This window comes from Leptodactylus fuscus, chromosome 10 (assembly GCF_031893055.1).
Source record: "Leptodactylus fuscus isolate aLepFus1 chromosome 10, aLepFus1.hap2, whole genome shotgun sequence".
Taxonomy (NCBI): domain Eukaryota; kingdom Metazoa; phylum Chordata; class Amphibia; order Anura; family Leptodactylidae; genus Leptodactylus; species Leptodactylus fuscus.
This window is the reverse complement of record NC_134274.1, coordinates 17,466,090-17,538,178: the sequence shown is the minus strand read 5'-3', so window position 1 is coordinate 17,538,178 and position 72,089 is coordinate 17,466,090. Positions and strand designations below refer to the sequence as shown.

The following is a 72,089-nucleotide window of genomic DNA, read 5'->3' as shown; positions in this document are numbered from 1 at the left end:
TACTGTGAGGTATGGCTGCACTATATGGAAGTCCTCTACACATACACCCCGCTGTATTGTACATAAGACTGTATTACTGTGAGGTATGGCTGCACTATATGGAAGTCCTCTACACACACACCCCGCTGTATTGTACATAAGACTGTATTACTGTGAGGTATGGCTGCACTATATGGAAGTCCTCTACACCCCCCCCCCCCCCCCCGCTGTATTGTACATAAGACTGTATTACTGTGAGGTATGGCTGCACTATATGGAAGTCCTCTACACCCCCCCCCGCTGTATTGTACATAAGACTGTATTACTGTGAGGTATGGCGGCACTATATGGAAGTCCTCTACACACACACCCCGCTGTATTGTACATAAGACTGTATTACTGTGAGGTATGGCGGCACTATATGGAAGTCCTCTACCCCCCCCCCCCCCCCCCCGCTGAATTGTACATAAGACTGTATCACTGTGAGGTATGGCGGCACTATATGGAAGTCCTCTACCCCCCCCCCCCCCCCCCGCTGTATTGTACATAAGACTGTATCACTGTGAGGTATGGCTGCACTATATGGAAGTCCTCTACACCCCCCCTCTGTATTGTACATAAGACTGTATCACTGTGAGGTATGGCTGCACTATATGGAAGTCCTCTACACACACCCCCTGCTGTATTGTACATAAGACTGTATTACTGTAAGGTATGGCTGCACTATATGGAAGTCCTCTACACACACACACCCCGCTGTATTGTATATAAGACTGTATTACTGTGAGGTATGGCTGCACTATATGGAAGTCCTCTACACACACACACGCCGCTGTATTGTATATAAGACTGTATTACTGTGAGGTATGGCTGCACTATATGGAAGTCCTCTACACATACACCCCGCTGTATTGTACATAAGACTGTATTACTGTGAGGTATGGCTGCACTATATGGAAGTCCTCTACACACACACCCCGCTGTATTGTACATAAGACTGTATCACTGTGAGGTATGGCTGCACTATATGGAAGTCCTCTACACACACACCCCGCTGTATTGTACATAAGACTGTATTACTGTGAGGTATGGCGGCACTATATGGAAGTCCTCTACAACCCCCCGCTGTATTGTACATAAGACTGTATTACTGTGAGGTATGGCGGCACTATATGGAAGTCCTCTACACACACACCCCGCTGTATTGTACATAAGACTGTATCACTGTGAGGTATGGCGGCACTATATGGAAGTCCTCTCCACCCCCCCCCCCGCTGTATTGTACATAAGACTGTATCACTGTGAGGTATGGCTGCACTATATGGAAGTCCTCTACACCCCACCCCCACCCCGCTGTATTGTACATAAGACTGTATTACTGTGAGGTATGGCTGCACTATATGGAAGTCCTCTACACCCCCCCCCCCCCCCCCCGCTGTATTGTACATAAGACTGTATTACTGTGAGGTATGGCTGCACTATATGGAAGTCCTCTACACACACTCCGCTGTATTGTACATAAGACTGTATTACTGTGAGGTATGGCGGCACTATATGGAAGTCCTCTACATACACACCCCGCTGTATTGTACATAAGACTGTATTACTGTGAGGTATGGCTGCACTATATGGAAGTCCTCTACATCCCCCCCCCCCCCCCCCGCTGTATTGTACATAAGACTGTATCACTGTGAGGTATGGCGGCACTATATGGAAGTCCTCTTCACCCCCCCCCCCCCCCCCCGCTGTATTGTACATAAGACTGTATCACTGTGAGGTATGGCGGCACTATATGGAAGTCCTCTACACACACTCCGCTGTATTGTACATAAGACTGTATTACTGTGAGGTATGGCGGCACTATATGGAAGTCCTCTACACCCCCCCCCCGCTGTATTGTACATAAGACTGTATCACTGTGAGGTATGGCTGCACTATATGGAAGTCCTCTACACACACACCCCGCTGTATTGTACATAAGACTGTATCACTGTGAGGTATGGCGGCACTATATGGAAGTCCTCTACACACACACCCCGCTGTATTGTACATAAGACTGTATTACTGTGAGGTATGGCGGCACTATATGGAAGTCCTCTACACACACTCCGCTGTATTGTACATAAGACTGTATTACTGTGAGGTATGGCGGCACTATATGGAAGTCCTCTCCACACACACCCCGCTGTATTGTACATAAGACTATTACTGTGAGGTACGGCTGCACTATATGGAAGTCCTCTACATACACACCCCGCTGTATTGTACATAAGACTGTATTACTGTGAGGTATGGCTGCACTATATGGAAGTCCTCTCCACACACACCCCGCTGTATTGTACATAAGACTATTACTGTGAAGTACGGCTGCACTATATGGAAGTCCTCTACACCCCCCCCACCCCCCCTCCTCGCTGTATCGTACATAAGACTGTATTACTGTGAGGTATGGCTGCACTATATGGAAGTCCTCTCCACACACACCCCGCTGTATTGTACATAAGACTGTATTACTGTGAGGTATGGCTGCACTATATGGAAGTCCTCTACACACACACACCGCTGTATTGTATATAAGACTGCATTACTGTGAGGTATGGCTGCACTATATGGAAGTCCTCTACACACACACACCCCGCTGTATTGTATAATAAGACTGTATTACTGTGAGGTACGGCTGCACTATATGGAAGTCCTCTACACAACACACACCGCTGTATTGTACATAAGACTGTATTACTATAAGGTATGGCTGCACTATATGGAAGTCCTCTACACACACACTCCGCTGTATTGTACATAAGACTGTATTACTGTGAGGTATGGCTGCACTATATGGAAGTCCTCTACACACACACTCCGCTGTATTGTACATAAGACTGTATTACTGTGAGGTATGGCTGCACTATATGGAAGTCCTCTACACACACACACCGCTGTATTGTACATAAGACTGTATTACTGTGAGGTATGGCTGCACTATATGGAAGTCCTCTACACACACACCCCGCTGTATTGTACATAAGACTGTATTACTGTGAGGTATGGCTGCACTATATGGAAGTCCTCTACACCCCCCCCCCCCCGCTGTATTGTACATAAGACTGTATCACTGTGAGGTATGGCGGCACTATATGGAAGTCCTCTTCACCCCCCCCCCCCCCCCCGCTGTATTGTACATAAGACTGTATCACTGTGAGGTATGGCGGCACTATATGGAAGTCCTCTACACACACTCCGCTGTATTGTACATAAGACTGTATTACTGTGAGGTATGGCGGCACTATATGGAAGTCCTCTACATACACACCCCGCTGTATTGTACATAAGACTGTATTACTGTGAGGTATGGCTGCACTATATGGAAGTCCTCTACACCCCCCCCCCCCCCGCTGTATTGTACATAAGACTGTATCACTGTGAGGTATGGCGGCACTATATGGAAGTCCTCTTCACCCCCCCCCCCCGCTGTATTGTACATAAGACTGTATCACTGTGAGGTATGGCGGCACTATATGGAAGTCCTCTACACACACTCCGCTGTATTGTACATAAGACTGTATTACTGTGAGGTATGGCGGCACTATATGGAAGTCCTCTACACCCCCCCCCCCGCTGTATTGTACATAAGACTGTATCACTGTGAGGTATGGCTGCACTATATGGAAGTCCTCTACACATACACCCCGCTGTAATGTACATAAGACTGTATTACTGTGAGGTATGGCTGCACTATATGGAAGTCCTCTACACACACACACCCCGCTGTATTGTATATAAGACTGTATTACTGTGAGGTATGGCTGCACTATATGGAAGTCCTCTACACATACACCCCGCTGTATTGTACATAAGACTGTATTACTGTGAGGTATGGCTGCACTATATGGAAGTCCTCTACACACACACCCCGCTGTATTGTACATAAGACTGTATTACTGTGAGGTATGGCTGCACTATATGGAAGTCCTCTACACCCCCCCCCCCCCCCCCCGCTGTATTGTACATAAGACTGTATTACTGTGAGGTATGGCGGCACTATATGGAAGTCCTCTACAACCCCCCGCTGTATTGTACATAAGACTGTATTACTGTGAGGTATGGCGGCACTATATGGAAGTCCTCTACAACCCCCCGCTGTATTGTACATAAGACTGTATTACTGTGAGGTATGGCGGCACTATATGGAAGTCCTCTACACACACACCCCGCTGTATTGTACATAAGACTGTATCACTGTGAGGTATGGCGGCACTATATGGAAGTCCTCTACACCCCCCCCCCCCCCCGCTGTATTGTACATAAGACTGTATCACTGTGAGGTATGGCGGCACTATATGGAAGTCCTCTACACACACTCCGCTGTATTGTACATAAGACTGTATTACTGTGAGGTATGGCGGCACTATATGGAAGTCCTCTACATACACACCCCGCTGTATTGTACATAAGACTGTATTACTGTGAGGTATGGCGGCACTATATGGAAGTCCTCTTCACCCCCCCCCCCCCCCCCCCCCCCCCGCTGTATTGTACATAAGACTGTATCACTGTGAGGTATGGCGGCACTATATGGAAGTCCTCTACACACACTCCGCTGTATTGTACATAAGACTGTATTACTGTGAGGTATGGCGGCACTATATGGAAGTCCTCTACACCCCCCCCCCCGCTGTATTGTACATAAGACTGTATCACTGTGAGGTATGGCTGCACTATATGGAAGTCCTCTACACACACACCCCGCTGTATTGTACATAAGACTGTATCACTGTGAGGTATGGCGGCACTATATGGAAGTCCTCTACACACACACCCCGCTGTATTGTACATAAGACTGTATTACTGTAAGGTATGGCTGCACTATATGGAAGTCCTCTACACACACTCCGCTGTATTGTACATAAGACTGTATTACTGTGAGGTATGGCGGCACTATATGGAAGTCCTCTCCACACACACCCCGCTGTATTGTACATAAGACTATTACTGTGAGGTACGGCTGCACTATATGGAAGTCCTCTACATACACACCCCGCTGTATTGTACATAAGACTGTATTACTGTGAGGTATGGCTGCACTATATGGAAGTCCTCTCCACACACACCCCGCTGTATTGTACATAAGACTATTACTGTGAAGTACGGCTGCACTATATGGAAGTCCTCTACACCCCCCCCCCCTCGCTGTATCGTACATAAGACTGTATTACTGTGAGGTATGGCTGCACTATATGGAAGTCCTCTCCACACACACCCCGCTGTATTGTACATAAGACTGTATTACTGTGAGGTATGGCTGCACTATATGGAAGTCCTCTACACACACACTCCGCTGTATTGTACATAAGACTGTATTACTGTGAGGTACGGCTGCACTATATGGAAGTCCTCTACACACACACCCCGCTGTATTGTACATAAGACTGTATTACTGTGAGGTATGGCTGCACTATATGGAAGTCCTCTACACACACACACCGCTGTATTGTACATAAGACTGTATTACTGTGAGCTATGGCTGCACTATATGGAAGTCCTCTACACACACACACCGCTGTATTGTACATAAGACTGTATTACTGTGAGGTATGGCGGCACTATATGGAAGTCCTCTACACCCCCCCCCCCCCCCCCCCGCTGTATTGTACATAAGACTGTATCACTGTGAGGTATGGCGGCACTATATGGAAGTCCTCTTCACCCCCCCCCCCCCCGCTGTATTGTACATAAGACTGTATTACTGTGAGGTATGGCTGCACTATATGGAAGTCCTCTACACCCCCCCCCCCCCCCCGCTGTATTGTACATAAGACTGTATCACTGTGAGGTATGGCGGCACTATATGGAAGTCCTCTTCACCCCCCCCCCCCCCCCCCCCGCTGTATTGTACATAAGACTGTATCACTGTGAGGTATGGCGGCACTATATGGAAGTCCTCTACACACACTCCGCTGTATTGTACATAAGACTGTATTACTGTGAGGTATGGCGGCACTATATGGAAGTCCTCTACACACACACCCCGCTGTATTGTACATAAGACTGTATTACTGTGAGGTATGGCTGCACTATATGGAAGTCCTCTACACCCCCCCCCCCCCCCCCCGCTGTATTGTACATAAGACTGTATCACTGTGAGGTATGGCGGCACTATATGGAAGTCCTCTTCACCCCCCCCCCCCCCCCCGCTTGTACATAAGACTGTATCACTGTGAGGTATGGCGGCACTATATGGAAGTCCTCTACACACACTCCGCTGTATTGTACATAAGACTGTATTACTGTGAGGTATGGCGGCACTATATGGAAGTCCTCTACACCCCCCCCGCTGTATTGTACATAAGACTGTATCACTGTGAGGTATGGCTGCACTATATGGAAGTCCTCTACACACACACACCCCGCTGTATTGTATATAAGACTGTATTACTGTGAGGTATGGCTGCACTATATGGAAGTCCTCTACACACACACCCCGCTGTATTGTACATAAGACTGTATTACTGTGAGGTATGGCTGCACTATATGGAAGTCCTCTACACACCCCCCCCCCCCCCCCCCCCCCGCTGTATTGTACATAAGACTGTATTACTGTGAGGTATGGCTGCACTATATGGAAGTCCTCTACACCCCCCCCCCCCCCCGCTGTATTGTACATAAGACTGTATTACTGTGAGGTATGGCGGCACTATATGGAAGTCCTCTACAACCCCCCCGCTGTATTGTACATAAGACTGTATTACTGTGAGGCATGGCGGCACTATATGGAAGTCCTCTACACACACACCCCGCTGTATTGTACATAAGACTGTATTACTGTGAGGTATGGCGGCACTATATGGAAGTCCTCTACACCCCCCCCCCCCCGCTGTATTGTACATAAGACTGTATCACTGTGAGGTATGGCGGCACTATATGGAAGTCCTCTACACCCCCCCCCCCCCGCTGTATTGTACATAAGACTGTATCACTGTGAGGTATGGCGGCACTATATGGAAGTCCTCTACACACACTCCGCTGTATTGTACATAAGACTGTATTACTGTGAGGTATGGCGGCACTATATGGAAGTCCTCTACATACACACCCCGCTGTATTGTACATAAGACTGTATTACTGTGAGGTATGGCTGCACTATATGGAAGTCCTCTACACACACACACCGCTGTATTGTACATAAGACTGTATTACTGTGAGGTATGGCGGCACTATATGGAAGTCCTCTACACCCCCCCCCCCCCCCGCTGTATTGTACATAAGACTGTATCACTGTGAGGTATGGCGGCACTATATGGAAGTCCTCTTCACCCACCCCCCCACCCCCCCGCTGTATTGTACATAAGACTGTATTACTGTGAGGTATGGCGGCACTATATGGAAGTCCTCTACACACACTCCGCTGTATTGTACATAAGACTGTATTACTGTGAGGTATGGCGGCACTATATGGAAGTCCTCTACACCCCCCCCCCCGCTGTATTGTACATAAGACTGTATCACTGTGAGGTATGGCTGCACTATATGGAAGTCCTCTACACACACACCCCGCTGTATTGTACATAAGACTGTATCACTGTGAGGTATGGCGGCACTATATGGAAGTCCTCTACACACACACCCCGCTGTATTGTACATAAGACTGTATTACTGTAAGGTATGGCTGCACTATATGGAAGTCCTCTACACACACTCCGCTGTATTGTACATAAGACTGTATTACTGTGAGGTATGGCGGCACTATATGGAAGTCCTCTCCACACACACCCCGCTGTATTGTACATAAGACTATTACTGTGAGGTACGGCTGCACTATATGGAAGTCCTCTACATACACACCCCGCTGTATTGTACATAAGACTGTATTACTGTGAGGTATGGCTGCACTATATGGAAGTCCTCTCCACACACACCCCGCTGTATTGTACATAAGACTGTATTACTGTGAGGTATGGCTGCACTATATGGAAGTCCTCTACACACACACCCCGCTGTATTGTACATAAGACTGTATCACTGTGAGGTATGGCTGCACTATATGGAAGTCCTCTACACACACACACCCCGCTGTATTGTATATAAGACTGTATTACTGTGAGGTACGGCTGCACTATATGGAAGTCCTCTACACACACACACCGCTGTATTGTACATAAGACTGTATTACTATAAGGTATGGCTGCACTATATGGAAGTCCTCTACACACACACACTCCGCTGTATTGTACATAAGACTGTATTACTGTGAGGTACGGCTGCACTATATGGAAGTCCTCTACACACACACCCCGCTGTATTGTACATAAGACTGTATTACTGTGAGGTATGGCTGCACTATATGGAAGTCCTCTACACACACACACCGCTGTATTGTACATAAGACTGTATTACTGTGAGGTATGGCTGCACTATATGGAAGTCCTCTACACACACACACCGCTGTATTGTACATAAGACTGTATTACTGTGAGGTATGGCTGCACTATATGGAAGTCCTCTACACCCCCCCCCCCCCCCCCCCCCCGCTGTATTGTACATAAGACTGTATCACTGTGAGGTATGGCGGCACTATATGGAAGTCCTCTTCACCCCCCACCCCCCACCCCCCGTTGTATTGTACATAAGACTGTATCACTGTGAGGTATGGCGGCACTATATGGAAGTCCTCTACACACACTCCGCTGTATTGTACATAAGACTGTATTACTGTGAGGTATGGCGGCACTATATGGAAGTCCTCTACATACACACCCCGCTGTATTGTACATAAGACTGTATTACTGTGAGGTATGGCTGCACTATATGGAAGTCCTCTCCACACACACCCCGCTGTATTGTACATAAGACTGTATTACTGTGAGGTATGGCTGCACTATATGGAAGTCCTCTACACACACACCCCGCTGTATTGTATATAAGACTGTATTACTGTGAGGTACGGCTGCACTATATGGAAGTCCTCTACACACACACACCGCTGTATTGTACATAAGACTGTATTACTATAAGGTATGGCTGCACTATATGGAAGTCCTCTACACACACACTCCGCTGTATTGTACATAAGACTGTATTACTGTGAGGTATGGCTGCACTATATGGAAGTCCTCTACACACACACCCCGCTGTATTATACATAAGACTGTATTACTGTGAGGTATGGCTGCACTATATGGAAGTCCTCTACACACACACCCCGCTGTATTATACATAAGACTGTATTACTGTGAGGTATGGCTGCACTATATGGAAGTCCTCTACACACACACACCGCTGTATTGTACATAAGACTGTATTACTGTGAGGTATGGCTGCACTATATGGAAGTCCTCTACACACACACACCGCTGTATTGTACATAAGACTGTATTACTGTGAGGTATGGCTGCACTATATGGAAGTCCTCTACACCCCCCCCCCCCCCCCCCCGCTGTATTGTACATAAGACTGTATCACTGTGAGGTATGGCGGCACTATATGGAAGTCCTCTTCACCCCCCACCCCCCACCCCCCGCTGTATTGTACATAAGACTGTATCACTGTGAGGTATGGCGGCACTATATGGAAGTCCTCTACACACACTCCGCTGTATTGTACATAAGACTGTATTACTGTGAGGTATGGCGGCACTATATGGAAGTCCTCTACATACACACCCCGCTGTATTGTACATAAGACTGTATTACTGTGAGGTATGGCTGCACTATATGGAAGTCCTCTCCACACACACCCCGCTGTATTGTACATAAGACTATTACTGTGAGGTATGGCTGCACTATATGGAAGTCCTCTACACACACACACCGCTGTATTGTACATAAGACTGTATTACTGTGAGGTATGGCTGCACTATATGGAAGTCCTCTACACCCCCCCCCCCCCCCCCCCCCGCTGTATTGTACATAAGACTGTATCACTGTGAGGTATGGCGGCACTATATGGAAGTCCTCTACACACACTCCGCTGTATTGTACATAAGACTGTATTACTGTGAGGTATGGCGGCACTATATGGAAGTCCTCTACACCCCCCCCCGCTGTATTGTACATAAGACTGTATCACTGTGAGGTATGGCTGCACTATATGGAAGTCCTCTACACCCCCCCCCCCCCCCCGCTGTATTGTACATAAGACTGTATTACTGTGAGGTATGGCGGCACTATATGGAAGTCCTCTACATACACACCCCGCTGTATTGTACATAAGACTGTATTACTGTGAGGTATGGCTGCACTATATGGAAGTCCTCTACACACACACCCCGCTGTATTGTACATAAGACTATTACTGTGAAGTACGGCTGCACTATATGGAAGTCCTCTACACCCCCCCCCCCCCCCTCGCTGTATTGTACATAAGACTGTATTACTGTGAGGTATGGCTGCACTATATGGAAGTCCTCTACACACACACCCCGCTGTATTGTATATAAGACTGTATTACTGTGAGGTATGGCGGCACTATATGGAAGTCCTCTACACACACACCCCGCTGTATTGTACATAAGACTGTATTACTGTGAGGTATGGCGGCACTATATGGAAGTCCTCTACACCCCCCCCCCCCCCCGCTGTATTGTACATAAGACTGTATCACTGTGAGGTATGGCGGCACTATATGGAAGTCCTCTACACACACTCCGCTGTATTGTACATAAGACTGTATTACTGTGAGGTATGGCGGCACTATATGGAAGTCCTCTACACCCCCCCCCCCGCTGTATTGTACATAAGACTGTATCACTGTGAGGTATGGCTGCACTATATGGAAGTCCTCTACACACACACCCCGCTGTATTGTACATAAGACTGTATCACTGTGAGGTATGGCGGCACTATATGGAAGTCCTCTACACACACACCCCGCTGTATTGTACATAAGACTGTATTACTGTAAGGTATGGCTGCACTATATGGAAGTCCTCTACACACACTCCGCTGTATTGTACATAAGACTGTATTACTGTGAGGTATGGCGGCACTATATGGAAGTCCTCTCCACACACACCCCGCTGTATTGTACATAAGACTATTACTGTGAGGTATGGCTGCACTATATGGAAGTCCTCTACATACACACCTCGCTGTATCGTACATAAGACTGTATTACTGTGAGGTATGGCTGCACTATATGGAAGTCCTCTCCACACACACCCCGCTGTATTGTACATAAGACTGTATTACTGTGAGGTATGGCTGCACTATATGGAAGTCCTCTACACACACACTCCGCTGTATTGTACATAAGACTGTATTACTGTGAGGTACGGCTGCACTATATGGAAGTCCTCTACACACACACCCCGCTGTATTGTACATAAGACTGTATTACTGTGAGGTATGGCTGCACTATATGGAAGTCCTCTACACACACACACCGCTGTATTGTACATAAGACTGTATTACTGTGAGCTATGGCTGCACTATATGGAAGTCCTCTCCACACACACCCCGCTGTATTGTACATAAGACTATTACTGTGAAGTACGGCTGCACTATATGGAAGTCCTCTACACACACCCCCTGCTGTATTGTACATAAGACTGTATTACTGTGAGGTATGGCGGCACTATATGGAAGTCCTCTACACCCCCCCCCCCCGCTGTATTGTACATAAGACTGTATCACTGTGAGGTATGGCGGCACTATATGGAAGTCCTCTTCACCCCCCCCCCCCCCCCCCGCTGTATTGTACATAAGACTGTATTACTGTGAGGTATGGCTGCACTATATGGAAGTCCTCTACACCCCCCCCCCCCCCCCCCGCTGTATTGTACATAAGACTGTATCACTGTGAGGTATGGCGGCACTATATGGAAGTCCTCTTCACCCCCCCCCCCCCCCGCTGTATTGTACATAAGACTGTATCACTGTGAGGTATGGCGGCACTATATGGAAGTCCTCTACACACACTCCGCTGTATTGTACATAAGACTGTATTACTGTGAGGTATGGCGGCACTATATGGAAGTCCTCTACACACACACCCCGCTGTATTGTACATAAGACTGTATTACTGTGAGGTATGGCTGCACTATATGGAAGTCCTCTACACCCCCCCCCCCCCCCGCTGTATTGTACATAAGACTGTATCACTGTGAGGTATGGCGGCACTATATGGAAGTCCTCTTCACCCCCCCCCCCCCCCCCCCGCTGTATTGTACATAAGACTGTATCACTGTGAGGTATGGCGGCACTATATGGAAGTCCTCTACACACACTCCGCTGTATTGTACATAAGACTGTATTACTGTGAGGTATGGCGGCACTATATGGAAGTCCTCTACACCCCCCCCCCCCCCCGCTGTATTGTACATAAGACTGTATCACTGTGAGGTATGGCTGCACTATATGGAAGTCCTCTACACACACACACCCCGCTGTATTGTATATAAGACTGTATTACTGTGAGGTATGGCTGCACTATATGGAAGTCCTCTACACACACACCCCCGCTGTATTGTACATAAGACTGTATTACTGTGAGGTATGGCTGCACTATATGGAAGTCCTCTACACACCCCCCCCCCCCCCCGCTGTATTGTACATAAGACTGTATTACTGTGAGGTATGGCTGCACTATATGGAAGTCCTCTACACCCCCCCCCCCCCCGCTGTATTGTACATAAGACTGTATTACTGTGAGGTATGGCGGCACTATATGGAAGTCCTCTACAACCCCCCGCTGTATTGTACATAAGACTGTATTACTGTGAGGCATGGCGGCACTATATGGAAGTCCTCTACACACACACCCCGCTGTATTGTACATAAGACTGTATTACTGTGAGGTATGGCGGCACTATATGGAAGTCCTCTACACCCCCCCCCCCCGCTGTATTGTACATAAGACTGTATCACTGTGAGGTATGGCGGCACTATATGGAAGTCCTCTACACCCCCCCCCCCCCCCCCGCTGTATTGTACATAAGACTGTATCACTGTGAGGTATGGCGGCACTATATGGAAGTCCTCTACACACACTCCGCTGTATTGTACATAAGACTGTATTACTGTGAGGTATGGCGGCACTATATGGAAGTCCTCTACATACACACCCCGCTGTATTGTACATAAGACTGTATTACTGTGAGGTATGGCTGCACTATATGGAAGTCCTCTACACCCCCCCCCCCCCCCCCGCTGTATTGTACATAAGACTGTATCACTGTGAGGTATGGCGGCACTATATGGAAGTCCTCTTCACCCACCCCCCCACCCCCCCGCTGTATTGTACATAAGACTGTATCACTGTGAGGTATGGCGGCACTATATGGAAGTCCTCTACACACACTCCGCTGTATTGTACATAAGACTGTATTACTGTGAGGTATGGCGGCACTATATGGAAGTCCTCTACACCCCCCCCCCCGCTGTATTGTACATAAGACTGTATCACTGTGAGGTATGGCTGCACTATATGGAAGTCCTCTACACACACACCCCGCTGTATTGTACATAAGACTGTATCACTGTGAGGTATGGCGGCACTATATGGAAGTCCTCTACACACACACCCCGCTGTATTGTACATAAGACTGTATTACTGTAAGGTATGGCTGCACTATATGGAAGTCCTCTACACACACTCCGCTGTATTGTACATAAGACTGTATTACTGTGAGGTATGGCGGCACTATATGGAAGTCCTCTCCACACACACCCCGCTGTATTGTACATAAGACTATTACTGTGAGGTACGGCTGCACTATATGGAAGTCCTCTACATACACACCCCGCTGTATTGTACATAAGACTGTATTACTGTGAGGTATGGCTGCACTATATGGAAGTCCTCTCCACACACACCCCGCTGTATTGTACATAAGACTGTATTACTGTGAGGTATGGCTGCACTATATGGAAGTCCTCTACACACACACCCCGCTGTATTGTACATAAGACTGTATCACTGTGAGGTATGGCTGCACTATATGGAAGTCCTCTACACACACACACCCCGCTGTATTGTATATAAGACTGTATTACTGTGAGGTACGGCTGCACTATATGGAAGTCCTCTACACACACACACCGCTGTATTGTACATAAGACTGTATTACTATAAGGTATGGCTGCACTATATGGAAGTCCTCTACACACACACACTCCGCTGTATTGTACATAAGACTGTATTACTGTGAGGTACGGCTGCACTATATGGAAGTCCTCTACACACACACCCCGCTGTATTGTACATAAGACTGTATTACTGTGAGGTATGGCTGCACTATATGGAAGTCCTCTACACACACACACCGCTGTATTGTACATAAGACTGTATTACTGTGAGGTATGGCTGCACTATATGGAAGTCCTCTACACACACACACCGCTGTATTGTACATAAGACTGTATTACTGTGAGGTATGGCTGCACTATATGGAAGTCCTCTACACCCCCCCCCCCCCCCCCCGCTGTATTGTACATAAGACTGTATCACTGTGAGGTATGGCGGCACTATATGGAAGTCCTCTTCACCCCCCACCCCCCACCCCCCGCTGTATTGTACATAAGACTGTATCACTGTGAGGTATGGCGGCACTATATGGAAGTCCTCTACACACACTCCGCTGTATTGTACATAAGACTGTATTACTGTGAGGTATGGCGGCACTATATGGAAGTCCTCTACATACACACCCCGCTGTATTGTACATAAGACTGTATTACTGTGAGGTATGGCTGCACTATATGGAAGTCCTCTCCACACACACCCCGCTGTATTGTACATAAGACTGTATTACTGTGAGGTATGGCTGCACTATATGGAAGTCCTCTACACACACACCCCGCTGTATTGTATATAAGACTGTATTACTGTGAGGTACGGCTGCACTATATGGAAGTCCTCTACACACACACACCGCTGTATTGTACATAAGACTGTATTACTATAAGGTATGGCTGCACTATATGGAAGTCCTCTACACACACACTCCGCTGTATTGTACATAAGACTGTATTACTGTGAGGTATGGCTGCACTATATGGAAGTCCTCTACACACACACCCCGCTGTATTATACATAAGACTGTATTACTGTGAGGTATGGCTGCACTATATGGAAGTCCTCTACACACACACACCGCTGTATTGTACATAAGACTGTATTACTGTGAGGTATGGCTGCACTATATGGAAGTCCTCTACACACACACACCGCTGTATTGTACATAAGACTGTATTACTGTGAGGTATGGCTGCACTATATGGAAGTCCTCTACACCCCCCCCCCCCCCCCCCGCTGTATTGTACATAAGACTGTATCACTGTGAGGTATGGCGGCACTATATGGAAGTCCTCTTCACCCCCCACCCCCCACCCCCCGCTGTATTGTACATAAGACTGTATCACTGTGAGGTATGGCGGCACTATATGGAAGTCCTCTACACACACTCCGCTGTATTGTACATAAGACTGTATTACTGTGAGGTATGGCGGCACTATATGGAAGTCCTCTACATACACACCCCGCTGTATTGTACATAAGACTGTATTACTGTGAGGTATGGCTGCACTATATGGAAGTCCTCTACACACACACCCCGCTGTATTGTACATAAGACTGTATCACTGTGAGGTATGGCGGCACTATATGGAAGTCCTCTCCACACACACCCCGCTGTATTGTACATAAGACTATTACTGTGAGGTATGGCTGCACTATATGGAAGTCCTCTACACACACACACCGCTGTATTGTACATAAGATTGTATTACTGTGAGGTATGGCTGCACTATATGGAAGTCCTCTACACCCCCCCCCCCCCCCCCCCCCGCTGTATTGTACATAAGACTGTATCACTGTGAGGTATGGCGGCACTATATGGAAGTCCTCTACACACACTCCGCTGTATTGTACATAAGACTGTATTACTGTGAGGTATGGCGGCACTATATGGAAGTCCTCTACACCCCCCCCCGCTGTATTGTACATAAGACTGTATCACTGTGAGGTATGGCTGCACTATATGGAAGTCCTCTACACCCCCCCCCCCCCCCCCGCTGTATTGTACATAAGACTGTATTACTGTGAGGTATGGCGGCACTATATGGAAGTCCTCTACATACACACCCCGCTGTATTGTACATAAGACTGTATTACTGTGAGGTATGGCTGCACTATATGGAAGTCCTCTACACACACACCCCGCTGTATTGTACATAAGACTATTACTGTGAAGTACGGCTGCACTATATGGAAGTCCTCTACACCCCCCCCCCCCCCCTCGCTGTATTGTACATAAGACTGTATTACTGTGAGGTATGGCTGCACTATATGGAAGTCCTCTACACACACACCCCGCTGTATTGTACATAAGACTATTACTGTGAAGTACGGCTGCACTATATGGAAGTCCTCTACACCCCCCCCCCCCCCTCGCTGTATTGTACATAAGACTGTATTACTGTGAGGTATGGCTGCACTATATGGAAGTCCTCTACACACACACCCCGCTGTATTGTATATAAGACTGTATTACTGTGAGGTACGGCTGCACTATATGGAAGTCCTCTCCACACACACCCCGCTGTATTGTACATAAGACTGTATTACTATAAGGTATGGCTGCACTATATGGAAGTCCTCTACACACACACTCCGCTGTATTGTACATAAGACTGTACTACTGTGAGGTATGGCTGCACTATATGGAAGTCCTCTACACACACACCCCGCTGTATTGTACATAAGACTGTATTACTGTGAGGTATGGCTGCACTATATGGAAGTCCTCTACACACACACACCGCTGTATTGTACATAAGACTGTATTACTGTGAGGTATGGCTGCACTATATGGAAGTCCTCTACACACACACACCGCTGTATTGTACATAAGACTGTATTACTGTGAGGTATGGCTGCACTATATGGAAGTCCTCTACACCCCCCCCCCCCCCCCCGCTGTATTGTACATAAGACTGTATCACTGAGGTATGGCGGCACTATATGGAAGTCCTCTACACACACTCCGCTGTATTGTACATAAGACTGTATTACTGTGAGGTATGGCGGCACTATATGGAAGTCCTCTACACCCCCCCCCGCTGTATTGTACATAAGACTGTATCACTGTGAGGTATGGCTGCACTATATGGAAGTCCTCTACACCCCCCCTCCCCCCCCCCCCCCCCCCCGCTGTATTGTACATAAGACTGTATCACTGTGAGGTATGGCTGCACTATATGGAAGTCCTCTACACACACCCCCTGCTGTATTGTACATAAGACTGTATTACTGTAAGGTATGGCTGCACTATATGGAAGTCCTCTACACCCCCCCCCCCCCCCCGCTGTATTGTACATAAGACTGTATCACTGTTAGGTATGGCTGCACTATATGGAAGTCCTCTACACCCCCCCCCCCCCCCCGCTGTATTGTACATAAGACTGTATCACTGTTAGGTATGGCTGCACTATATGGAAGTCCTCTACACCCCCCCCCCCCCCCCCGCTGTATTGTACATAAGACTGTATCACTGTTAGGTACGGCTGCACTATATGGAAGTCCTCTACACACACACCCCGCTGTAATGTACATAAGACTGTATTACTGTGAGGTATGGCTGCACTATATGGAAGTCCTCTACACACACACACCCCGCTGTATTGTATATAAGACTGTATTACTGTGAGGTATGGCTGCACTATATGGAAGTCCTCTACACCCCCCCCCCCGCTGTATTGTACATAAGACTGTATTACTGTGAGGTATGGCTGCACTATATGGAAGTCCTCTACACACACACACCCCGCTGTATTGTATATAAGACTGTATTACTGTGAGGTATGGCTGCACTATATGGAAGTCCTCTACACCCCCCCCCCCCCCCCCCGCTGTATTGTACATAAGACTGTATTACTGTGAGGTATGGCTGCACTATATGGAAGTCCTCTACACCCCCCCCCCCCCCCCCGCTGTATTGTACATAAGACTGTATTACTGTGAGGTATGGCGGCACTATATGGAAGTCCTCTACAACCCCCCGCTGTATTGTACATAAGACTGTATTACTGTGAGGTATGGCGGCACTATATGGAAGTCCTCTACACACACACCCCGCTGTATTGTACATAAGACTGTATTACTGTGAGGTATGGCGGCACTATATGGAAGTCCTCTACACCCCCCCCCCCCCCCCCCGCTGTATTGTACATAAGACTGTATCACTGTGAGGTATGGCGGCACTATATGGAAGTCCTCTACATACACACACCGCTGTATTGTACATAAGACTGTATTACTGTGAGGTATGGCGGCACTATATGGAAGTCCTCTACATACACACACCGCTGTATTGTACATAAGACTGTATTACTGTTAGGTATGGCTGCACTATATGGAAGTCCTCTACACCCCCCCCCCCCCCCCGCTGTATTGTACATAAGACTGTATCACTGTTAGGTATGGCTGCACTATATGGAAGTCCTCTACACCCCCCCCCCCCCCCCCCCCCGCTGTATTGTACATAAGACTGTATTACTGTGAGGTATGGCTGCACTATATGCAAGTCCTCTACATACACACCCCGCTGTATTGTACATAAGACTGTATTACTGTGAGGTATGGCGGCACTATATGGAAGTCCTCTACACCCCCCCCCCCCGCTGTATTGTACATAAGACTGTATCACTGTGAGGTATGGCTGCACTATATGGAAGTCCTCTACACACACACCCCGCTGTATTGTACATAAGACTGTATCACTGTGAGGTATGGCGGCACTATATGGAAGTCCTCTACACACACACCCCGCTGTATTGTACATAAGACTGTATTACTGTAAGGTACGGCTGCATTATATGGAAGTCCTCTACACACACTCCGCTGTATTGTACATAAGACTGTATTACTGTGAGGTATGGCGGCACTATATGGAAGTCCTCTCCACACACACCCCGCTGTATTGTACATAAGACTATTACTGTGAGGTACGGCTGCACTATATGGAAGTCCTCTACACACACTCCGCTGTATTGTACATAAGACTGTATTACTGTGAGGTATGGCGGCACTATATGGAAGTCCTCTCCACACACACCCCGCTGTATTGTACATAAGACTATTACTGTGAGGTACGGCTGCACTATATGGAAGTCCTCTACATACACACCCCGCTGTATTGTACATAAGACTGTATTACTGTGAGGTATGGCGGCACTATATGGAAGTCCTCTACACACACACTCCGCTGTATTGTACATAAGACTGTATTACTATAAGGTATGGCTGCACTATATGGAAGTCCTCTACATACACACCCCGCTGTATTGTACATAAGACTGTATTACTGTGAGGTATGGCGGCACTATATGGAAGTCCTCTACACACACACTCCGCTGTATTGTACATAAGACTGTATTACTATAAGGTATGGCTGCACTATATGGAAGTTCTCCTCCATAAAGAAACTTTTGGACTGTGTTTTCTGTTGTTCCACTTTTGTAAATTGACTTGCTGTGTCCCATGAGAGTCGCCCCACAGTGTGGACCCCACTACAGCCACCGTCACCATCCCAATAGCTCAGCTCTCCGAGGGACTACTGCCCCCATTAGGTCCTACTATAACACTGGGATACCACAGGGACACTTCTCATACTTCCTGGGATTTCAACCAAAGGATACTGGAAAAAGAGAAGAAAAATATAAAGTTACTATTAAAATACACATAGATAGAATCTTAAAGGGGTTGTCTACTTTCACACCAATACTGAGAAACAAATGTTATGGTTTTTACAATAAAACGATATACAATTTCCCAATATACTTTCTGTATCAGTTCCTCACAGTTTCTAGATCTCTGCTGCTGCTGCTGCTGCTGCTGTCATTCACTCCACTGACCTCCAGTGGATAAAACTGTGATTTACAGGCCATGGTCATGTGACCTGTACACAGGTGATTACCAGGCAGAGGTCTGATGACTGGGCTGTGACTATAACAAGCCGCACCTGTGTACAAGTCACATGACCATGGCCTCAGTATTATCCACTAGAGGTAAGCAGAATGAGATCTAGAAAACTGAGAGGAACTGATACAGAAAGTATACTGGAATACTGTACAACTTATTATATAAACCATAACATTTGTCTCTTAATATTGGTCTGAAAGTGGACAACCCCTTTAAGTACAATCACCATTTAAGGTATTGTCTCCAGACTCCTATCCACAGGACAGTGATTATCAGACTTCCCTGCACCCAGTATATACACAGAAAGCTGTCTGGATTTACTCAGATCTTGCTTCAAATCCTATAACCCTATATATCAGAGAGCTCAGCTTCTCTCCTGTATTATATAACCCTATATATCACACAGCTCAGCTTCTCTCCTCCATCCTATAACCCTATATATCACAGAGCTCAGCTTCTCTCCTGTATTATATAACCCTATATATCACACAGCTCAGCTTCTCTCCTCCATCCTATAACCCTATATATCACACAGCTCAGCTTCTCTCCTGTATTATATAACCCTATATATCACACAGCTCAGCTTCTCTCCTGTATTATATAACCCTATATATCACACAGCTCAGCTTCTCTCCTGTATTATATAACCCTATATATCACACAGCTCAGCTTCTCTCCTCCATCCTATAACCCTATATATCACAGAGCTCAGCCTCTCTTCCTCTATCATATAACCCTATATATCACACAGCTCAGCTTCTCTCCTCTATCCTATAACCCTATATATCACAGAGCTCAGCTTCTCTCCTCTATCCTATATCCCTATATATCACACAGCTCAGCTTCTCTCCTCTATCCTATAACCCTATATATCACACAGCTCAGCTTCTCTCCTCTATCCTATAACCCTATATATCACACAGCTCAGCTTCTTTCCTGTATTATATAACCCTATATATCACATGGCTCAGCTTCTCTCCTCTATAACCCTATATATCACAGGGCTTAGCTTCTCTCCTCTATAACCCTATATATCACAGGGCTTAGCTTCTCTCCTCTATAACCCTATATATCACAGGGCTTAGCTTCTCTCCGGTAGATCTTGTTCTTCTCTCAGAGCAGTTTACACCACATTGCTTTGACTAGTAAATATTTACATTGTGATGAACAAAAACATTCTCGCCTGTTTATTTGCAGCTTGAAAATTCCCTTTCATAGTCATCAGCCGGAATTTCACTAGAATATTGGGGAAACAACGCACATAAGACAAGTCTTGTAATGTCAATGCTCTATCTATCTATCTATCTATCTATCTATCTATCTATCTATCTATCTATCTATCTATCTATCTATCTATCTATCTATCTATCGTGACAGGAAGGAGAAGGAGTGTATATTTCTCCCAGGTTCCTGTCATACATGATCTAGATGCAGCTGAGAAAGCTGTGTTCTTTTCTGGAGGGTTTTACCAAAACTCTGGTAGAAAGGTCTGGCTGCTGGAGTGGGGAGTATCGGTGTCTCTACTCCAATCAGCCACTCCAGGTATTGGGATATGTGGGGTTAAATCCTTGTTATCCTGAAGTCTGTATAAAAGAGCAGACAGCGCACAGGTATACTGCTCTCTCTGCTCCTGGGAAACCACTTGTGAGTACAGTGCTGTATTTTGTGTTTGGGGGAGCAGTGCACAAGGCCCAGCTCTCATAGTTAGGATACCTGTGTTGAAGTTAGACGCCGGACGGCTAGGATTTTACTTTGTATGTTGTTTTGTCTGCACCGCTTCTAATAACACTGGTTGCGGCCAGTTGCACCACATTCTGCTGGGCTGGACTTTCATTTTTGTGCCAAAAGTGCTTGTCTATCTGAGGAGACGACGATCCCTGAGCTAATCCCGTCACACTATCTATCTATAAGTTTGGGTTGTTAGCGCCGTCTTCACTACCAGCACTCAGGGCACATGACCAGTTGATGCCCACTTTCTATACTCCCTGGGTTTACAAAATCTGGGTGGGAGAGTTTAGGGCAATTTCATCTATTGGGCTGAGGCTTCACTTTGTGGAAAGGCAGGTTCTTTTGTTTCAGATTTTGCTGCAGTTTTTTGAGCCAAAGCCAGGAGTGGATTGAGCGGAAAGGAGAAGTATAAGAACTTCCTATATATTTCCTGTTCCTTTTGTAACCATTCCTGACTTTGACTCCAAAAACCGCAGCAAAATCTGCAACAAAAAATTCTTTGTTTCTGCACCGTGGGCCTCAGTGTTATGTTGCTTTTATATGTGAGCCACAGCAAAATCCATTCAATTTTAAGTATTTTTTTCATGACCACTTGTAGAAAAAATTGTAGCATTGGTCAATGATATGTTGTAAGTTTTGATGAATGATCGTACCTGTATCTCCTGGCTTGTAGGTGGCTCTATCAGTCTGAATGATACACACAGCTTCTGCTGTGATGATAACAACATTCTTGCTTTCTTCCACATTGATGTCTTCTCCATGTAAAGATACATGTAATTTCCAGACTGACTGATGTTCTTTCACTGTTGGGACCTGATAAGAGACAATGTCAATATTTTTTATTACTTATAAAATTTTTCACTGCACTTTTTTGTTAGAGACATAATGTACTTGATCCTGGACTTTGCGCCCCATGACATTCTAAACTTATGGTTATGCAAAAAGAAACAACTCAAAGTATAATCACGCCTGGGCCTTGTATAGACAAGGAAAACAAACAAACAGAACCCGCCCAAAATTAGCAAATAATGACAAATAAAAATTTGTAACAAAATGTATTGGTAAATACTTAAAATAAACAATAAGTAGCAGCAAAGCAGATGGTAGAAGCCAAGATTATTATTCACTTGTCTGGCCAGACGTCTCACCATATGTTGTCTGAGTATCTTGGCTTATACCATCTGCTTTGCTGCTACTTATTGTTTATTTTAAATATTTACCAATAAATTTTGTTATGAACTTTTATCTATTTGTCATTATAAACATATGGTGCCATGTTCTGGCCTGCTGACTGACATAGAAAACACTTGGAACCTCCAATCTTATCGTGGGGGGGGGCGGGTCCTAGCAGCAACGGGTGGGCGTGATCTTGTCCCAGGAAAAGGATGCTATGATCTCTATTCATCACGGGAGGGGAGGGGGGCATAACAAGTGTCTTGTGGGCCCGGGTGCAAACTTTTGTAACAGCCACCCTCCCCCCCAGTGATAGCCCCCTCAACAATATTATATGTTCAGCAGTGTCCCCTCCCCCCCCCCCCACACACAGTATTATATGTCCAGGAGTGCCCCCTGCAGAGATGGCCCCCACACAGTATTGTGTGCCCAGCAGTCTCCCCCCCCCCCCCACAGTATTATATGTTCCCAATAGCCCCCTCCTACAGCTGGTGCTATTATTATTCTCTGGGGTCTCCTCAGACCCCAGAGTATAGTAATTGGAGACCAAAGGAAGGTGAGTAAAAATGATACTTACTAATACTCACCTTTGCTGGACATCTTGGCTCCGGCTGTCTTCAGCAACTTCGGACATCCCGAAGTTCCTGCTGAGGCCTGTGATTGGTCCTCAGCAGTCACGTGGGGACACACTAACGTCATTACGCCACTGTGCCCCGTGTGACCACTGAGTCCTAATCACAGGCCTTAGTCACATGATGGAAGAGTGCCGGAGAGGACGCTGAGCCCAGGAGAGGTGAGTATATGTATTTATTATTTTTAGTTACCTCCCCTAGGCTGGTATCTGTTGAAAAGGAGCCTGGCGACATGCCGGGGACCCTTTTCATTTACAATATGTATAGCAGCTTTTCCAAACCTCTGTCATGGTGGTACGGGGCCCCGACCATCTCCAGCTGGCCGCAGGCTCCGTACCCGCCAGGTCCAGTCAAAGTAGCACTCCTTGTGACCACGATCGTTATACCGTGCCAGGGGGTTATCTGCCACTGTCGGAGTATCTTCTTAAGGTGCCCTGCTGTTATATCCATTTCTGTATTCTTTCAACACTACTTGGCATTTTCATTTCACCCCTATTGTACTTTGAGGTCTCTCTAGTGTTATTTATTTATTTTATTTTTTCATTTATAGTCCAAATGGAATCTTGGTTGACATGACTTGTAATACAACAGCAAAAACTTCTAAGCTGCAGTCTATTGCTTGACCAGTCTCTAACTTACATCAGAGGAGAGGGGATCGGAGACCACAACTCTCTAATATAAGGTTTGTTCCATAAAGCCTTGTCTTTGCCTCCATGGGGTGTTTGAGCATTATGCAGACAGTTGAATGTGGTTGTAAATAGAAACAGGACAGCAAAGTGAATATAGATATTAATGTTTTGTAGCATAATGTGACGGTTTTGGCTTTAGTCTGGAAACCTATACGTACCTTGAAGGAATAGCACTCGGTATGATCATGGCTGATGATTTGCTTTTCCACTACTTTTTGATGTTCACCTCCTTTCGACTGTTCAGTTGTTTGCTGTTCAGTCTGTTATGTGATACCCGCTGGTGTTGCAGGTTCCTCAGTGTGATCATCATCTTTCTTCAGCTCTATCTTAAGGCTAACTTCTCCCTTTAGATCAAGGAAGGTCACACAGGCCTCCTCCTCTCCCCTGTTCTGAGATTGCAGGAACTACAATCACAAAATGCCTGTAAAGACACAAAGGTAGGTATTATAAAGTCATTTATCCATAAGTTCTCAGAATGCAAGGAGCATTAAACAAGTTTTTATGAGTTTGTTAATAGTTACAAAAAGCCCCCTTATAAGACAATCCACAGCCGTATTACTTTGTATTTACCTAGAGAGGAGTCTGTGATTCTCATCCGACTCATCTCTGGTGCTCCCTCTGCCACAGGGACTTGACTTCATTGCGCAAGCCCCTGAAGTTTGGTACATTTGTACTGAAGTTGAGGTCTACTCCTATGGAAGAACTACACCGGCACAGGGAGAGTATTCAGCTTTTTTTTTTTTTTTTTTTTTTTCCTTCCTCGTTGACACGTAGTAATAGCCTTAAGAAAGGCTATTCTTCTCCTACCTTTAGATGTCTTCTCCATGCCGCCGTTCCGTAGAAATCCCGGTTTTTGTCAGTATGCAAATGAGTTTTCTCGCAGCACTGGGGGCGTCCCCAATGCTGCAAGAAAACTTTCCAGCGATGCCTCCATCTTCTTCAGAAACGTCGCGGCCACAAGAAAAATGGCTGCTTACACAGTAAGTAAGCGGCCATTTTCTTGTGGCCTGTGCAGTCAGCTCTGCCTGAGGCCTACACTGACGTCACAAATTGAACTGTGTTTTATAGATAGGACCAGTATCTATCAGGCATTTATAGTATATCTTGGAGATATAGCCATAAATACAAAACTGGGACTATCCTTTTAGAGAGTATCCACCAAATGGATCTCACAAGGAGAAACGTCTAATATCTAAGAATAAATGCCAAAATAGAACGTCTTATAATTTAAAGAATTATAGATATAACACGTCATATGTCTGAAGCATAGTGGCTTGTATGACAATTAATCACAAGTCAGATCTTACGGTTTGGTTGCTGATGTAATGGATGAGCTGAGGATTACCAGACAGATGGGTGCCCAGAGAAGCCACATGTTGGATCACAGGTCACCTCCACCAAATCTGCAAAATGTTCCCTCTTCTATAATAATGAGATGAAGGAGGCGCATGCGTCACCCAGTGCCAAATACTGTATCAGGCCCTTCCTACTGTCTCTCAGCCTATAGAGTGTGACAGACTTGTGTGTGGGAGGATTTGGGCTATTGATCAAGATTTCAGCAGAAATCCATGACCGGTTACTATTTGTGGAGTTTGTGCTGATGGAAAAAGGCCAATGTAAACCCTATTCTCTGCATAGAGAGCACATTTTGGAAAAGATGTGTTCTCTCCTACCTGTGCCTAATGGACTTGTCAGATGTGTGTATCAAGAGGGGGAGATTTGTAAAATTTCAAGACATGTCATGATATTGTGTGACCACAGCCTTACATACAGTAACTAATAGGGTCAAACCTCTCAGGTCTTGCCTAAGTTTGGATTTGGTTGGTTCATGTCTCAAGATTTGTTTCAAGCTGAACAAGTTCGGTATGAACCCAAGCTTAGACTGGCTTAAAACATAGTAAGCGACACCCTCAGGGCTCCTAGGTGCTATCTGTTACCATAATGGTGATATACAGCTGGAATCCGATAGACAAGAAGGACCTTGGTCAGTGGATAGCCAGGGGTCAGTTGTGAGACGGAGCCAAGGTCAGTACACAAGTGGGTAAGCAGGCAGAGCCAAGGTAATCTGAGCAAGATATAACTCAGAGCTAGAGACTGGAAATAAGCACATTACTCAAGAGTGGGTCTGAATGTATTCTGAGTTTATATAGGCCTAAAACAGGAAGCAAGATGGCCACAGGCATAAAACAATACTAGCCATCTTAATTGTGGGCAAAAGCCAGAGAACAGTGGCCTCTAGTGGTGGGAGTAAAAAAAACCCACTTGAATAGCAGCCACTAGTGGAGATTCTTGAAACAGCATCTTCACTAAGGTTTAATTTTGGCCATTTGAGATAATCATATGCCTGAATAGCCTATAAAAAGGCTATTCAGGTGCTGCTCATCGTTTATGACATACCGATAAAACGGATATGCTGATGAGCCCCTCCGTGCACCCTGGGCATTCCTTGCACCCCCCCAGCCTCATACCTTGCTCACGCCCATTTCCGTTGCTTGTGCTCTAAATCGTCCTCCTCCTCCTCCCTGCAAGTAACCGCCTCCAGCCTCTGTATTCTCGGCGGTAGGGAATTGAAATCTCGGGCATGCATAGTAAGCGTTAGTAAACTCCACAGTTCTCCGCAAGAAAATGACGCTTGAGCAAAGTTATGCCCAAGTGAACATTACATGGATGTCTATAGAAAAAATAGCTGGTTAACCATAGACTGTGCTGACACTAAAATGCTGAACAACATATTTATTTTTTTAGATACAGTTGTTATATTGCAAAAAGCACTTGGGTAAAGTATCTCAGCTCTCCTTATTCCATGTGATCAAGATATAGTAGCTTCAGTGATACATGTATGCCCCCCTATATGGGGCTCACAATCTACATTAAGAAAAAAGGAACCCATTGAAGTCAATGGGAGGCGCTTTTTTTTTTCATCGCTCAAATTCCTCACTATTTTCCTCCGTGTGAATGGACCCTCACTTATAACACTTAAATAACTCCACACAGTCACCCCCAAAGATATGTAGCACAAATTAACCCTTCATATAGCAGAACAAAACGTACAGCATATCAATGCAACAATAAAACAAAATTCCATAATTCTCCATCCCCATAATGAGCCTATTATTAGATCAAATAGTTAAACCCGCAGAGCTTGTTGTAATGCAGCGTATAATATATAAAATCCACAACCTACTCAATTCCCGATACCATCACCCTATCCCGTTGAACTGCTTGTAATGGCTGCAAAAAGTAATCATGTGAGCAAAAAGTCACATGATACATCACGTGACTGATGCATGTTATAAGACGTTATCTACAATGTATACCCGGTATGAAGTGCTAGAATGAATTCTATACATGGCAAAACCCACAACAATCCATTGATAGTGTCACAGAATAAAGCGATGCATAATACAATGTTATAGCATAATGCTACCTAGGCTACAGAAAATACCTAAGTTATACATGGAATAAATGTATCCATATAGCCTTATATCTATCACCAACATGGAGTAACAATTATGCTATATAGATAAATCACATTCTACATCATAGTGTATAATGGGTTCTATAACTGCACCATATGTGGCACTGTACACAATACACATGGTGCGCCAATATGTAGCGCGCATCTCATCTATATATATCTCACTAATCGAAATGATGTAGCAATATATGTAATAATAAATATATTATACCTCGATTGCAATATATTGTGTTTGGAAAAAATAAAAAAAATAAACGTGGGACACCCAGCAGAGACCCATATAGTCAATGGGGTCCACCGATGTCCATGTGTAACTGCTATTTTAGCAGTTTGGTTCGCCTTTGTTTGGGTCCTCTAGCGGACCTGAACGGTAGAGATCACCGTGCTAGCGATAATTACCAAAGAAATAATACAGGTAGTAATTAATTTCAGTACCCAATATAGTAATGAGGCGCTCTACTGTCAGGTGGTTGGTTCTGGGGTGGAGCATATGGCTTGGAATGAACCGCCTAACAGTAGAGAGCCAGATTAGCATGAAGGTGGCTGAAATGATAGCTCAGGAGTGGTGAGGCTAGGGTTAAAAAAAGAAACTTACAACATGTAATAATGGGCCAAAGCTGCCAGAAAGTCGAATGTTCTTTGATAGGCTAGTTATTCTTTAACCTATTGTGAGATCTACTGGCTTTGAGCATAGGTTCTTAAACCCGTTTTGGGCACCAGGACGTACATGTGTCAGAAGCTGAGTGGGGCAACACGGTGGCTCAGTGGTTAGCACTGCAGCCTTACAGCGCTGGAGTCCTGGGTTCAAATCCCACCAGGAATAACATCTGCAAAGAGTTTGTATGTTCTCCCCGTGTTTGCGTAGATTTCCTCCCATTCTACAAAGATATAGTGATAGGGGGGAAAAAGTGTACATTGCGATCCCTATATGGGGCTCACAATCTACATTTAGAAGAAAAAAAGAAGCTGAGTGAGTGGCACCTTCACTAAGTTTCTGCTTTTTAAGACAATAGTTACCCCACGGCAGGGCCCATCATTGGAAATAGGTCCAGTCATGGAACATTAACCCCAAAGAGCCCATGGTCCGATACAGCTACTTCAACTGAGTGATTACTTTTACGTCTTACAACAGAATGGCTTCGGCAATTTTCCCACGTGGTGTAAGGCAGGTGGAAACTTTTTGAGGCTATTTGACCATAGTCTGAAATATAGTAGTCTTGAATATATAAGCGATGTGACGATAATAGGTTTGAGCACCCCTCCATATAATAATCTCACTAGGAATCCACTTGTCCACATATGTCTTGGTTTAAAGACATTAGATGGTATCTTGTCTTGATCTTAATTAAACCTTGTTTACCAGTAAAATATAGAAAATAACACAAGTGACATGATAAGTGGACACAACGTAACAGAATTCACTTTGGAGTCCATTAGTCAAAAAGTATGAGCCATATTATTTCAATCTGTTATGTGTAGCAGATCAAGTGTGGGAAGGTGACAGGCAGGGTGCTGGAGTCCCGTTATCTACTCTAGGTTCTGATATATGTGTGGTCCAGGGCGGGTCTTGAGTAGGCCTCAGCCCAGCTTTGGGTCCTTGGCTCTTTGCTGGGCCATAAAAGGCTGCAGAGTTTACACTTCACGGCAGATCCTCAGAGCGAAAGGAGGTGCCTGGGTCTGTCCTGAAATACTGAGAGTCTGGTGAGTGAGTACTGTGCTATTTTGTTATTTTTGCTTATTCTGTGCCTGACCTTAGGTTTATTTATCATTCTGTTTTTCCATATAAACCTGTTTGCAGCAGACATCGTGTTCCTGTCTCTGACTGGTTGGGTCTGCACCATTGCTACTACCAAGCTACCATCCCCTACTGAGCGTAGGCAAACAGACCTTAGACCAGTCACATTATATTATAACTGGCTTATAACAATATTTAGCTGGACATTGACAGTTGCAAAATCCACAGATTACTTAGCAGAATACAATTGCAAAACTTAGTCAAATATTCATATGCACATACTTAACCCTCAGTGTCGGACTGGTTGAAACCAGGCACTGCCTCTTCAACGATGACGAAGCTCCCGTGCCATGGTGGTAGGGGTCTTCCCAACCTATGCCACTATCATTTAGTTTCAACACTCAGTTACTTAAGATACTGGTGGACCGAATCCCACGATAAATTATGGGCGGTACTGGATGCTCAAGTAGCCCAGATTTCTGATATGAGAGCTCTCCTGCTATACCATCCTGATTCTCCTTCGTCCTCTCCTTAGACTCCCCCATCTGTTCGGGTCTCACTTGAGGCTTGGTGTATTGGATGCACCACACTTATCTCCTTTCTTCCCATTATAAATATAACTATTCCCATTCAGGCTCTGACTCACCACATCCCCAATATTGTCTTCGCAACAAGTATTGCTAGTGGAATACGTTACATTTCTGACTTGTTCCACAATCAATCCGTCATATCGTTTACAACAACTGCAGTCAAAATCCTCACTCCCTTCCCGGGAAATGTTCACATACATTCAAATTAGGGACTTTCTATTAGCTAAACCTTCTACTACTTTTCCCCTCCCAGCAGTTTTAGGATATTTCCTACAAAGCCCTCTCGCTTCGAAATCTAGAGGCATGAAACCTCTCTACCTCTTTATAGCCAATGATCAGAAATTTGCTAAGACTCCTCCCCTCTTAAAATGGGAGTCTGATTTCGCTGAATGTTTTGACTTGTCGGACTGGAGGAATGCCTTGACATGGGCTCTCAAATATACTTCCTGTCCCGCTCATTTGGAACAATATCACAAACTCCTCTTACGTTGGTATTATACCTCACAGAGACTGGCAAATATTTACCAAACCTTTTCACTCTATTGCTGGAGAGGTTGTGGCCAAATCAGCTCCCTTTTACATATTTTTTGGACCTGTCTTACTCCGTTCTGGCACACCGCTCTCAGTGTAATCAGCTGATATACACGTGATACACAATATCAGACTGTCGGCCCCATTGGCTCTCCTTTTACTTGGTGTTCATAAGATTTCTCCCTCATCTTGTACTATTACCTGTCATTTCCTTCATGTTGCCCGACTAGTAGGGTTGAGCGATCGTGTTCGGAAGAGATCGGATTCCGATCGGCAATTGAGAAAATTTCGCGATCGGAATTCCGAACACTATCTTTTTAGGTGGGATTGAGTTCGGTACGATTTCCCACAATGCTTTGCTTAGCCTTCACACTGAGTATACGCTCCGCTCATTCTGAGCGGAGTGTATAGTCGGTATGAAGGCTCTGCTGCGGTTCCATAGGAATGAATGGAAGCAGCCGGCACACAGCCTTAACCCCCTGTGCGCCTGCTGCCTCCATTCATTCTAATGGGATACTAAACTAACATATCTAGTAGGTAGCTTCTTGCCTCCAGAGATGGCTGCTCCGGTGTTCTTCTTCGCCGCTCCACGCTGCAGTCTTCTCGCCTCACTGCCCCGCCTCCCAGGTTAGTGTTTAAAGAGCTAGGAAGGTGGGGCTTGTGGCTTAGGAGAGTGTGGGCGGGTACAGGGTGGGGAGACGTGATGTCTCCCCTCCCAGTACCCACCCACACTCTCCTAACCTGGGAGGCAGGGGGCAGCGAGGCGAGAAGACTGCAGCGTGGAGCGGCCATCTCTGGAGGTAAGTGGACACCAGGGGGGACGAAATGGCCAGAGGATAAAAAAAAAAAAAAAAAAAATTCCTCTGGCTACTTAGTGTTTCACTACACAGCGTGGATTCTAACAAAGCGTTCAATTGTTAGATTCCATGCTGTGTAGTGAATAGAATTGCTTTTAAAATCCAATCTCCGATTAATAAAAAAATCCCATTGACTTGCATTGGGATCGGAATTGAGATCGGGTTCGATTGAAAAATGATCGGAAATCGGATTTTAAAATCGATCCTGAAAAGTCAAGATCGGCCCAACCCTACCGACTAGTCGTTGCATGCCTTTGGAAATCCTCCTATATTCCATCCCTTGCTGAACTTACGGTATATGTATTGTCTCTACTAACTGCATGCAGGAACATATGATTGATTGCCAGAATGGTAAGCTTAAAGATTGTGACCCGGACGGCTGCCTAAGCTGTCCGGGTCCTGACCGGGCGTGTGGCTTCCCCCCTCTCTCCTCCTTTGTCCCCTCCCGGCGGCTGTTGCTGACCGGGGCGGGGTTTCTGGAGGAGGCGGGGTTTTCGCGGCCATTTACCTTCCGGCGCTGGGCGGGGACTTCCTTTCGGATCCCCGCCAGCGTCGGAGCAGGTCGCGTTTCCCTCCCACCCTCCCCACTGTTGGGGTTCTCTTTGTGTCGTTACGGTTGTTTATTATTTATTGGTTGTTGTTTCTTTGCTTTGTTATTTATTCCGGTTTATTTATTTTCAGGTGTCACAGCTTGCATGTTGGCGGGTCCTTGCGCCTTTCCCCTCCCTTCCCCCTTCTGGTCATCGGCGGTAGAAGATGGAGCGCGTCACCCGTTGAACATCATACACATGCACACCGCAGGCGGTGGCGGGGCATTCCGGTGACGCGCTTGGTCCAAGAGTTAAGGGGAGGGGGATAGCAGGGCCTGCCGATGTGTTTATAGTTTAATAAAGCTGTGGCCGACCCCCACTACTTTACCATCCAAGAGCGTGTCAGAGTTTTTATTGTATGTTGGGGTTTAACAGCCGTGGGAGGAGGTCCCCCCCCCATTTTTGTTGGTACCACATTCCGCATGGTCTTTTATTTCCATTAGGCTTTCTACCACCCAATCCCTGGTTCCTAATGAAATGGTTCTAATTTTTCCACTAGTACTCTCAGGGTTGCCTTACACCTCACTTCCAATACATATGCCATACTCTCCGCTAGGTTGGTTCCTCCCCCTCTCCCCCTATTTTGTTTTGTCTCTTTTTATGATAATAACTGGATTTTTACTGTTCTGACTTTCATTGTTGCACCGTATCTTGCCCTTGTTGGTTTTTATGAAATGCTAAATATTTTTATAATCTCACTTGAATAATCTATCTACCCAAATATCAGCTGCCTCTCCCTCCCTCTCACAGCATTAGCTTCACACAGACACAGCATGAGAAATACTGCCGCAGCTTCCACTGTTCTCTTCTGGGGGAATATTTGTATACTGAAGAGATTTTAATGTTTCGCCTATTACCATGTATTACTACAATAAGTGCACTTATATACATTACATGATACTTCTTGGACCCCTGATTTAAGTACAGTACACAGAAGTAAGACATAAAACAAGACTGTTAGGAGGACACATTCACTTTATTGAGCGTTAGATGGACATTTTCACTCCATTAAAACACGAATGGTGATGGTGCATATGATCGGACGCTCTTTCTCTCTTCATACAGATGTCATTGTATATTCCATAGAGAAGAGACCATTGGTGTAATGTGCCTTTGTCGATTAGTGTTTGGTTTGGTGTTTGGTTTTGACTTTGGTATGTTGTTTGACTTCTTGTTGGTCCGTTGCTTCGCCTGGTATTGTTGCTTTCTTAAAACCTGTCAAAAATAGAAAAATCTTGTAAAACAAAGAGGATATTATGTCTAGCTGATCAACATCGCAGTCAATCTGATTGGGCCAAATCTTGAATTCAAATGGGCCAATCACTGTCCGACCATAGCTCCGTCTATGCCTATAAATGCCGGAGATTTCATTGAATGGGTTGGCTCTCGCTTGCAGAGAAGGTGCAATGCCAACTCTGGCGCTGCGCCTTCACTATGAAAGTTTAGGGGTCCTTTCAATTCATTTGGGCAGAATCAAAATTTTCCCGATTCTAGTGATTCTTGCTGAATCAATTTCTAGGAGATTCGCTCATCTCAAAGCCTGAGAATTTCAAAATAGGGGGTATGAAAGGGGGTTTTCTAAACTAGACAGAGCCTTTTAATGATCACAGAATGTTGTAGATCAGAGAACCCTAAAGGATACTGTTATGATAACAAGAAACAATGGCGAGAACTGATAAAGTGATCGACAGACACAAAGAAGTTCTAAGTTCACACCTGCGTCCTGCGAATGGAAACCTAATCTGCTTAAAAAACCAGTTACCTGCGGACCCGAATAGACTATAATGGGGTCCGCCAAGTGCAGAGAGAAAAGTCCTGCTTTTTTTTTTTTTTTTTTATATGCAGATTCAGGGACAGGTGTGAACCTAGCCCGAGGAATACCAATGAGATTAAAATGTCAAACCTTGGTGGAAACACCATTTGGCTCCATGGGTGCTGGAGTCAAAACAGCAGCCTCTCTGTTCACATTGTTCTTTCGATATATTGGGGAATCCACAGTCCTCTCTGGCACCAGCCGCGACTGCACAGTGACTGACGACTGAACGTGGAAAAATCATTAGGATTTCATATATTATAACATAACTCCTAACTCTATTCTCTTAAAGGGGTTGTTATGGCCAATCAGGATTTTTTTAGAGGCCTCCTTGAGGTCTGTCTGAGAGTTTTTTTTAGACAGACTTTGTGCAGGGGGGAGGAGGAGTAAATAAGCTGTGACATCATCTATTGTCAGTAGTTGATGTAATGAAGGGTGTTATGATGTCATCTATAGCAGGCATGTCAAACTCTGGGTACCCCGAGGGCCACATGAGTAACAAGAGGTTGTTGCGAGGGCCACACACAGCAGTTAATGGCTAGGGCCTAGGGGACTGATCACTAATACCATGCATCACAAAAATCCGGCATTTCTATTGCAGGCTACATAGAGTAGCCTACAAAAGAAAGTATAGAATGACAGGCTGGAGCCTCACAATGCTCCCGACTGCCATAAAAATGCACGCAGGCCCTGAATCTTGCTCCGGGTGCCTGCAATTGCTGGTAACATGGCACCTCAGTTAAAGCTGGCAGACAACATTATTGTGTTGGAGTGCTGGGGGCTGGTGGTGGTGCTGGGGGAGGGGGCCTTCTGGATGTCTGGCCCTTCCTTGGGCCTGAGGACTGTTTTTTCCCACCCACTTGCAATTCTTGCATTTGGGGGTTAATAGGAGCACTACAGACTGTAATGCTCCAATTAACCCCCAAATGAAAGAATTACAAGGTGAGTGGGAAAAAAAAACAGTCCTCAAGCCCAAGGAAGGGCCAGACAGACATCAAAAAGCCCCCCTCCCCCAGCACCCCAACCCTTCCCCAGTACTCCAACCCCCCCAGCATCATAAATCTAGTATTTATCCCCTATCCGTAGGATAGGGGTTAAATACTTGAAAAAAAAATCACAATTTCTTCTGCAGAAGCTTACCTGCTTCTGCTATTCAGCCTGCGCAGCGGTCTTGTGAGACCGCGTAGGACGCAGGCACACGTCGGGTGCGGGCCTGATTACGTGGCCACGTCACCCAGCATGTGGAGAGGAGGGGGCGGAGCGGAGGGAGGAGGGGGCGGAGCAGGCAGGGAGACCTGCTCTCTGCGAAGGGTGAGGGGCAGCCGCTGGAGCAGCGCTGCGTCCAGCAGGGCCGCCCCAATCCACTGCTCACTTTCCAAGTGCTGATCGTGAGTTTTGTACATCTGCAGCCTGCACAAAAGTCTCAAACTTTTTCTCTAAAGTTTAGAGACAAAGTTTGAGACTTTTGTGCAGGCCGCAGATATGCCTGTAAAGGGCCGCATGTTTGACATGCCTGATCTATAGAGATTTTAACCTTTTAGGCCGATGCCCCACATGGCAGTCTTTATTTATTTATTTTTTTTTTTTTTGCTGCGACCCGCTAGCCTTAATCTTTGTAATCCTATCTGTGATGTAAGTGAGGTGACTGCTGCAAAGAATAAACAGAATTGGTAACTGCTAGTTTGTTATTAAGTGTAGTGCCAATGGACGTTGTGTTTACTGTGTACTGTAGCCATCATAAACCAGGAACTGTCCCCATTGCTTCCCTTACCACTGTCTGTTTGAACCAGTATTATTCTTACAAGACAATATGATGGTATTAAAAATTACCAGACCACTATATTCGGGTATCATTTCTTACCTGAACTGCAGGGGGCGCTATACTCTACCACAGTGTACTCAACTAGAAAAGAGATTAATAGCACAGGAACAAACAATTATACAAAGTTACAAATGCAAATAATAAAAAAAAAACATTAACTTCTAATACAGTATATTGAATATGTTAATAATAAAGACCAGTGTATACAACAGTAACATCGGACCACCAGTCATAGAATTTATTGAACGTATCGTGAAATCAATCTGGTGAACAGAATTCTGGGAAACCCAATGTACATGAATGGAATACGTACCTGGATTATAGTAATCAATAACCGCAGCATTGGCCGGCTGCAAATTCTCTACGTGAGCTTCTTGCTCCATACAAAAGACAAGGCTGAAAGCTTCGTGACTGACCTGTAAAATAACCAAATGTCAGGCATGAAATGTCCAACAACAAGATGTTCACAAAGATGGGGTGTGTGGAGTGGATATAAAATGTAAAGGACGGCCTGGTAGATCACTGTTCCTGTCTAGCGCTGAGGTTTTAGGATCAATGCCGTGCCAAGGTTGAAAGTTGGGCAAAGTGCATGGGAAAGCCATGGTGGAAACACAGTAGATTCATGTCTGCACCTAGATGTCATCATGGAGTCCCAGAGTGGACATATGTGGCCTTAGGCTTATACTTAGCAAATTATTTGACTTAATTTTTTAATTGTCAATGGCCATGTGGTTCGCGTATGACAAGAAACTTAACTAGAAGTATGTTGACTATTCTCACCAGTCTGAGGCTTTTTTTTTTTTTGTCCCCTCCCCTGGGCCTCCACCTAGAATACTCTGACCTGCCTCCACCATCCATCCATTACCTTTCATTGTAATCCTGGCTACTATGATATGTGGATGAAGGTTGAGAAATGAGGATCTGTTAGTATATTGTAATACTTGGTGGTCCGTATGAACACTCTGGGATTTTAGGAATATTTTTTTTTCTATACACAGTGATATTAGACAAAAATGTCCCCGAATATTTAAAAACCTTCTAGTTAACTAAAAAATATTACACTAAATAATAGGTAGTTTAGTGAATATACATTCATTTTATTACACACACACACACACACACACACACACACACATATATATATATTTACATACACAGCATATAATGAATCTTATTGAGCCCATTGCTTATAAGATGATCTTGTGTCTTACCTTTTTCAGGTAAATGGAAACATTTTGTGCTGTTATTTCTGTTCTTTCCACAATAGGATCTTTCTCCATCTAACAAACATAATAGGACACGTAATGTTATTTCATGAAGCTTATCAAATAGCAATGATAGAGACCAAAAAAGTTAAAAAAAATTTTGATAATCACTTAGGCCTCGTTTACATCTGCCTTCAGTAATCCGTTGGGGAAGTCAGTCCACATGGGGACCCCAGAGAACAGAATACCGACCTCATTGGCAAGCGATGAGGATGAGTAGTGAAAACACATGGACCCCATAGACTATAATGGGGTCCGTGTGCTTTCTGCGTGCTGGCCACACATGTCATGCGGACATGAAAGTAGATCATGAAGTACTTTTCTGACCGCATGTTCCGTGCGGACACTACCAGAAAGTACATGGACCCCATTATAGTCTATGGGATCTGTTCGGTGGGGGTGGGGGCTTCCATGCGGATTTACCAATGCAGATTTGAACCAGGCCTCAGCTGAAATGTAATATCAGCCACAACTAGGAAGATAATGGCTCCTGTAGATGGAGTCTGGATTATAACCATAAATAGATATATTTATGTGATAACTACTGTGTGGGGAAAAAGGCTTCAGATATTCTGAAATAACTCTCAAGTCTTGAGCTCCTGAACAACAGTGACACAATACGAATGAAATTTGGCCCTTTGACAAAATAATAATGTTGCATTGGTATCCCGTGGCATTTTCAGATGAGAAGAGATCAATGATCCCATCCTTTTCAGTCTTTGTTTGATCCTCTTTCCAGTCTTCATACTCGTAATCTACTATATTTGGGAATACAACAGGAACACCATCTAACATAGCTTCCATGAATTGGTAGGTTTGCACCATTACAGAATATTTAGGGCCACTTTCGAGTGAATATCCTGTATAGATGTTCTCATATTCCATGAACACATTTTGAAAGGGTTTTGTTTTAGGCTCAGAAAATTGGAAGAGAGGGGGCCGTGGCCTGCTACTGGACATGCTCTGTTGAGCTCCTCAGCTACACTGCTCTCTCCCTTGGGAAATCCTAGGCATCCGTGGCCGAACTTTGTCTTACTCACCCCCAGGTATTTCCTCATACCTCTGTGCTACGATCTGTGGTGTTTTTCTGCCATCTCTGCAGCGTCCTGGATGGATCGGCGATCAGGGCCTACTACATCTCCTGAAGCCGCCCGCCACCATCTTGGGCCTAACCGCTTCTCCCCGGCCGGCACCTGAAACCCGCTGCCACTTGCTCTGAGGGCACTGCTCCTTATCCACTGCCCGCAGCGACAGCCCTACGGTGGTATATACAATCCCGGCCGCCAGCCATCTTAGTTTGCGGCCTACTTTGCTGCAGACCTCTCTCCCTGCCACCTGACTTTGTTCACTGTGCACTACCTCAGCTGTGAAGCTGCTCGGCACCTGCACCCTCCTATATTGCATACAGGATCTATAGAAAATCAGAAGAGCAAAATGTCCTGCACGGAGGACTTTTCTCTCAGCGTTTCAAATTTTGTAAGGCAAAGGTTGAAAGTTGCAGAACCCGATAGAGAAGTTTACAACAAAAACCACACACTTTCAGGTATTTAATGCCAAGGCAAGTTTTTAGGTAAGCAATCTTCATTTTCACTTAATTCATCCATGCACCTCACCTTTTTCACACTGTCACGATTAGGAACGTATCCGGACACAGTCTCCACCACAATCACTGCCATATTGCTGTTTGGTCGGGCTCCTCCATAGCTAAAAAAAAATATCAGCAAGAAAGATTAGGGGACACCGGATAACAGACAAAACACTCTCTTGGATTACAGAATCGCCCAATTCACCCACCTCACATAGATGTGAACATTAAAGAGGAAGTCCTGAGAAGACAACTTATTTTTAAAGAACATTGCTCTTTCGGGATGTTGTGGCCGCTCCCCAGTCAATGTACTTTTACAGCCACCATTCCAATGAATAGTTAATCATATAATAGTTGGGCTGGCTCCAATACAATGGGATCTGCTCTTAATTAGTAGCCCACGGCTCTGGCTCATAGAAGGTGGTCCGAAGAGGAGGGAACTCATTGACTGTTTTCATTAGAGAACCTCTCATAACTCCTCGTACTACTTTAATTCCTCCCTACAAATTTGTCCGCTATTTTAATTTTTCTGGCAATGTTTCTGTTTGAGGACGTGTTTTTTTTTTTTTTTTTTTTTTTTTTTGCAAGATGAGTTTTATTTTTTAATGGCATTATTTTGGAGTGATTATAAATTTCTTTAACGATTTCTAGGGAATGGGGACCACATCAAATATGGTGCATTGTTTTTATTTATTTTAAATATTGTCCTGTTGACCTTATGGCATAAACTCACCTGACATCCACATGCACATCAAACCTTTCATAAGATGCATGGGTGCAGACAGATGGCTCGGTGCTGACATTGAAGGAAAATGGTCCTTTTCCATGTGTGTCAGGCATACGGAAGAAATGTAAATGTGGCTGCAAACAAAAGGATAAATGATCAAAAAACAAAGAAATTCTGGAGAAACCATCATTGTTCACCTTTGGCAACAATATGATTTGATGGTCCAGAAAATAAAACGTAGCTTAATTTTGATGTAATAGTCATTGGCAATCTCTACCTGTACAGAGACAAAGCCCTCGCCTGTAGCACTAATAGAATATTCTCCAAAGGGATCTGGAAGCTCAATTTGTTGTACGAGGAGACTGTTGCGTTTGTCAACATGAACTGTCTTTTTGAAGCCAGAATTTGAAGTTATTGTCACTGTTACATCCTCCTTCTTGTGCTTGATGGCTTCAGCGTATTTGGCCATAGCCTGAAGACCAAGGGTCGTATCCTATGGAACCCGGAAAAAAAAAAGTCAATTCTGAAACTTTATCATAGTAATTTAACATGTGCAAACACATTAAAGAAAGCCTGAATCTGATGTCACTGATCTTATAGTGATGACCTGATGACCACACTGGGGCCCTGCCACCTGCCATTTCAATATGTTCATTCAGTTTTTTTGGTGAACCGTAGAAGCACAAAAGAACAATGTAAACACGTCGTTCACACCAGTAAAAGTCTATGGTTCCATTTTTCATAGACCCAGAGACTTACAAAAAGTATAGAAAATGAAGCAAAAAATGAGCACAACAGGGCGCTATACGTGAATATCTCGGACCTCGCACGTCCACAGATTGCAAATATGCGATATAGGCTTTAATGTGTTACGTCTCAGTTAAACTTTGTAAATTGGGGCATCCAGAGGATAAACTGTTGCCCATAGGGTAGCTTGCCTCCTATCATTCTTTCAAGTTCCTTCCCATCCCCTGATGAATCCAATTAACCAAGTATGTAGAGTAAGACTTCTAGTGTAATATCCATGACTCCTAGTTGAGAAGGACATTGATCATGGTAGTCAAAAGTGGGGAAAAAAAATATGGTAGGTCACCTGAGAGGAATAGAAGCCTCCCCATGCGTTTTGCAGTGACATCAACCAGCGAATGATATTCGTACACTCCTCTAGTTCCTCGGTGGTGGTGGTTTCATCAGAAAGTAAGGCCAAAACTGTATAGGATGCGGTCTCAGGTTCTCCATCAGAGCCCCACTTTCTTTTCCAGTACATCATTCCTCCTGTTAATGGCAATAAAAAATATTACAATTGTAGCATAAAAATCAATAATTTCATTGATTTTTAATATAATTATATTTATATAATCAGTTCACTTTCTTTTTCTACCAGAATACTGTTTTTGTTTTTGTTGTTTTTTTTCACTACGTATGGTATCGCTGTTTGTTCACAGTTCATTTAGTTACATTTTGTTTGACTAGATCTGCGATTTAGAATTTTCTAAGCAAATAATGCAAGAATCCAAATAATTTCAAAGACGTCACTTAAGTTATCGACCAACCGTACCCCGTAAAGAGGTCACAGGTTTAGTGAACCAAATGTGCCTGCAATACTATAATCGTGTGCGTGTACTATACAGAGATTGATAGGATAGATATTTCTACGCTTCACCTGTCTTTACAGCGCTCTCATCAAGTTTCTTCAGCATCTGATTTCTTAGGTTATGGTCTCCTGATAAAGCGAAGACATATGCCAGGATAGACTGGGTGTGCGAGTCTTTCACATCATTCACGGATTTTCTCAGATATCCCAGGGCAGCCTCCACAATATTACTCTAATAACGACAGAAACAAAAACATACAGAACTGTCATAGATACATAGTATAAAGCCTGTTCCATTCCATGAACATCATTGACATCACCTTTATCTAAAAATAATGGTCATCTCCAGGGGAAGCCCCAGCTGATAGGACCGTAAACTTCCCGGGAAATGTAGCTCGACATCCCCAACTCTCTAATGATTGGCATGAATGGACTAGATCTGCCAGAAAACACTAAATACATACTCCCGTATATTCTCACTGGCCCATGTAGGGGAGAAACTCAGGACAGGTCTTTATTCCTGTCCATTTTGTGGCCTGGGCAGATTAATATATCTCGTCATTTTCATATCTTGAATTGACTTACCTTGCATGAGGCTTTATGTTCCAAGAGACCGACTATAACATAGGCTGTGCGGAAGATATTCTCATCATCATCGTCCTAAAGTTAAAATTAGTTCAGAAATGTAAAGTTTAACTCTATTGTAAAAATTTATGGAATTGTGAAAAATTGTAAATTGCCTCATAAATAAAACCAAAATGTCTATAACTATGTGTTTCTGTGATTTTAAGTGCAATAGAGTATGTCTATATTTGTATGGAGTGTCTGTGTGGCAAGTGCAGCGCTTCAGGAAGCGGAAAGCCCACCCCAAGTGCACCAAGTGCATAATTTGCACAAACATGTAAGTTGCTTTTCTCCAGATATACAAAAGTGACCAGCCAAAGGCCCACCGAAAAAGAAGAGCTGAAGGCCCCAATATGCTCAAACATCTCTGGCTCCCTAATCTAAAAGACCTAAAACGTCCGGAATTTGATGCACTTCTAAAAGGCCCTGCCGAAACGTGGCTTCTTTATAGAGAGAAACTACTTACAAACATTTCTCCTCGGCTGCCAGCGAACCTACTTCCATATTTAACTTGGTGGCAGAAACTACATAACCTTACATTTAAGGATGTGACGCACAAAGATGCCCCTCTTACCCATGAAGAATTTCAACAGAAATTGTCCATGGACAATCTAAATTTTCTGGACTATACTAAATACACTCATGTTATTTCAGATTAGGGTTGAGCGATCGTGTTCGGAAAAGATCGGATTCCAATCGGCGATTGAGAAAATTTTTAGGTGGGATTGAGATCGGTACTATTTCCCACAATGCTTTGCTTAGCCGTCACACTGAGTATACGCTCCACCCATTCTGAGTGCGGTTTCATAGGAATGAATGGAAGCAGCCGGCACACAGCCTTAACCACCTGCACGCCGGCTGCCTCCATTCATTCTATTCATTTACATCTTGGGAGACAGATTTGCATATTCTTCCTATGTAACTCGTGACTAATTATCTCCCCCTACTATACATACTCCTCTCTCCTCCCTCATACCCCCCTGCCCCCCCCCCCCTCCACCCCTTGTCTCCTGAGAATTCTTTTCTCAGTATTTCGATACGTTAGTTTTGTTCTGGTTAAGGATATGCTTTGGGCCCTTTGGACATTATTAATATCTGGGTTTTTGTTTCTCACACCTAGACACAAACCAGTTTCCTCAATTTTCTATTTGTTTGTTTATCTAGCACTGTTATACATTGTTTTTCATACCTTTTTTGGTGAACTGTACTAGTACTGGTGAAATATTGTGTAAAATCTTAATAAATTAAGAATTGAAAAAAAAAAAGAAAAACAAGAGCTGAAAACTTGCTATGCACTTCCGTTCCGCTTTCCCCTCGCCCCAGGCTCGAGATCTCCTTCCCCATTCATTGTGTTGGTTTGTTCTGTGTGTGCTAACACATATATTTGATAACTCAATGTACCTCAAGGTAATTGTTAAAGTAATGTCCCTCTTCCTTGAAGGAACCATCCGGCAGTTGTTTACTATGCAGCCAATTAATGGACTGTTCGATTAGTTTCTCATCTATGTAGATGAAATCCTGAGCACCGAGGAAACCCCTGACTACATATGCTGTGAGCCTGGAAAAAAAAAAAAATGGAAAAATTTAAAGGATTTATGCAGATTTTTTTTTTTTTTTTTTTTTAAAACATAGCTACTTTTTTTTTTTTTTTTTTTTTTTTTTCTTTTTTCTCAAAAATTGGGTTAGGGTGGATCCACACCATTGTTACTTTAGTCCGTTGCTCTCATCAGTCGTAGGATAAGGACCACTGACTTAAACAGCCCCCTCTGTCTGCTTTCACTGTAATGTAAAAAAACACATGGGAAGCTTTCTTCCGTCGTGTTTGTTTACTCTCTAACGGAAGAACGTCCTGTGTGTACAACTTTTTTTCTTCCATCAGAAAAGTAAAAAAAAAAAAAAAAAAAAAACGTGACGGAAGAAACCTTCTCTCGTGTTTTTGTTTTTTATATTACAGCGAATGGTAACAGAGAGAAACAGCCAGGGTTCCGTCCATATCAGTCATTCTATAACTGTGATAGTGTTACGGATGAGAGCAATAGACTAAAAGTGTCTTATAACAAGAAGTTCACCTATGGAGGATCTTTCACCACGTCTTAACAACTCCAACTCTTTACATCTTTCAATAGATCCTGATCCACTGATTCTGGTGCAGTTGGAATTTTTTTCTATAGCCATTACCAATCCCGAGCAATCATTTTTGTTAGTTTCATGTATTCTATCTGTGGTCAGTTGGGCGATCCCTGTCTGTCTACTCCAGCTAAGGACCGCCCACCTGACAGTAGAGAGTATGATTATGCTAAGAGTAAAGGAAGTGATTCCTTGAGAATGGTGGGGGCTAGAGAAAAAAATCCAACTGAATCGGAATCAGTGAAACTGCGTCTATTGTAGAGGAGAGTTGGTGGAGATGGTGAAACGTCCTCTTTTACGTCACCATCGTGCATTATATACTCAAATAATCTTATTAAGTTGCTTTTCACCATTTTTCTACATACCATATATTATCGGAGAGACCTGGAAAGATTACATATGATCCGTTTTCAGTCCTATATGTGAGCTGGTGTTGGTAACCTGGAGGTAAATAATGGATACAATTATACAAAAATCGAAACAGAGCAATAACAAACCTAATGAATAATCAATTTCATGTTTCCCTATGGTGTCACGCACCTTCCGTCAGTGCTCGTACAATCTTGGCTTTTACTTCAGGCGTCAGTTCATCAATGCTTTTGAGAAACTTCAGAGCGTTCATATATCTGGCAAACTTAGCCATGTTCTGTTCTCCACATCCATCTGGCATATGGGTGATGTCCTCAAGATTAACCAGACTATTGGCCATTGGGTCACCTGGCAAAACATATTACAAGGAAAATGTTATTTCCATATTAGATAATTTATCTGTAAGAAAGTGTAGGTATCACAGAAGACTCCTCACCCAGAACGAGGACGTGCGCGCGTTCAGAGCCCAGTACTAGTCTCTCGGGAGCATCGAACTTAACAGGGATTGCATCTCTTTTGTCTTACAAAAATGGAGAAAATACAGAAGTTAGAGATTAGTCATTATAGCCCCGACCCCATAACTGAGTTTTTGAGATTCCTATTTCTTATATGTATCCTATAGATGAGAACACAAATGTGAATAGAAGTTTACTCTTTTCCTATGAGGCCTATGCCAAAAAAAATCTTTCCCAACTCCAATATGGCCATCAGTATAAAATCCTGGATCAACTTGTCAAGTTGTGTGAATATAACCTTATGTAGATGTTTTATGGCATATCTTGTGCTTTATATTTGCCTCAGTTCATCTTCTTGTGATGACTTACCTCCAGGGAACATGAGGAATGTCTTTGTTTTTTCATCTTCATGTCCTCTTGGCTAAAAGAAAACAAGAAAACTTATATACAGTCCATATATGTTTAACCCACTGTATCATAAAATGCTTGTTGCAAATTGCATTTCCAGACTGGGTTCCAAGGCCAATGGTAGGAGTATGTGCCCTGTGCATGGACATGGGGTACAGTCTCTTGTCATTATTGAACAGAGCATTGTTGACCCTGATGGAGACTTCATTGACCCAGACTGCATTCATAGCTATAAGCCAGGGGTCATAGGACTCTGATCAAGAGTAGTTTCTGTAGAGTACGTAGTTTTCCCCTTTCTACACTAGCCTGTTGGCAGAAGCATTCATCTCAAATAAAACCTTCCATAATTGTAGCAGATCATTTTCCAATTCCACCCCTCTTACACTGTCAGGAGAATTCCCCAACAGGCAGAGGAGATGGTAGAAGAGCCTTCTACCCCCAGTACCAGTTTGTGATGCCACTGTTTCCGTATTACAGCATTCAGCCTGCTGGACTGCTCCCAGAAGATCTACATGCTCCTGGCCATCACAGTTTCTTCAGCCTTTCTAGCCATGAACTCTGAACCCTGACAATGCAAGGCTGGCGCTATCGGTGTAGTTTCTGCTTTACAGTCTCTACGTTGTTTTGAAGCCCTACTTTAGGGACCAAAGCCTCACCAACCAGTGATTTGCACCACACTGGTAAACCACCTTTACAGTTTGAGATCTCTGTAGTAAATTATATAAATTTGGAATTGTCATACTCAGACTGACTAATCTGCATAGTACACAGGAAATAAAATAAGGCAGAAAATGTGTGAATGAATAAGGTATGTACTTTCCAGAACCGTGCCATTGAAAAATACTACTCATCCCACAATAGCCAAGACCTCCTATGGCTACATTCACAAAGCAATAAAAATGGGATAACTTTAGGGATGCGACAAGCAAAATATGTAAAAAAAAAAAAAAACAACAACAAAAAAAAAAAAACCCTGTCCTTAAGGTGTTAAATAGATTTAGACCTTTCCCAGTACGTCACACAGTATATATTGTATGTGGTTAATATATCTCACCTTGACCCCAATTGTTTTCATCACAGAGTCCCTTTTGTAATCTTTTCCCATCAGAAGAGTCTCTTTGGTGCAACCTCCTTCCACTTCTACTGATCCACTTTCAACATGAATCTTTATGGGCTCTGAAAAGTGAATGTAGAGTCGCGTGTCTTATGTTATAAAGGAGAAAACATCCTAGGATATATGGCATGTTATCACCAGAACCCAACATATCAACCCAGCCCTGCAGATAAAGATTTTAGAGTCCCCTGAATCCAACACGATTACGAATCGTTGCCTCTGTTGCTGAGATTTTGCACTTTGTCAATATGCAAATGAGCTCTTTGGAGGGATGAGGGCGTTTTCCATATAACTTTGGAGCAATATCAATACCCTCATAGCTCCATTGCATATTGACAAAAAGTGTGATTTAGGTGACCCTAACCTATCTATCTGATATTCTTCTGTTTATGGAGTCTACTGATAGTCTCCCTTTAAATAGTGCAGTTACTCCAAAGTTGCCAGGCCCCTTGTAGAAGACTTTGCATTGTGCATGACCCTAACTCAATATTTTACCCCCCAAAAAATCAACAATCGTATGGATAACCGTAATAGATTTCTAAAATGTAAGAACAATCTTTACTTGGTTTCAAGGTTGAAGCATCCCAGGAGAAAGTGTGGGAATGTCCTCCACAGACACATTTGTATTGTTCTTTCTCCTTGTCTGTTATCAGATCTTCTGCAGCAGACAATGACACAAAAACCTGTAAAGCAGAATAAAATTCCAGAAAGGGATGAAATAAATAAGTTACCAGGAGGTTGTATAGCTAAATTCAGAACGTAGCTCTGCTCGTCCGGGACATGAAACGTTTATGATAATTTTGGCTCCTGCTTTGCCTCTTTATTTTCCCCTTTTCCTTGGTCCCCCAGTCTGTTTCTCATGCTAGCCTTCCATCATTCATAAATGGAATGGAGATGGACCCCATAGTGGTTGCACCCCATAGATTTTGGACTCTATAGCTGAAGGCCTTGACGTAAAATGCTCGTTGGGCTGGAGGTTGGAGGACATCATCTAGAAAAGTGGTCTTCTCAAAGAAGATGGAGAGTATGGAAAATCCGTCAGACAAAATGTGGTACAGGTAAGAGGTTGGTCTTCTAAAAGGGTTGTTTTCTTGGAGAAGTTTATACACTTGTAGACTTATCAATTGCAAAATTGTATATTAGATGCACTAACTGTTTAAATTTGGGGCTAGTGTCGACCTTCTGCCCTCCAATCTTTTTAGTCTATATTTACTAATTATTTGTAATATTTTTTTAATATGATATTTGATATTTATTGTCCATTTATTAGTGGGGACACATTTGTAGGTCTCTTTTATGAGGTGCTTGCTGTGCCCCTTTAAAATGGTGTGAATTTCCTGGGAAATTATTTACAGATTGGGCTGCTTTGGACCTTTAATGTTTTAGGAATTTTTCTCTTTACCTAGACAGCTGAGGGCTTGCTTTTATGGGTATAGACTAGGGTTGAGCCGATCTTGAGATTTCAAGATCGATTTTAAAATCCGATTTCCGATCATTTTCCAGCCGATCTCGATTGTGAAATTTGCTCGATCGCCGATCGGAATCCGATCTTTCCCGATCCCGATCCTCAACCCTAGTCAATGCTTCTCTATGGGAAAAGTCACTTTTAGGGTTGAGACGATCTTGAAATAACCTCCGATCTCGATCCCACTGGAAAAGATCGGGTCGTAATTCCGATCGCGATCGTGAAATTTACTCGATAGCCGATCAGAATCTGATCTTTCCCGATCACTCAACCCTAGTATAGACCCATATTGGGGTTCAACCCATTAATTTTCTTTGCAGGGATGTGAAAAAGCAACATATCCTCTGTTGTTTTTCAGGTTCATTTTTCATAATGTTTATCTGTTACCTTACAGTTGTTTTATGTCTTACTAATTTTGCATTTTTTATAGTGTACATGCAGGATACAGAAGGGGAAATTTTGGATTTTAATGGGATGCTGATACTTTGTTGAAAGTCCCACAAAGGGACAACCAAGCACCTACGACACCTTGTAGTTCCATAAAGAAACATATTGGTTATATTATATACCACCATAAATCCACAATGGAGGTCACTAATGGTTAAACTTTCAAAATTTTCATGTTTTTCTTACCAGATGACATTCTTTCGCATAGCTGAAGACCACAACTTGTATTGGAAACTGCTCCCCTTGAACCACAGAGGGGGGAATAATCACGTCAAGGAAGTAAGATTGGAATACGGTGAACTCAACGTCCTTGACACTGGCAAAACCGGTCTTGCTCAAGCAGAAGCCATCAGTCATAAACTTAGTGATACTGTGTGGAGCAGTCAGGTTCAGTACAGTGTGTCCCCCTGGTCTGTAAAATAGGAAGAATATTGAAATCAATAAAGTGATATCATATGTAATGTAAACTAGATGCTGGACTCCACTGAACTCACAGAGGAGCATTATGCTATTTCACAAGTGTTATCTCTTTTGCCCTGATGTGGTGCTTTACCTAATTTAATATAAATTTTATATAAATTAGATGCATCTCTGGCTTTCTGTGTGCCACAACGTCAAATCTATGCCAAATAGGATTTGGTCTAAATTTGTGGTATAATTTACGCCAGCTAGGACTAGTTCAGAATATCGTAGGCTATGCCCTCTCACTAAGCCCCATATTCAACCTTTGCAATTCAATGATTGTAAACTGGGACCAACTGTTCTGGAATCAGGGGTAAAAACTGCTAACTGTATTCAGCCATCTTTTGCTGTGGGTAGAGCCACCGTGGGATATCCACGAAGCTTTGAAGCATTCACTGACTCTGCAGCTAAACAGGGCTCTGAGACGCTGAAACAATCAGCAGCTGAGGAGGGATATTTAAAGACTGTTCAGAACTTCCCATGTGCCTTCTAGTGATTCATTGTTATTAGCTAGGCTCCTGTTCTCACTTTAGATATTCTGTGCTCTCCTGGTTTGGCCTTGTTTGTCTTCCTGTGATTCCTGGTTTGATTTCAGTTTGTAGTGCATCTACTTTTTACACTAGTTCCTGGGGTGATAACCTGGGTCCAGATTCTGCTAAGACCATCCAACCTTGCGGTTGGGCTCTAGTGTAGACGTCTGGGTTGCTTTAGACTCTATATCCCAGTGCAATGTGAGATTTAGGTAGCTTGTTCCACTGCTCTCTGTTTTCAGCCAGTTCTCAACTGTTTATCCATTTCAATTTTTAGATATATACGCAGCATCTTGGACACTTTTAATGTAAATGGTTGGAACAAAATTTCATGAGAACAGAAAATCTGAGACGTGAGTATATGATATATGTGTGCCTATCTAAAAACTACAGAATATCATTCATGTATTAAAATAGAAACTCACCCCACATGAACAAACTCAAACAGCCAGGCTTCTGGAAAGTCTGTTCTTGTAATGTGTTTCTGGATCTCTTTATCAGTTTCTAGAAAAGGAAATTAATAAAAAGAAATCTATTCATTAATCTGACTGATACTTTATTACAGAGGTGACATTGCAGGCTGACCTGTAATAATAAATCCAAAATGTTTTTCCCAAACAGGAGCCTACTACAGTCGGAAAAGTAGCTGCCATGTCCAGTTTTGTTCACAGAATGCCATAACTACTCTGTACTTTCAAGTAAACCTCAGATGCATGTCATTGTATCGTCATAACACGTTAGCCATCTGCTAAAAAGGACATGCGGGTGTAAGCCGATGGCTGGTCAGGTAATGGAGGGGGTGTACATCTCGCCCAGACTACTAAGGTGGGTGAGATGAGAAAACTCCAGGAATGTTTGTTCTCAGCAGACAACTTTGGTCTGCTGAGCATTTTGGTAAATGCTCAGTACTAGGCTGGATTTTTTGGAATGACAGGTAGGATTGGTAGTGGGACCTGTCATTCCACCCCCCTCCAGTCCACACTTTGGGGATGTTCCAGTAGCGACTCAGCTGCAGAGAGTCTCCTCGTCAAGGAGGCTTAAGAAGTTGCTCCAGCAGCAACACTTTGTCAGAGCTTGGCTGGAGAGCAAACAGAGAGGTCATATTTTTGGAGCTGTGTCCTGAGTGATTCAACTCTTTTTTGGATTTCTGTTATTCTAGGTGAGGTAACCTATTCTATGTTTAGTTAGCGCCTAGCCGGGCAGGGATTTCTTTTTGTATTGTTTCCTTTTGTTGCTGCACTACCTTTCTGAGTGAAAATAAACTCTACCTTTGTTTTGGACTAAAGAAACTGGACTTGTGTGTCTATGCCACCCCACCTAGCAACCCCAGATCCTGACACAGGACTATACCCCCAAATAGAATAGTACCATCCCTGACTACTGCTGACATTGCTATGCTTCATCCACCATTGTGTTCCACCTGTATTGGGACCGCATGGTCATAGAGCCAAGTACTGTCACTTGATCTACCCCTGTATACTTACTCAATGTACTGCTTATGAAACTCCAATTGCTTCTCCATTTTCCTTACCACTTATAGAGGTTTGATTGGCAAGCAGTGGAGACCGGTCCCCCCAATAATAGAAATGTAGAGATGCAACAAGTAAGTCAGCTCACTTGACAAACTTTCTGAACAATGCTGAGGATCAATGTAGGTCTCTGTATGGGCCCTACAGGACGCTTTCTGGTTTGCTTATGACTTCCCCGATTCCTATCTTGTCTTATGTTTCTTATTTTATGTGTTCTTCATTGTTCTTGCTTTAAAATTTTTGTAGAAACATACCACCCAATGAATGCCAAAATGACCTCTTTTTTTTGGCATCCTACAGATGAATGGAGGTCTATGACTAATTCCAACATATAAGGTGAGGTGCACAGTTGCAAATTCATTAAAGGGTTGTCCCACAATCATATCCATTTTTAAACATGTAGAAAAATTACAAGCAAAATTGTTGAAAATTGAAATGACTAAAACAAATTTAGAGTTTTGATGACTTTCTCTAACCATCTTAGTGGTGACATCTTTTGTCTTGATCGTTTTCCAATGGATACAACCATGAATGCAGAAACTTTCTATGGTCTGGGTCTTGTCAAACACGCAGCCTTGATTTCCGTACTGTGGACATCAGGGAGGGACACGACATGTATGAGAAGATATTCTGGTAATAAGGACATCATGGCTGGGTTTCTGACAACTTCCAGAACATAGAAAGTTCCTGCATTCATGGTTTTGTCCATTGGCAAAGTATCAAGACAGAAGTTGTCACCACTGAGATGGTTGGAGAAAATCTGTACAAGTCTGCAAAATTTTCACTTATGTTTAATTTATAATGGTCTACAAATTTACATATGGTTAAGCTCATGGGAAAAACCCTTCATCATTTGGTTTCTAATAGAGCTGAGCGAGTAGTACTCGATCGAGTAGGTATTCGATCGAATACTACGGTATTTGAAATACTCGTACTCGATCGAGTACCACTCGCTATTCGAATGTAAAAGTTTGATGCAGAACCAGCATTGATTGGCCGAATGCTATACAGTCGGACAATCAACGCTGGTTCTTCTCCTACCTTTAGAAGTCTTCTCCGTGCAGCGTCCCCGCGGCGTCTTCCGGCTCTGAATTCACTCTGCCAGGCATCGGGCCTGGGCAGAGCCGACTGCGCATGTCCGCTTGTAGTGCGGGCATGCGCAGTCGGCTCTGCCCAGGGCCGATGCCTGGCAGAGTGAATGAAGAACCGGAAGATGCCGCGGGGACGCTGCAAGGAGAAGACTGCTCAGAGGATCCAGCCCGACCCTCACTCGTGGACTTGGTAAGTATAATTTGATCGAACGTTGCCTACATTTTCACCCATAGACTATAATAGGGTTCGATATTCGATTCGAGTAGTCGAATATTGAGGGGCTACTCGAAACGAATATCGAACCTTGAACATTTTACTGTTCGCTCATCTCTAGTTTCTAATTCATGGGACACCTGAAAGCCCAGTTTCCGTTTCAGCAAGATTATCCTTAAAAGGCTTGTCCAGGGCTATGATATTGAGCTCTAGGTAAGTGGCATCGTGTCCATTGGCCACAAGGCCATTCTCCAGCTCTGTCCCATTGAAACACTAAGCTAAGCCACTTATACAATGTACTTTGCTGTGCTTGTTAAGCAGTGAAGAGCCCACAGGAATCAATGTCTTAGTCAAGGCAATCCCTTGAATGTTAGGGTATTCATTGACACCTTATTTAATTTGGTGGAATGAATAGAGCTAAAATAGAGCTCTTTTTGGAGTATCCAATATATCAGTGCATTGCGCAGGCAGCATTGGATTCAATGGCAGAGTGTAATGCCCAGTTTCCCCTGTGGTGGCACCCAAGGTCCAACTGACTGCTGGAGAATGTGGCGGCGACAAACTCGCTTATAGTGGAAAGACTCATCTAACATAAAGAGATTGTCCAAAGTGTCACAAGATTTGACCTGAGGTTGTTGATTTATATGAGTACCTTTCTTTTGAGTTTTCTTCTTGGCTGCGAAACGGCTAGTAAAGTCACGTGGGATACAGTTCACTTTTTTTTTCATGTCAGTGTTGGTAAAAACTTTTAAATGATTCCTCTGTTAAAAAAATAAAAAATAATTCATATTAAGTCAATATCAAATAAGTTTATTTTTTTTATGTAGATTGTGAGCTCCATATTGGGATCACAATGTACATTTTTTTTCCTATCAGTATGTCTTTGTAGAATGGGCGGAGATGCACGCAAACACGGGGAGAACATACAAACTCCTTGCAGATGTTGTTCCTGGCGGGATTCGAACCCAGGACTCCAGTGCTGCAAAGTTACAGTGCTAACCACTGTGCCACCGTGTTGCCCCAAATAAGTTTATTTTAATCCTATCCCATCATCAAGTAGTACTTGTCATTTCTCTATGGACTCATGAGGCATCATAAGGCTTTGTATACAGTAATATAGTTATATACCAGCTGGACACAAAGCAAAACTCTTAGTGTAAGAAAATATAGGCGCCATGGGCCGTATACGCAGCACTAAAGCGCTGCGGGAAGAACCGCTGCGTGATCGCATTGTGTTTTAAGAGAAAGTTCACGGAGTTCAAAGCCGCCGGCGTTTCCGTAGATATAATTGACATGCTGCGAATTACAAAGCCGCAACGTGTCCGCGCTGCGATCTTTTCCGCAAAGTGGAGATAGGATTCGCATGAATCCCATCTCCACTTTGCCAGCACTGTACAATGCCATGATTTTTCCAACAGCGTCTCAGCTGCGGGAAAATCGCAGCGTTTCCTTACCATGGGGCTATCTTGGTCATTGGTCAAATATTATTGCATTGTATTTATTTTTAGCTATGAAAATCACCAGCCTCAAGGAGCGCAAGAGGTTTTGGCAGTGACCAACCAAGCCACCATGAGCTTTAACCACGACAGACTATCACTACTCGAGCCTTTCCCCGCTCTTCCTCTGGGTTGCTGCAAGGACATGAATTTTGATATTTTCCTGTTAACATAAACCGCTTTGCTAACCTTTACATAAAATGCAAAAATCCACTCTTGAAGCAAAATAGTTTTACCTCAAACATCTGGAATGCACTATCCGTGTAGTCACTTTCAGCTGTGGTATCCTCCGGGCACGAGTGTTCTTCACGGTCTATTGCTAGATATGAGTCAGGGTGGCTAAGAATATTAGACCTTAGAAGCGCAGTCTGTAAGCAAGACCAGACACAAAGTTAAGTTGTGATGTATTGATCCAAACTGGAATGTCAAATCCATCCTAAACTGAATATATTACAAAATGGACCACTCATACCATGGTCTTCTTTTGGAGTTCTAGATGTATGGATACAGCAAACTTTAAAATAACATGTAACCTGTTAAAGGGAGCCAGAATCCAGCATATCAACCCTGTCCCATAGATTGATTGATAGGGTAACTGGAATCAAAAATCATTATGTAATGAGGATGTTGGTTACACTTGTCAGGACTTGAACCCAGGGACTTTGGTGTCCCAAACGATAGCTCTCCTAACTGAGCTTTTCAGCCTCCTGGACCGCTCCTGTGCTGATCTAAAGCCTAGTTTCCAGTGCCTCCACTTTTAGTTTCCGCCTCTCTGGTTGGCTCCACCCTGTTCCTTGATTGAACTTTCTATTTAAACCCAGTCTTCCACATCCATCTTGTGCATCGATCCCTGGCTTCCTCCTGACTATGACCTCCTCTCCTTCATCTCTGATTTTGCTACTGCGTGACCTCCTGATACCAACTCGGCTTGCTGACTACTTTCTCATCTGACCCCTTTGTACCCCTTTTATATCTCCTGTTGCTGACTTGGACTGGATGACTACATAATATTGGACCCCTGCCACCTCCTGGAAACTACCTGGTATTTCATCTTCCTCTGCTTCTGGATTTCCATCAACTTCTACATTTGCTCAGCCTAGCAATTTCCCCGAGTAAGTTGCACTAAAAGACTCCGAACCTGACCCAGATCGTTCCAACACTCTTGTTTCGGCAAAAATCAAATTTGCATATTAACAATAGGAGGCAGCAATTTACAAGGCTAAAATTTGATTCAAGTGATGTTAACCTATCTATCTGGTCTCTTATGCAGAGTTTTGATGACAGCCTATAGCTAAAAGTCAGGTTCATCTGTGTAAGGGTCCATGGCCACCAGAAACTTCTGAGTTTGCACCTTCACCGCTAGTTCTATGGGGTTAACCACTGGCAAGCACTGATTTTATTATCCCCGTCCTTTGCGCTTATTTATTGAATCCTCTCTGCTCTTTCACCTTCTTTTCTATACTTTCAAACACCAAATATTAGTTTTTTTTGTTTGTGCCATATGGATTAGGCATTATTTACTCTGGGTACCATTATAGTGTGGTGCCACAATAAAGGGGTCATTATACACTTTCTATCAATAAGTATTTGGACACCCAGTAAAGTTCGACGGAGGTGGAGTTATGGTCTGGGGGTGTTTCTCCTGGTATGGACTTGGACCCTTGGTTCCAGTGCATGGTAGACTCAACGCCGATGCCTATTGCACCAATTTAGATAACAGTTTGCTTCCTACATTATGGCGGTTCTATGGGTCAGACCAATGTTACTTCCAGGATGACAACACCATCTGTCGTATAGCGAGGTCAGTGACAATCAGGTTAACCGACTGGACTGGCCTGCCCAAAGCCCAGACTTGAACCCTATCGAGCACCTCTGGGACGAGTTGGATCGCTGAACTAATGGGTGCAGCATCTGACCAACATCATTGATAGAACTTACCTGTCTTCTCCAAGCCAAATAGAATAAAATACCACTAGACGACATAAAAGGACTTGTAGAAAGCATGCCCCGGAGGGTTGAGGCTGTAATTGCCGCTCGGGCCACAGGTGTCCAAATACTTATTGGTAGACAGTGTAGTGTGGGGGTTACAAAAAGTGGGCCATTAAAGTACAGGTACTGCAATCAGGGGGACATTATACTATAGGGACCACAATGAGGAGAGAAATATATTATGGGAAACACAATAATGGGGATGCAATACAGATGGTGCCATAATTAGATTGTATTGTAAGCCCTTGCGGGCAGGGCCCTCTACCCCACTGTGCCAGTTGGTCACTGTTAGTTTTATATCTACCTGTATATTTTGTGTACTGTATGTAACCCCCAAATGTAAAGCACCATTGAATTAATGGTGCTATAGGGGAGCATTATATTTCATGGGAGCCACTAGGGGGCATGATACCATGTCAGAGACACATTGTACTGTGGGCACAAAGTCACATGGTTAGGAAAGGACATGACCAATTCACAGATTTTGTTACTCTTTCAGCGCTTCGAAAGTTGGGAGGTATGCGTAAAGTGATACCGTAGTCTAACCATATGCTGTCCTGTAATAACCGTTTTAATTCCTTATCTTTTTTTCTAGCCTTGTTTTGAAAAACTTGTCATATGATATGTCATTACAACTTACCACATCTGTTGCCAGTATATGGTCATCATTGGGATGTTTCAGCAAATATCCTTTGTCTAGAGAACGCACAGAGCACACGGATCCAGCATCGGCTGTAACTTCCAGGTTCACATGTTCCCCAGGTTGGACTTGTCCTTTCGAGAACTCAAGTTTTAACTGTTCAAAGGTGCAAATGTTAAGATATGTTATTCCAAAAATAAAGTCTGTTTTTTTTTTTTTTTTTTTTTTTTTTTTTTTTTAATATCTTACTTTGAAGACACAGGTTTTACACCTGAGGCTGGATAACTAAGAGATTTTGATGACAACATGTCCTCTCGTAGTTAGTTGTAGTAAGCACATCACCAGATATAATGGTTGCCGTTATATGGGGACAAAAATATATTCGGTGATAGAAAAAAAAATATGCCTCACTAAAAAAACCAAATGAGTAATGTTGTCATTAGGATTTCTTACCCTTAATTCACGTCTGCATTTGGTAATCCGTTCGGGAAGTCCACATGGGGACCCCCCGAACGGACTACCGAACGCATTTGCAAGTGGTGTGTAGTTGAAAGCACACTGACCCCATAGACTATAATGGGGTCCACGTGCTTGCCGCGAGATCTCCGCAAGAGTCATGCGGACAGAAAAGTAGATCGTGAAGTACTTTCCTGTCCTCATATTCCCTGCGGAGATCTTGCGGCAAGCACACGGACCCCATCCTAGTCTATGGGGTCTGTGTGCTTTCACTGCACGCCAATCTGTTCGGTAGTCCGTTCTGGGGGTCCTCATGCCGATTTCCCGAATGGATTACCAACGCAGATGTGAACAAGGCCTGAGTAATGCAACATCAAAATTTCCACCGGTAACGTTAAAGCCTTTAGTCACAAAAAATTAATAAATGGATCTGTTCTTTGGCTTTCTGATGGCCAAGTGTCATCTGTTTTTTTTATTCATTTTTTACAGATGAATTTCATTGGAATCTTTTTTTTTTTTTTTTTTACCCAACTACTGATCTGTTTTTAACAGCCAACATTCAATGCTGATCCGTTTTGATAACCTTTAAAAATGGATCCATTGATTTTTTTTTTTTTTTTTTTTTTTTTTCCCCCCAAGATGGGCAAAGATAGAACATGTCCATTTTTTTGATGGACTCAGTTATGGGAATTCATCAAGCCCTCTATGTAGGTCTGAGCTTCTTCGTAAATCAGGTGTGTCTTACGCCTGTTGGGCCCTTTATTAAGATTAGCGTGTATAAAATGTCAGTCTTAAGAAATTTGCCTCATGAACACTTGTTTTAAAAACAGCTGTACAACAGTTGTTAAAAAAAATGGAGAAAAAGGTGTTTTTAAGACCATTCCCTTCACTGTGTTTCCCTGCACGGCACCGCTCCTGGTCATCTATTGTACAGGGAACGACAGCATAGCTGAGTAGGGCCGGTTGCAAATCCCTGTACTGTTGAGTATTTGTGAGCGATAACTGTTCAGTGAAACACAGGGTAGGGGGCATGGTGCTAAATCACTGATGGGCCACTTAGTTATCTGGATCATTGGGATCCCAGAAATCACACCCTACCAATCCTAAAATAGTGATTTGGCATCACCTAACAAGATGGCAGTACGCCTTTAAATTTCTTACCTGCTTCTCTGCACATGGTGAGACGTAGTAATCTTCAATGGCTGCAATGGTCTCTCCATTTGATAGCATAGAGAAAACAACTAAACTGAATGCGGGGAATAAAGCCTGATCGATGTGGAATTTTAGAGGAAATGAACCATGTGGATCTGAAAATGAGAAGAAAAAAAAATTGGCAAAAATTTGGTAACTCCATCAGACACACCATGGGGATCATATACTTGATCCAGTTTGATAGGAGAATAAGCAGTTGCCAGATCTCTATCTGCTTGAGCGATCCATGTATGCAAATTGTAGAGGAGTGGGGCAGGTGGTAAAAAAAAGTTTTACTTTTCAACACAGAAATCATGTCTATTACTATTGTCTGGTAATGGAATAAGGAATAGAGATGAGCGAACACCGTTCGATCGAAGGGGTATTCGATCAAATATCAGGCCGTTCAAGGTATTCGATTCTAATTGAATACCAGGCCGCAAACGCAGTAAAAATTCGTATCTCCTCCCACCTTCCCTGGCACTTTTTTTTGCACCAATAACTGCGCAGGAGAGGTGGGACAGGAACTACGACAACGTAGGAATTGAAAAAAAAAAAACATTGGCTGCCGAAAACATGTGACCTCTGATTCATAAGAATAGTGTCGGCCATCTTCGTCTCATTTTCGTTTTGGAGTGATAGGGAGAGCTTCGTCTCAGGGCGATACAGTGCTTTTAGCTTTGTCTAGGCAGGAAAAAACAGCTCTTTTCAGAGCTACACTGCAGGAACACTGCCACTGTCATGCAGCAGGGTAGCAGCAGGGGACGTGGGCGAGGACGTGGAAGTGGATATCCAGCTGTGTATCCAGTCCACAGTCCAGGTACTGGAGAGGGGCTGCCAGCAATGCCCCTCGACAGTAGCAGCAGGGGACGCGGGTGAGGACGTGGACGTGGATATCCAGTTGAGTATCCATTCCACAGTCCAGGTACTGGAGAGGGGCTTCCAGCAGTGCCCCTTGACAATATCAGCAGGGGACGTGGGCGAGGACGTGGAAGTGGATATTCAGCTGGGTATCCAGTCCACAGTCCAGGTACTGGAGAGGGGCTGCCAGCAGTGCCCCCCAAGGGCCTGAAAATCAATTTTTTAGGGCTCCAGTCCAAGGGCCTGAAAATTAATGTTTTAGGGCTCACCCCCAAGGGCCTGAAATCTAATTTTTTAGGGGTCACCCCAAGGGCCAAAAAGTAAAACACTGCTGGTGCATAGCTCAACTCACCTCAAGGTCAAAAAACACTGCTGGTGCATGGCTCAACTCGCCCAAAGGGCCAACACATCTCTGCTGGTGCAAGGTTGAACTAAGTTAAAGGGCCTAAAACTCTGCAGGTAAAAGGCTGAAGTCACCTAAAGGGCCTCAATGTCTGCTGGTAGCTCAGCTTAAGGGCCTGTAACTTAATTTGGAAGGGCTCACGTTAAGGGCCATAAAAGTGAATTTTGGAAGGCCTTACCACATCACACACACACACACACACACACACACACACACATATCCACAATGACAGTTCAGGGTGGGGACTGTAGGATTTCCCATTGCCTATTCCATCTGTGGTTGTCATGGGCAATGTGATTTAAAGGGGTGCTTGTTAATGTTTGTTTAGCTTTAAATTTGGGTTTCTGTCCATCCATTTGGTGAAGAAAGAAAGTTTCCAGGTATTTTCCCACTTTGATAGAGTTTTTTTTGAGTGTGGAAAGTGTGTAGTTGTTAGGCTGTGATGTTGGGGTAAAACAGTGACTTGGGTTTGTTAGATGCCCCCAGACATGCTTCCCCTGCTGTCCCAGTTGCATTGCAGAGGTGTTGGCATCATTTCCTGGGGTGTCATAGTGGACTTAGTGACCCTCCTGAGTCGAATGGTGGGTTCCCCTGAAACGTAGCATTTTCTCCCATAGACTATAATGGGGTTCGATATTCGTTCGAATAGTCGAATATTGAGCGGCTAATCGAAACGAATAACAAATATTGAATATTTTACTGTTCGCTCATCTCTAATAAGGAACTTTTTTTATTTTGATTTTTGTTCAATACTCACTTGGGTTTTTAGCTTGGTTAATATCTACTCTATGTTCCTTGTATGAAGAAATTCCAGTTTTGGATAAAATCTGTGAAAAAAAAATCAGAGAGAAGGTCAAATATTTCTGAATAGAAAATTAGATATTTTCAAGATTGCTCTAAGACTATAATGTAAGAAAGTTACCAGGTTACTTCTACCAAGACATGGGCAAGCGGCTAAGAATGCAATGAGGCTATGTTCACATTGGCAGTGGGTCACTTTGCAGAGATCTGACTTCTGAATTCTATAAACTATGATGACAATATCAAGTAGAATATTACTTACAAAGTAAAAGAAGTGGAGATGATCGGTACTGGAATCCAGCGCCGCCTTTTGGATGTCATATTCCACTGTCATGGTCTGGTCAGAGTTACAGGATAACTCCTTGGAATGTTTTCCTATAGACAGTCGACTTCCACTCTTGGAATAAAAGAGGGTAATCCAATGCCAAGCTTCAGCAGTTCTTGGTGAATCTCCATACTGGAACAATTGCTCATCTTCACGATCCTCAGAGGTAAGACCGGCCTGAGGAAAGAAGACGCAACTGGCTCTTCAAGATTTGCATGTATCGTATTATTCTATCGTAAAGACACACCAATTTTGAGGGATCGTTGAATGATTTTTATATTAAAAATGGTAGGCTAAGGCTAGTATTTAGATGTCAGTTGACTATATGTAATATAGAATGGATAGAAACTGAGATTCTTCCGTTGTTGGTGCCCTTTAATGGCTAAATACAAAAGATGATGGCAATAGTACTGTACCTGATGAAGAGACTTAAAGAGGACCTGTCAGGTCGGTTTAGTTCACTAAACCACCCACAGGTCCTTATAGGCCAGAGGTTTAGTGTCCCAAATTGCCCTGTTAAAAGGCGATCCATACCAACATTAAAAAAACATACGCCTTTATACTTACCTAGAGAGGAGTCTCATTGGACTCCTCCATACTCCGCAAGTGCCGGAGGTATGGGGCATCTGCACTGAAGCTGAGGAACTGCGCCCCCCAGAGGAGTAAAGCGGCAGGGTGAGTATAAAATTTTTTTTTTTTTTTTTTTATTGCAGGATGGATTTAATACAGGGCAATTTGGGACACCAAACCCCCAGTCCATAATGACCTGTGGGTAGTTTAGTGTCCCAAAGCGCCCTGACAGATTCCCTTTAAAGGGAGTCCGTCCCCGATATTTTTGTCACTAAACTCTGTCATTTTACAAATCATCAGTTTACGCTCGGTTCACAGTAGTTTCTGTGTGTCTCTTGTTGTGGTCCATTGAAGGACCAGAATAATAAAGAAAGGACTGTTAACATAGTGGACACCAACTGAGTCTCAAGGACCCCATTGATCGTCAATTATTTTTAACCAAAACCGGTGGATGAAAAATTCAGCCTTGCAGGACCTGTGTGCCTATCATTGACCAAGGAAACAAGGAGGAGGGTAACCAAGATAATTGAAGGGAGTGTACATGTCTAAAACTGCTTTCAAACCTCTTATATACTGTTGTAGGGGCACGATTCACACATTGTACATAGGACTTTATTCAGATAAAATGCAGTCTTGCTGCCAAGAAATTCAACTTCTTGAACCTCGTGAGATTCGTCTCGCAAATATTTAATTTTTCGCACCAGTTTAGTTGTTTGGTCCGATCCCAAAGTACTTTTAATCAGGTGCCATGGGGAAGTGCAGTAAAATAATGTACATTGATATTCCCCTCCTGGGCTCCCATGTGGTCTCTGGTGCTCATTCTCCATCTTTGGTTCTATTTAGCCTCTTCTATGAGGTCATAAGGTCCAAAGTAGACTGAAGATGCCAAGGAATTCACACCAAATACCGTAAGGGAGCCCAGGGCAGGTTACGGAAGGTGAGTGTTATTGTTTATTATTTTACCGCACCTCACCTGGTCCTCTGCTGTTATACTCAGGTGTCTAGAGAGACGCGGGAATACAATAGTGATTTGTATGGAGCAAACCCTGATCTCTGAAAATTTGTAAGAACCTGGCACATTACAAACTAGTCAGTTTCTTATTAATTATATCACTTCTAGACCACTTATCTGATGTTACAAGGATAGTTATTGACATAACGAACTTGTACACAAGGCTCTTCTGAACATCTTGACGCTTCACTTGCATTGAACTATGCTGGTAGAAGTGGACAACTGTGCTCTTAGCAATGGTAGATGCTCCGGCTCATAATTCCCTTAATCAATGGTGATCAATTTGACGATATATTTCTATGCACTGATTTTTCCACTTACCCCTAAAGTCAAATATGTTTTCCACTTGGAGGTTTCGAACTTAAACGGTGCAATCCCGTCTGCGTCAGTGACCACATTGAGACGTGTGACATGACTAGTATCATCTTCTTGTATTTTGTATATAGTTATACGTTCATTTGGAATGGGATTTTTCTTCTCATCGTAGATTTTAACCTGAGGACAAATAAAGGTATAAAGGACTTATAGAACTTTTATTGTGCAAAGTTAGCAATCGATACCTGGCCCAGAAGCCTCAGGGGTCCCAAATACCTATCTATAAATAGGTAGAGATCAGAGATGAGCGAGTAGTACTCGATCGAGTAGGTGTTAGATCGAATACTACGGTAGTTGAAATACTCATACTCGATCGAGTACTACTAGCTGTTCGAAGTTAGGATTCGATGCAGAACCAGCATTGATTGGCAGAATGCTATACATTGCCAATCAATGCTGGTTCTTCTCCTACCTTTAGAAGTCTTCTCCCTGCGCAGCATTCCCGCGTCCTCTTCCGGCTCTGCATTCACTCTGCCAGGCATCGGGCCTGGGCAGAGCCGACTGCGCATGTCCGCTTGTAGTGCGGGCATGCGCAGTTGGCTCTGCCCAGGCCCGATGCCTAGTAGAGTGAATGCAGAGCCGGAAGAAAACGCGGGGACGCTGCGCAGGGAGAAGAATCCAGCCCGACTCTCACTCATGGACTTGGTAAGTAGAATTTGATCAAATGTTGCCTACCCCTGAAACGACCATTTCCCCCCATAGACTATAACGGGGTTCGAAACCCGTTCGAACAGTCGAACAGTGTGCGGCTGTTCGAATCGGATTTCGAACCCCGAACATTTTAGTGTTCGCTAATCTCTAGTAGAGATCAATATTATAGACAGCACATGGTAAATAGAGGGTCCCAGAGCAAATAATGTACTGGGGCTTCTAACACCCTTAAAATAGTGAGTTAACTAAGCCCTGACTTGTTACTTTTTACCTTACCTTGCCCTGGTATGGAAATCCTTTATGGTAAATGTTCTCACAGTCCACAAACTCAATTGTTTTTGTAACGGTCGTGAAGTAGATTTCAGCTGATGCTTTTTCACTATGACCTAAATGAATGAATATATATTATTAGAAGGAATTGGAGAAAACTTTATTGTGGTGCCAGAATCGGCAGCGGTTTTTTTCTCTATTAGTTTGGTGACTGACTCCCTTTAAACTAACCATGGAGACCACACTACGGAGGAAGTGATGGCAAGATAGGTGTATGGATGGACGTGATGTGCGCACACACACACACATATATGCATTCACCAATTATTCTTGAGAAAAACACACACATATATATATATATATATATATATATATATATATATATATCTCAAAAACCAGGAACTGTGTGACTTTATTTAACAGATTGAACATCAGTAAAATCCAAACTTGTAATTTCATCTCCCTATCAAACACCTTTTGCCCAAGTTTCCTATTTTTTTTCCAAATCCGTTGGGTCTCCTAGTTTCCGCCCACAAGACAATAGCTGTGTCCTAATATATCATTTTGCCATTTTCATGGTTAGAAAAAATTCAACATGGTTGCAGCGTTTTCTTACTTGTGCCGTCTTCAGTCAGCTCAGTTTTAATGGCTAAATATTGGCCTCCTTCTGTGCTCGAGAAACCAAACTGTGCAATCTGGATATCTCTGGAGACACATCCTTTGCTGTCAGTCTACAAGGAAGATATTCACATATGTCAACCAACAGGGAATATCACAGTAGCTTTGCTGTTTCCTCCTATATTGGACATTGTTAAAGGAACATGGGCATAACTATTGCTGTAACGGCTGCCACAGGGCCCAGGGCATTAGTGGGCCCGGTGGCAATTGCTACCGCTGCAGATTTTTTATAAAAGGCTGTTACCTGTTGTTGTAACTCCAGCAGGTAATGGGCCCTATTTACTTTCCTGTGACCATGAAGTGAGGCCACGGGGCCGGTGAACCTCACAAACACTGTTATCATTATACTCGGGAAGGGATGTGTGTAATGATCGGAGGCCCAGTAGATGTGAGGGAACATAAAAGAAATGATGTTACTTCCCTCTCCTAGCTCCAGAAGGCTTCAGGCCTACTTGTGTTACTTGCCTAGGGCTAGCGTCCTTACGCGTTGCAACACCAGCCCCTGCTCAAGTGACGTCTGGTCCATCATTGAAGATGGCCAACATCAGCGGGAAGTGCGCCAGAGCCAGGGAGAGGTAAGTAACAGACTTATTATTATACTCTGGAGACACATCCTTTGCTGTCAGTCTACAATGAAGATATTAACATATATAAACCAACAGGGAATATCACAGTAGCTTTGCTGTTTCCTCCTATATTGGACATTTTCAAAGGAACAATCACAGTAGCGAATGAGACAGGGCCCAGGGCATTAGAGGGCCCAAAATATAATTGTTTGTGGCTGGTCTATAATAGGGCATCATAGTATATGCAGGGGCCACTATTGGGAATAATACTGTGTACAGGGGCCACTATGGGGCATAATACTGTGTGCAGGAATGCGGGAGAAGTCGGTCGGTCGGGATCTTTGGGAGGAGGGGTCCATGTCAAAAGTTCGCACGGGGCCCCGCCATTCGTAGTTACGCCACTGCAAAGGAATATAGTGTTTCCATATAGAAAGCTTTCAATTGCTCAAGAGATTTGTTTCTCTTATAAGAATCAGAGTGGCCATGTTTGACGTTTCCTACTTTTTACTGAATGTTTGTCTCAGGCAAACATAGAAGCTATTGAGGTCCCTGGGTGTAATTCACATAGGACAGATGTTTCTGCAGATTTTCTCCTGATTTTTGTGTATTTCCTGTCGAAAATGTTATTTTGCACAAGTCCTTGTGGGTTAACGTCAATTTACTGGGTAACTATTCTGGTGGATCGGACTACAAATAGTCTCCTCTGTAGTCAGGTTCCGCATATGCTCCCTTCAGACTCTTAGTGATCCTACACTGCAGTTGCATCTCCCCTTTACAGCTGGCTGCAGATAACGTTAACAAGTTGAACTGGAAGTTGCAGCAAACTTTTATTTGACGGTTTTAATGACTTTCGATGTGATGTATCGCTGCAGCTTCTAGTTATCCTATAGATATGGGCTTACTTGTTTTGACGACAATACATTACAACAGGTAAAATGGGGCTTTGATTCCTTACCTGCTCATGCTGAATCTTTATGCATTTTTTCTCCTGTGTCTGGTCTTCACTGCTGGCTTCATAGTGCATATGATGTTGGAATTTTTCAGCACACAGTGAAACATCCATTTTGCCTTCTACTGCCTCTCCATAAGTATATCTGAAAATGAACACAAATCATAGCCTGAGCCCTATTCGTAAGAAATCTGGACATCAGAGCAATGTCATCTTGTTAACAAAGTCCCTTTGCAGTAAAATGTAAACTGAGATAATGCTACAGTCATCTAATCTCATGGTGCAGCACCCTGGTGTTCCTCACCAGGAGAATTCTCCAGTTCTTTGGAGATATGGCAATTTTTTCGGCAGCCCAGGGAGTCTCACCTCCTAGATACCACAGGAAACTTGTTATACTCTTGGTATAAAATGACGCCTATAAGATCCGTTCCATCTGACCCATATTATAGCCATTGAGCCCACTGTGACGATCTGGAGGTCACATGACTCCTATTGTGTTATGAGTGTAGTACGCTCACAACTAGTCTTCTATCTCGAACCTGGATAGCATTTTCTCTAGCTGATGCTGTGACTGCTGAAACCGTTGAGTCTAGTCGTGGACCCTGTTGATAGTTATGAGATATTGCAGTTGTTCGGTATCACTATTGGTCTTCTTACCTGCCGCAAACTTCCAGATGAAAAGACTTATCTGACAGATGCACCTCAGATGGTAAGTTGATATTAACCTCGAATCTCTGATTCACTAGAGGGAACAGATATTTGAATGATTACCAATTCCAACAATCCGTCTATCCACTTATAGCAACTTTTACTCAATGGCGGGGATGCCTTGGCCTTAACTAGTTTTCTGGCTTGGGTTAGATTGGAAATTCATGCCAGTTACTGACTGGTTAATATCTCCATTTTGGTGCATGGAGCAGGAGCTTCTTCCCAAATCTCTTGTGTCCTACACCAGTTCTTAACAAATGTGCCCCACTATCTACATGCACCTCCTACTACTAGGCTTAGTTTACAGAAAAATGGCACAAAATTTTAGCACATTTTTGTTGAACAGCGCCACAACTTAGGCCACACTTCCTTCAAAGCCATGCCCCATCTTCACTAAGGCTAGGTTCACACTAGTGTTCGGTCTCCATTGGGGGTTTCTGTCCCCCATTCCACTTAAAAAAAATACGAGAAAAGTCCTGCAAGAATTAGTGTGTGGGGTTCACGGGTTTTCCGTGGGTAACTGCTTTTTAAGTGGATCAGGTTTCCATTCTTCGAGTCTCCAACTGGACCCAAAGCACGGAAACCCAGCTGCAGGTGTGAACCAGGGGTGAACCTACCCCTTTCGCCGCCCGAGGCGAACTACAGAAAGCCCCCCCCCCTGGAGGAGGTGGTGGTGGAATGAAGGGGCGTGGCCGAGTGAAGGGGGCATGGCCGATTGAAGGGGGCGGTGCTTAGCACAGTTTGCAGGCAGAGAGCAGGCACGGAGTGGACCTGCTCTCTGCCTGAGTGTGAGGGGAGGCTACTGGAGCAGCGCTGCTCCAGTGGCCTCCCCAAACCAGCTCGGTGCTAAGCTAGTCCAGGACAGCTTGTCCTGGACTGGCTTAGGTAATCAAAAATGCCGCCCTCCCTGGGGTCCTGACATAGCGCCGCCTGAAGCGCTCGCTTCAGGTTGCCTCATGGGAGGTGCGGCGCTGGTGTGAACCTAGCGTAAGCCACACTTGTGTTTCGTAAAAGTCGGAAAAGTGTCTAAAAAGTGTCTAAAACGCTTGATAAATGAGGTGCGAGGCACGTTAGACAGTTATTCTCTGCAACTTCTTATTCCTTTTGCTTGATAAATCTCACCCAGTATTCTAAAATTTAGTCCAAAGTGTCTTTCCTACTGCAAAAGGGTTCACCATGTTGTGGGGTGTTGCCTTCAGCCCCGTTGCAAAGCCAACTTACCATATTCATCAACTTTAAAGTGTTTGTTGCAGCCTTTAGGTATCTCAATTTTGTAGTCTCCAAGAAGTAATTCACTGGCCAGATGAACGCTGAAGTCAGCCATTCCTTCCTTTGTAGACACATCCAGCCACTGTGCTATGCGGTTACCATGGGTGTCCTGTAGAAATAGAGGGAAATAATGGGATTTCCTATTGATGACTGGCAGACATGAGGACCGGAGCAGATCAGACCTCTCCTTTGAGTCTATTGTTTCCAACATCATCCAGCTAAACACCATCCTCAGCAATGGAAGAAGTAAGTCTGGCATGATATCTGAAATCTAGGGCATGTCTATTGCATTGTGGATATACCAGCGATTGAATGGGTGAAATCTACAGCAAAACTCAAACAAACATTTTCCACTAAAATCTTTGCCATGTCTCAATGTATGTATGATGTGTCCATGTTACGCATGTATATAAAATTGTTTGTATGGAACTGTCCTTATTGTTGTTCCTCCGTAAGGTTGTACAGGTAAGTGTATCTATCAGTAATATAGCACATCGGAGCGGGAACACTTGTCATACTTACAATGATTTGAATCAAAGGATACTGAAAAGAAAGAAAAATAATAAAGTTACCATTAAAATACACATAGATAAAATATTATAACTTGGTCTTACAGACATTGTGTCTACACTTAGCAGTTATCACCTATCCACGGGACAATAATTATCGGATTTCTCTGCGTCCAATATGTCTACACATAAGGCTGTCAAATCATTGTGTGTGTGCAGAGTAAGCAGGACTCTCATTGTCTCTCCTAGGAGTCCTGTCTGGATCTACTCGAATCATATAACCCTATATATCACAGAGCTCAGCTTCTCTCCTCTATCCTATAACCCTATATATCACAGAGCTCAGCTTCTCTCCTCTATAAACCTATATATCACAGAGCTCAGCTTCTCTCCTCTATCCTATAACCCTATATATCACAGAGCTCAGCTTCTCTCCTCTATCCTATAACCCTATATATCACAGAGCTCAGCTTCTCTCCTCTATCCTATAACCCTATATATCACAGAGCTCAGCTTCTCTCCTCTATCCTATAACCCTATATATCACAGAGCTCAGCTTCTCTCTATCCTATAACCCTATATATCACAGAGCTCAGCTTCTCTCCTCTATCCTATAACCCTATATATCACACAGCTCAGCTTCTCTCCTCTATCATATAACCCTATATATCACAGAGCTCAGCTTCTCTCCTCTATCCTATAACCCTATATATCACACAGCTCAGCTTCTCTCCTCTATCCTATAACCCTATATATCACAGAGCTCAGCTTCTCTCCTCTATCCTATAACCCTATATATCACACAGCTCAGCTTCTCTCCTCTATCCTATAACCCTATATATCACAGAGCTCAGCTTCTCTATCATATAACCCTATATATCACACAGTTCAGCTTCTCTCCTCCGTCCTATAACCCTATATATCACAGAGCTCAGCTCCTCTCCCTCTATCATATAACCCTATATATCACACAGCTCAGCTTGTCTCCTCTATCCTATAACCCTATATATCACAGGGCTCAGCTTCTCCCTCTATCCTATAACCTTATATATCACACCGCTCAGCTTCTTTCCCTCACTCTTGTTCTTCTCTCAGCACCATATATGACATCGCTTTGACTTCTTAAACTAGTATACATTTGCATGGTGACCAAAAACATTTTCACCTGTTTATTCACTGGATGAAAATCCTCGTTCACCGTCATCATCCGGAATTTCACTAGAATATTGAGGAAACACATTTATCATTTCACACACTAGACACGTCTTATAATATCAATGCTTCAATTTGTGTTTATATTTATGATCCGGATTTTTTACCTGGGATGACTTACAGTCGCTATCCGGTCCAGTGTGACTACTTTTCCCAGAATGGGACATAAACTATTCTGGACCCTCAAGAAAAAAAATGATTTCCTAATTTCTTCTCGCTGCCCTTGCTCTGAATGATCGTACCTGTATCTCCTGGCTTGTAGGTGGATCTATCAGTCTGAATGATACACACATCTTCTGCTTTGATGATAACAACTTTCCTGCTTTGTTCCACATTGAGGTCGTCTCCATGTAAAGATACATGTAATTTCCAGACTGACCGATGTTCTTCCACCTTTGGGACCTGATAAGAGACAGATGTTAATATTATATTAATTCTGTGTATGATGGAAATTTGTATAATTTTTCACTGTACTTTTTAGTTTTATATATACATTTTTTTAAAATTATTTAACCAGACAAGGACCATGATCTGTACATGTACTGCATATGATCATGGACTTTATACCCATCATCGGCTTTATACCCATAACCTTCTTGCTGATGAATTTTATCACCGCCTGTGACATCCCGATCCCTTTCTGCTGAGGCCGCTTATTGGCCTCAGTAATCTCAGAACAGGAACCAACAGGAGGGCTCCCGCTTCCCTTTTTGAGGTCGCTGATTGGGATCAGCAGTCTCATGCCGGAGGGGAACTTCTACCATTTCTTACTCTGGAAACCTATACATACCTGGAAGGAATAGCACCCAGAATGATCATGGCTGCTGATTTGCTTCTCCACTATGGTGTGATGTTCACCGCTATGTGACTGTTCAGCTGTTTGATGTTGAGATGTTTGCTGTTGAGTTGTTTGCTGTTGAGTTGTTTGTTGACTCATTTGCTCATCATCTTCTTCAGCATGAAGTGGTTGTACTACTACAGGTCCATCGGTGTGATCGTCATCATCATCTTTCTTCAGCTCTATCTTAATGCTAACATCCTCCTTGAGATCGAGGAAGGTCACACAGGCCTTCTCCTCAATCCCCTGTTCCAAGAATGCAGGAACTGTGATCAAAAAATGGCTGTAAGGACACAAAGGTAAGTATTGTTAGGTCAGGGATATAACAGAACACAAGAGGAATAACATTTAATGAGCTTTTATGGATTTGATAATAGTTGTCTTTAGATGTAGAACTTAACTTTAAAGGGAACCTGTCATTGAGGTTTGTAACCATAAACCACCCTTGGGATCCTTATGGACCGGGGTGGGGGTGGGGGGGTTAGTGTCCCAGGTAGCCCTGTTGTAACGCATTCTAAAAAGCTTTGTACTTACCTAGAGAGGAGTCCGGTAAAACTTATCTCTGGTGCTTCCCCTGCCCGCGCTGTTCTTTAGTGAAGCACAAGATGTACAACTCAACTTTATTGCGCATGCGCTCAAAGTCTGGTACATGCTTACTGTACTCCTCTGGCCTCACTGAAGAATTATGCCGACACATGGAGTACAGTGGCAGGGGGAGTATAAAACGTTTTGATTTTTAATACATCTACGTCTTGGGTTATAACAGAGTCATTAGTCCTATGTGAAATATGAAGGGTGCAGCATAGGGAACCTGCCACAGTACTGGACAAGATAGTACTAAGGAGCATTTCCTATAAAAAGGGGGTGTTTAGATTTTGAATTGGGGAGGCCCCAAAATGCCAAGTCAGCCAAAGGCCGTACATGTGCAAGTCTATGCGACCACCAAATTCTGCAGCAGGCTACCTGCTCTGCTGCGGTATTTTTTGGATACTTTGGGTATAACACACATGTCATATGTGTTACAAATTCTCTGAAACTTATAGTAACATATGAGAAATAATCAAAAGTCAGATCTTACGGTTTGGTTGCCGATGTTATGGACGAGCCGAGGATTGCCAGACAGATGGGTGCCCAGAGAAGCCACATGTTGGATCACAGGTCACCTCCACAAAGTCTGCAAAAAGTGGTCCCTCTCTTATAATGATGAGAGATGAAGGAGGGGCATGCGTCATCCAGTGCCAAGTATTGTGTCCGGCCCTTCCTTCTCCCTCTCAACCTTCAGAGTGTGACACCTGAGGACAACAAACTTGTGTGTGGGAGGATTTGGGCTATTAATCAAGAGTTCAGCAGAAATCCATGACCTGTTACTACTTGTGGAGTTTGTGCTGATGGAAGAAGGCCAATGTAAACCCTATTCTCTGCATAGAGCGCACATTTTGGAAAATATATGTTCTCTCTTACCTGCACTTCATGAACTTGTCAAATATATACAGTATATATCAAGAGGGGGAGAAATGTGAAGTTTCAGGACGTATGTCATGATGTTGTGTGGACATAACCTTACATACAGTATCTACTAGGGATCTGTTGGTGGTAGAGATGGTCAAACCTCTCAAGACTTGCCAAGTTTTGGATTTGGTTGGTTCAAATCCCAAGTTTTCTTCCAAGCTGAACAAGTTTGATATGAAACCAAGCGTATACTGGCTTAAAACATAGGGTCCTAGGAACCTAGCTATCCAATTTCTGGCTCTGTATGGCAAAAGCAGCCAAAGTGAACGTTGGAAAAACACAGAATGTTTTGGTGTATCCACCTTCATCAGTTGATGTCTTGTATCTGCAGGTGGAAATAACACCTGGTCTTGTTGTGTGTATGGACAATGGCCACTGCCACTCAAAACATTCACCCATTGAGCTGTAAAAGCCATGTATTATCCTAGTCCATAATTGCTGACCAAGTTCTCCGATACATATTGACATAAGGCAAGGAAAGTATTCCTAGAGAAATAATTTTTACGGACATGTGTTGTCGGCTGTTTCGTTGGCCATTTTGCGGTAGTCAGAAGAGAAGGATGCTGAACGGTGCAGAAGAAAGGAAGCGCTGGAACGCTGTGCCGTCTGAGCGCAATTAGCATAAGGAAGAAAAGAAGCAATATCCAAAAATGGCGGCGTGGACCTTCAAGATAACGGTAAGAGATGAATAGCCTTTACAAAGGCTATTCCTAAGTGCTATTTCTTTAAAACAGTTGTTTAATGATAGAATCCCTTTAACTGTACAAAGCAGGCAATGGTGGCTATGTTAGTTGGTCCAAGATGAATCGTAAAGTATCTGATTCTCTACAAACAGAGCAATTTGGAATATTCAGGTTAAACACCCTTTTAATTGGTTCACCCATCTCTAATTGATGATTTCTTGGTCTCCCCTTAAGGCTGGGTTCACACGATGTATTTTGGCTCGTAATTTGGCGCGTAGACGCGGCGCTATTTTGCGGACGTGATTTTGTGGCGGCCGCAAAATAGCGCCCCGTATACGATCCCGGCTCCCATTGAAATCAATGGGAGCATATATGGCCTGCAAAAGCTCCCGCGCTGTCTACGTGCCACATTACAAGCCAAAATACATCGTGTGAACCCAGCCTAAGATTAAGAACTCTATTAACCCAAAGAGGACACACTGATTTGTTTTTTCATTTCTGTCATTTTACTCTCCATCTTCTAAGAGCCTTAGGCCTCATTCACATCTGCGTCGGTAATCCGTTCAAGGGAATCCACATGGGGACTCCCCC

At 43.7% G+C, this 72,089-nt stretch overlaps 1 protein-coding gene across 1 annotated transcript; it reads right to left on the bottom strand.

Moving 5' to 3' along the window:
- Nucleotides 1-32,853: 32,853 nt before the first annotated feature.
- LOC142183583 (alpha-2-macroglobulin-like) lies at nucleotides 32,854-70,458 on the bottom strand. The gene is made up of 37 exons (XM_075258716.1): nucleotides 70,385-70,458; nucleotides 69,259-69,589; nucleotides 68,711-68,870; nucleotides 68,422-68,474; nucleotides 67,270-67,290; nucleotides 66,700-66,856; nucleotides 65,428-65,512; nucleotides 64,777-64,915; nucleotides 63,194-63,308; nucleotides 62,584-62,693; nucleotides 61,603-61,776; nucleotides 59,637-59,876; nucleotides 59,331-59,400; nucleotides 57,280-57,425; nucleotides 55,663-55,818; nucleotides 53,270-53,401; nucleotides 52,190-52,298; nucleotides 49,129-49,207; nucleotides 47,898-48,123; nucleotides 46,362-46,482; nucleotides 45,740-45,861; nucleotides 44,647-44,698; nucleotides 44,259-44,342; nucleotides 43,994-44,170; nucleotides 43,819-43,894; nucleotides 42,728-42,884; nucleotides 41,288-41,362; nucleotides 40,772-40,934; nucleotides 40,202-40,383; nucleotides 39,386-39,601; nucleotides 39,115-39,242; nucleotides 38,410-38,500; nucleotides 36,743-36,811; nucleotides 35,845-35,947; nucleotides 35,571-35,612; nucleotides 33,800-33,934; nucleotides 32,854-33,111 (listed from the first exon to the last, which is right to left on the bottom strand). Exons 1-37 carry the CDS (start codon nucleotides 70,450-70,452, stop codon nucleotides 33,017-33,019), a joined length of 4,659 nt encoding a protein of 1,552 aa, XP_075114817.1. The 5' UTR covers nucleotides 70,453-70,458; the 3' UTR covers nucleotides 32,854-33,016.
- Nucleotides 70,459-72,089: the final 1,631 nt, after the last annotated feature.

What these genes read in the sequence shown, in the direction of transcription:
- LOC142183583 (XM_075258716.1), bottom strand. Translation starts at nt 70,452, where the DNA reads ATGTGGCTTCTCTGGGCACCCATCTGTCTGGCAATCCTCGGCTCGTCC. An exon ending in CTTTAAAGTTGATGAATATG is followed by an intron (nt 65,513 to 66,699) that starts GTAAGTTGGCTT and finishes TGTTCCCTCTAG; the next exon opens with TGAATCAGAGATTCGAGGTT. An exon ending in ATATACTGGCAACAGATGTG is followed by an intron (nt 53,402 to 55,662) that starts GTAAGTTGTAAT and finishes TCTTGCTTACAG; the next exon opens with ACTGCGCTTCTAAGGTCTAA.